The sequence below is a fragment of the Pistacia vera genome, unplaced genomic scaffold (genome assembly GCF_008641045.1).
Source record: "Pistacia vera cultivar Batoury unplaced genomic scaffold, PisVer_v2 Contig77, whole genome shotgun sequence".
NCBI lineage: Eukaryota > Viridiplantae > Streptophyta > Magnoliopsida > Sapindales > Anacardiaceae > Pistacia > Pistacia vera.
In genome coordinates, this window is record NW_022196634.1 from 581608 (window position 1) to 653696 (window position 72089).

Below are 72089 nucleotides of genomic sequence, written 5' to 3' on the forward strand. Positions count from 1 at the left end.
CAGATTTTATGTTCTATCTTTGATGCGTCACAACTTTCTCGTTTCAACTCCGATTCTTGTACCGTTTGTTCCTACGCACCATGAATTCCATCGACATCATTCTTTTCCCTTAAAACATCTATTTGAACCTGAAAATACTCAAAATACACCCGTGGTCCGGTAAAAGGTATTTATGAAAGAATTTATTCAAATACCACAATTTAAACACATTTTTCCACAAATAATCCAATTAAATCACTAACAAAATATCAACATTCAAGCTCTTATCACAACCCCCAACCAGCTTTTTGCTAGTCCCTAGCAAACTAAGCAATAAAATAAGTCTCTAATCTTGAAAATAAAACAACCAATGAAAACCTATATCTAAACTATCCTAAATCACTTTCGTAGATTAACACAATTGCATTTAGCGTATGCAACAAGCCTTTATATCCCTAGGCGGCCCTAGTTGGATGAGTTGTAGTCTCGTGAGGGTTTCCAGCGATGATACCCACAAACATCCACACTAAACTTATCCTAAACTCCAAAAGTAACGAAAAACATAAACATAAAAAGAACATACTAACAAAAATTCTTGGATCAATTCATAAAGGTGTCTCAAAAATTGCATATACACAAAACAAATAGAATAATTAAAAGTCTCTTAAAACTCACAGACAATGCAAACATCAATTTCATTTTCGTTATCGACCCTAGAACATCCATACAACCACAAACCATTAGTCTACAAACTCGGATGGTGTTATGCACAAGAATCATGAACAAAATTTTGCTCTTAGTATTCGGGTTATGACTTATATGTGAATCATGGAATCAAACTCCATAGGCTCACTTTTCAAATCACTCTCCACTAATATAGAATTTCACATTACCTTGGATCAATAGGTCTTTGTAAAGGTTGTAACGTTAGGCTAGGGTATGAGTTCATGAAGGAACGGAGAGGGAAATTAACAAAAAATAAAATTAAGAAACTTAATTTTTATTCAATCTTATTACTAACATACACAACACTTCGCTTTTTCACTCAGTAGTTTCCCAACCTCTATCGAGCTTTTCTTTTTGACAATAATATAACCCCATTCATAATTCCACTCTTCACAATGTTTTTCAATGCCTATTTTTCTTTTCTTTTTCTTTTTCTCTTTTTCTTTTTCTGAATTTTTTTTTTTTTTAACAAGAAGAACGTAGAATACACACATACAGCCCCACTGATCTTACAAGCTCTCCACAACCCCCAACCAATTTCTTCGCATAAACCTGGGTTGTGACAACACTACACTTCCTCACCATTACTGTTACTAAGCTTGAATAACAATTAAGTCTCTTAAAGATAACATGGGTAGGATTGTGTTTTAGGCTCATAATCAGGGTAGGGTAAAAAGTAAGTTCAAAGAAAGAAAAACAATGCTAAATTGTGTTTAAAAGGCTCAAAGGGTTAACTAGCGATGACAATAAAAAGGGTTGGCTTGAAAGGCTCAATCGATCCAAAAACAGCTTAAATCATTTCCTAAGTGATGTGAATTCTAGGATTTCGCCTTGAGTGATTATCAAATGAGTTTTAGAGTTTGTTGAGATCACAATAATGTTCATGGAAAATTCACACATAACACATCTCTAAGTAGGTAACTGAACCACTTTCAATCCACAGTTCACTAAGGTCTCAACTCAATGTCGTTAATATTCACACACACATCTGTAAGTAAAGGTAAAAATTAATGTCCTCCATTAGATCTATGTTATTGCAATCACATTTCTATCATAGACATATGACTTCATCCAAGAGACAAAAATAAAACTCACAACCTAAAATAAAAGAATAAATAAAACTGCTCTCTAAATCCAAAGAAAAAAATTCTGCTCAATTTAAGTTCCTTAAATTCCTACCCCCAACCATAAAGTCAACATTGTCCTCAATGTTAAGCGTAGGAATAAGAGAAAGAGAACGTTACCGCATTCCTCAACGTAAAAAGGCTGTCCATTCGTATACGCCATTCGTTCTAACAAAACGAAAAAAACACTAAACAGACCTTGTCGGCCATCATAGTTATGCAGAATACAAGAATGGATAAAAAGAGCATTAACAATTAAGATAGGCTAACAGTTCACAAAGACTCAATGAACACACAGTAACAAAATGCAAGTACATAAAAAAAAAAAAAAAAAAAACAACCAACCAAACTTCACTGACAACAGTAACTAAAACACAATTGAAATTTCAATCTACTCCTCCATACTCTCCTTAGAATCATCATCAGGAGCATCGCCTTGCTCCTCATTTGCTGGGTACACAAAATCAGTCCATTCACACCCTGGTGCTACTATCCCAGCATGAGCAAGTTGCAATCTTTGCATCTCATGTTGCACCCTCATTTACCCACTCATCTACGTCATCCAGGGTTCTTGACGATTCTGTTGCTTTTTCAACTTCTCGATGTCTTCATTCAACTTCGATAATTAATCTCTTTTGGGAAAGCTTCGTCGATGAAGAGGTTTAGGTCCTGGGTACCTCTACTCTGCCCCCATTGGTTGAATTTTGCAGAAATTGCACGGTAAGACACACTCCTTGCGGAATAAAAACTTCTTCAACATTCAACGGCACTTCAACTTGCTTATAGAATTCAGTAATCACGTGAGGGAAGTAAAAACCAGTCTTATTACGCTTTGCCAAATGGGTAATCTTGTGAAAAATTATCTCCCCACATTCATCCTCATCTTGTGCTGGATCACATAAATAAAAAATGCCCTATTTTTGCTAACAGTGCTTATGTGCTTTGAGGGCATCAATATAGAGCATACAAAATACAACCACATGCGCTAAGTTGAGTCCACAAACTTACTTTCAAAACAGATGTGTTCCCCAACCGCAATAAACCATGTAGCTTTCCCTTCTGTCAGAGAATTAATCACTGCGTCAAAATCCACTTCTTGCTTGTAGGCAGCATAGGTATCCTCATCCAGCTCAACTTGCGACAGCCCATAAAACTGATTAATAGCAGCAGCATTAAATACTACCTTTTTACCTCTTACCATTGTCCTTCCGTCAACGCTATCAGGAACGTTGGCATAGAACTCTTTTACCATAAAGGCAACAGCAGGCGCTGGGGGTTCTTTGCAAAATTTCTCCCAACCCAGAGCTTGAATCACATCAGTTATTCCTTCATAAACTTCTATAAACACCAGCCCTCTTTCTTCAATAAATCCACCCGGTTTCTTTGCAAAATTCTCATATCTTTCCTGGGCAGCCTGACTAACAAACCGGGTATCACTGGAGGCCTGCCCTTTTCCTTTGTCTCTCCTATCACTTCCTGGCTTCCTTTTGGGTGCCATTATCACTATTTTGCACTCAATCCAAACACTCAGTTAAACTACCCTCAATGCCTAACGAAAATCACCACACTCCCACAAACGACAACTTCCCTTCTTCAATCACGCAAAGATAACAACAGGCTTCCACGAAAATCAAATCAGTCACGCCCAATCTTCAACAACCAACAAAAATCATCTCACATTCCCACAAAATTCAAATCAATGGATTCTAACCTCCAATAATCAAAATTATAATGCAAAATGGTTGAGAAACACTTACTTGAGCCCAATGTGCTTTAATTGGTATGAAGTACCTCAATTTTCGAAAACCCCCAAATTCTCTTTTGGAACCCTAACTTTTATTTTTCGTGAAATTGCCTATTGCTTCCTTAATCTACGAAATGTGATGGGAAATTTAATGTGTTAGTGAGCAATGGGGGAGAAACAAAAAAAAAAAAAAAAAAAAATTTGAGAACTTGTGAAAGGGAGTGATGGTTAGCGTGTTGGCTGGAGAGGAATAGGAATAGACTGTGAGAGGAATAAACTGAAACGTGAGTGAAAATTTTTCTTTTAAACGCGATATCACATTGGCTGGTCCGATCACTGCGGTGATTGTATGTGTCGTCGCGGTGATCGCGCTTTTCATAACGACGTCGTGCTGGACTCACACTCGCTGTAGCGATGAAGTGCGTTGCTGCGACGAGCGTGATTAATCACAAATGGGTTCTGTCCTGCGCGTAATTCATGCTCGCTACAGCGATGAAGTGTACCACTGCGATGAGCGTGATGGCCCTTCTAATTGTTCCTTGAGTGCGTTTTGTCAATCACCTGAAAAACAATCTGAACATCTGAATTAACGAACTAAAAAAAACGCAAAAACATAACACATAAAAATTACTAACCAGAAACATTAATACACATAAAAATAAAAATAAATAAAAACCAAATGGAATCAAAATCTTGGGTTGCCTCCCAAAAAGTGATTGTTTAAAGTCTTAAGCTCGACTCCTTTCTATCAGATATTTGGATTTTGAAGAAGAATTGAAGCCTTCTCATCTTTATTCCCATTCTTAATATAAGGTTTCAATCGTTGGCCGTTGACTTTGAATGTTCCCTTCGTCGGGTGGTGAAGCTCTATCACCCCATGCGGAAACACTCGATGAATTATGAATGGGCCAGACCATCTTGAGCGCAATTTTCCCAGAAAAAGTCGTAGTCTTGAGTTGAACAACAACACTTTGTCACCCTCCTTGAATTCCTTGTTCACAATGTGTTTGTCATGCCACAACTTAGTCTTTTCTTTGTAGATTCGGGCATTCTCATATGCATTATTGCGAAACTCTTCCATCTCATTGAGTTGCAATACTCGTTTTGCTCCTGCGACTTGTAGATCAAAATTCAGAAACTTCACTGCCCAATATGATTTGTGCTCTAACTCTACTGGCAAGTGACAAGCTTTTCCGTAAACCATCCTATAGGGCGACATTCCTATTGGTGTTTTGAATGTCGTCCTATACACCCATAGTGCATCATCAAGCTTAGTTGCCCAATCCTTTCGAGAAGTGCTTATTGTCTTTTCCAAGATTTGTTTCAGCTCCCTATTGGATACTTCGTCTTGGCCACTGGTTTGTGGGTGATATGGGGTAGCAACTCGATCCTCATACTTGCTTAACAACGTTCCGAATTGGCGATTGCAAAAGTGAGAAACACCATCACTGATAATAGCTCTTGGCGTGCCAAACCTTGAAAAGATATTCTTCTTTATGAACTTGATAACTACGTGAGCATTGTTTGTTGGCAACGTAGCAGCTTCCACCCACTTTGAAACATAATCTACAACAACCAAAATAAAATGGTTAGAAAACGAAGAAGGAAAAGGTCCCATAAAATCTATCCCCCACACATCAAACAATTCTACTTCTAGGATATTATTTAAAGGCATGACATTTCTCCTAGATATGTTCCCAACCTGTTGGCACTCATCACAACTCATAACAAAATGAAAAACGTCTTTAAAAAGAGTTGGCCAGAAAAATCCTGATTGAAGAACTTTAGTGGCAGTCTTTGTTGAACCAAAATGACCACCAACTTCCCTTAAATGACAATGATGAAGAATATTCGTCATCTCTTCTTCTGGCACACATCTTCTAATCATTTGATTGGCACAATGCTTGTACAAAAATGGATCCTCCCAAAAGTGATACTTTAAATCTACAAAAATTTATTTCGTCTTTGGGAGTTCATTCCAGGAGGCAATACTTTCTACGCTAAATAGTTCGCAATATCGGCAAACCACGACACTTCTTGAATAGCAAACAATTGCTCATCTGGGAAGTATTCGTTGATTGACTTTTCTTCCTCTTGAACTTCTTCATTGGATTCCAATCGGGATAAATGGTCAGCCACTTGATTTTCCGTTCCTTTCTTGTCTTTAATCTCCAAGTTAAATTCCTGTAAAAGCAGTACCCATCGCAATAATCTTGGCTTGGAATCCCATTTTGCTAGGAGGTACTTCAACGCAGCATGGTCAGTGTACACAATAACCTTGGTACCTAGCAAATAAGAACGAAATTTGTCAATAGAGAATACTACTGCTAAAAATTCTTTTTTAGTAGTTGCATAATTTAACTGTGGTCTCGTTAAAGTCTTGTTGGCATAATAAATCACATGCAAAACCTTACCTTTTTGCTGTCCTAAAATGGCCCCTAAAGCATAGTCACTTGCATCACACATGAGTTCAAAGGGTAGTTCCCAATCGGGCACAACAATAATAGGAGCAGAAATTAATTTTGCTTTTAAACACTCTTGACTGAAATTAAAAGGAACATCCTTAGCTAATAAATCACAAAGAGGTTTAGAGATTTTAGAAAAATCCTGTATGAATCTCCTATAAAAGCCCGCATGCCGAAGGAAACTTCTAACAGCCTTCACTGAATTTGGAGGTGGTAGTTTCACAATGACTTCAATTTTCATGCGATCCACCTCAATTCCATTCGCGGATATTCGATGACCTAACACAATCCCATCATGTACCATGAAATGGCACTTTTCCCAATTTAGCACCAAGTTAGTGTCAACACATCTCCGCAAAACATTAGACAAGTTAATTAAACAAGCATCAAAAGAATCTCCAAAAATAGAAAAATCGTCCATGAAAACTTCAATGGACTTCTCAACCATATAAGAGAATATTGAAATCATGCAACGTTGAAAAGTTGCAGGAGCGTTGTACAAGCCAAAAGGCATTCTTCGATAGGCAAATGTTCCATATGGGCACGTGAAAGTCGTTTTCTCTTGATCTTCTGGCAGTATAGCAATTTGATTGTAGCCTGAATATCCATCCAGGAAACAATAGAACTCATGCCTAGCTAACCTCTCCAACATTTGATCGATGAATGGCAATGGAAAATGGTCCTTACGAGTCACAGAATTCAGTTTGCAATAGTCGGTACATACTCTTCATCCTGTGACTGTTCGTGTTAGTATCAGCTTGTTGTTATCATTACAGACCACTGTCATTCCTCCTTTCTTTGGCACTACTTGGACTGGACTCACCCAGGCATTATCCAAAATTGGATATATGATTCCTGCATCTAAAAGCTTTAACACCTCCTTCTTGACCACTTCTTGCATTGCTGGATTCAATCTTCTTCGTGGTTAGATAGTAGGCTTGTTACTTTCCTCCATTAAGATCTTGTGCGTGCAGATTGAAGGGCTGATACCTTTTATATCCCCAATTGTCCATCCAAGAGCCTTCTTGTACTTTCTCAATATGCGTAGCAGCTTGTCTTCCTCTACAACACTCAAAGAAGCATTAATAATGACTGGAAAAAATTTATCCTCTTCTAAAAATGCATACCTTAAATGAGATGGTAGTTGCTAGAGCTCAAGTCTAGGTGCCTTTGTGATTGGTAAAGTTGACTGAGACGCCACAACTCCAATTTCTCTGATCGAATTAGCTTCAGGACGAACCAAGGCTGGTAAAGCATTTAAGTATCTTAAACATTCTCTCATCTCTTCACTATCAACTTCATCCTCCCGATCTTTAGAATTCATCAAAAAAATTCTCTAAAGGTAAGATAAACACATTTTTCCACAAATAATCCAATTAAATCAATAACAAAATATATACTTTCAAGCTCTTATCAGATCACCACCTTCGGCTTTTTGCCCGAAGAGAGTCGTGATGCAAGATTGCTCATGTCAACCGCAAATTTGCGAAAGTATGGTTTCTTCAACTCTGAAGCGACCCTAGAGACCACATCGAGTAAGCTTCACAACCTTAGCTTATTTAGATTTTTCATGCAGCGAACTGTTTTGCTAACGATGCTCGCATGCAGCGACCATGCCTCCCAAGGTGTCCAGATCACCACGACCAAGGCAGTTCACCTTCCCCCGAGTAGGCACAACCGTACCGACAGGAGTAACTCCCAGCGGTCCCCCGTCGGAGGGGCAATAGTGGGTGCTCTGGTGTGACCTGTTGGGGTTCCTTAGCCTTCGACTGTTCGCCCAAAGCACAAGATCGTGGCCCAAAAGTCCAAGAAGCAAAAACAACTTCGGACTGAAGAGTCAGAGTCTGAACCGGAGGGCCTGGGCGTTCAGCCTGAGAGGTCGTAGCCTTACCAAGTGTTTCGCTCGGGAGGGCCTTCCAAGGGTGCTACTGACATCTCCATTACTGCGGGGGCACCGCGAACAAGGTAGAGGAAGGCCGCGGACCCTGGGAGGAGACCAGGCAAGGAATCGACCGGTGATACGACTCCTGCTGGAGGCGCAGGCATGAACACTCTTGTGCTGGACTCAATGGGACAACTTCTGGCCTTTAAGAAGTTCATGGCTTCCAATCCTATGGACTTGAGTCTACATCCATTCAGCAGTTGAGCAAGGTAGAACGAGCTATCCTCGGTGAGGATTTACATTTATTCTTTTCAGTAGCAAGGAAACTAACTTGTTACTCTTTTCGTTCACAGGCTCTGCTCTCCATACAATTGTCCCTACAAAAGGTCCACTAGGAGCTACTGAGGGGATGGTCGCGTTGAGAGAAGAGAGTATGCAACTCAAACGGGACTTAGAAGTCGCTAAAGCAGAGAAAGACTTATCCACTACTTCGGTGAACTAGTACCTGAATGAAAGGAATGCTGCTCTTCGCACGGTGGAATTTTAGAAGGCCGAGCTAGACAAGCACAAAGAGGAAAAAAGCTCTAGAGGAAAATGGCCAGACTCACTAGGGAGGCTGGCAAGAAAGACCAGGAGCTGAAAACGACCTCCTAGTGAGCGTTACAAGCAGAGTGGGAAAGGGGTGAACTATGGGAGGCCACCGAGAAGAAAATGTGGGCGCTTGAGGCTGAACTTCAAGCTAGTCGAGGAAGAGTCACTTCGCTGACTAGAGAGATGCAGCGACAAGAGTCAGAGATCGAGAAGAAGGCTACTGAATGGGCAATTCAGTCCATCTATGCCCTACGGCCGAAGAATCCTGAAATGGATCTATCCGATCTCCTAGAGGAATACCAGGACATCCTCAAATCAATGGCATGGCTTGACGATGAGGATGCAGCGGAGGCCACCCAAGGACCCGACCTGGAAGAGCATTCGAAGTATGTCCCAGAGGAGCCCGCGGTCGACCAGGTGATCGACGATCAGCCTAGGGACGATGAGGTCGTGCCTCCAGGAATTGGGGATGAAGGCCAATGATTGCTTTTACTTTTGGAGTCTTTTTCCTGCTCGCTTATGTACTTTCCCTTTTATCAATGAATAAATACATATCTTTCTTAATCTTTCATGAGTATTTACAATTTTCGTACCCCATATATGTTATACATGAGATCGCATTCTAACTGCTTACAATAACATTGGAACAAGTCTATGCAAACAAAATTATACACATGGAAAGATAATTGTAAAAGGACATCTTTTATTTACAAGGACTAAGAAAGGTAGTCTTTACAAGGAAAAATTGAGTTTGGAATTACTGATAATATGGTCGGAGATGTTCAGCATTCAAAGCTCGCAGTACATCAGAACCATTCAGCCTTTTGAGATGATAAGTCCCTGGTTTTATCACTTTGGCGATGCAGTATGGGCCCTCCCAGTTCGGTCCCAAAACTCTCGCACTTGGTTCTCTAGTACTGAGAAGGACTTTCTTTAAAATGAGGTCGCCGACTTAGAAATCTCTTCTTCTGACCTTAGAGTCGAAGAACCTTTTTGCGCGTTGCTGATAGGCTGCTATTCTTAGCTGAGCCATGTTGCAACGTTCTTCAACTAGATCCAGACTTGCACACATAAGTGTCTCATTGCCTGCCTCGTTGAACAGGTCCCTCTGAAGTGAATCGGTTCCTACCTCCACAGGGATCATTGCTTTACAGCCATATGCTAGCGAAAAAGGGGTTTCTGAGGTAGAGTTTCTTATAGTTGTCCTGTATGCCCACAGAACTCCAGGAAGGTCGTCGGCTCAATTTCCCTTGGCTGCACCAAGTTTGGCCTTCAGCATGTGCTTGATGGTTTTGTTGACAGCTTCAACTTGACCATTTGCTTACGGTCTTGCAACTGAGGCAAATTTCTTATGGATACCCAACTCATCGTAAAACTGCTTGAACTCCTTGTTATCGAACCGCTTCCCGTTATCAGAGATAAGGTTATAAGGAATCCCATAGCAGCACACAATATTTTTGAAGATGAAGTCCTTGAGCTTTTTGGTGGTGATCACGGCCAACGGCTCTACTTCGACTCACTTGGTGAAGTAGTGTACCGCGACCACTGCATATTTAACTCCCTTTTTACCAATTGGCATGGGTCCGATGAGATTGATTCCCCACATGAGGAATGGCTAGGGGTTGGACATGGTTACTAGCTGGTGGGAAGGAGCTTGTGGTACGTTTACAAACCGCTGACACTTATCATACGTTTTAACAAAGTTGTAGGTGTCTTCTTGAATCAGGGGCCAGTAATGCCCTTGACGAACAACCATGTTAGTGAGGGATCATGCGGCCATGTGATTACCACAGATCCCTTCATGTATCTTCCTCATGATATAATCTGCTTCTTCATCGGTTACATATCGGAGAAGAGGGGTGCTAAACCCTCACTTATACAACTGATCTCCTATGAGTGTGTAACGAGCAACTCTTGTTCGTAGGGTTCTTGCCTCGACCCTGTTGTTGCGAAAGATCTCATCTCGGAGATACTAAATGATGGGGGTCATCCAGGAGACTGATTCAGCTACATTCATGGCTTGCTCGGGCGAATTGACATTGGGGGCCTCTATGAATCAAATAGGAATGCTCTCTAGTGCGTCCAAGTCCAGCGATGAAGCTATCTTTGCCAAGGCATCTGCGACATAATTGTTGTTCCTAGGAGTCTACGTGATTATGAAGTGCTTAAACGGCTTGAGTGCGGCCTTAGCTTTCTTCAAAAAGCCGATCATGTTTTCTTCCTTGGCTTGATATTCCCCCAAAATCTGGTTTATAACCAGCATGGAGTCGTTGTGAATGCTGATCGTGGTTGACCCATTTCTCTTGCCAACTACAATCCAACAAGCAGAGCTTTATACTCGGCCTCATTATTGGTCGCTTTGAACCCAAAACGGAGAATGCCATGAATGCGAGTCCCTTCGAGACTTAGGAGGAGAAGACCTGCTCCGGCCCTTTTCCTATTTGATGATCCATCGACGTATAGGCTCCAAGTCGATAGGTTTTGAACAGTTTCCTAGGTGACTTCGCTGGCTTGTTGCTTGGATTTCTTTATCGGATGATATGAGAATTCTGAGATGAAATTGGCAACAGCCTGCCCTTTGATAGTTGCTTTCGGTTTGTATTGCAGATTGAAATGACTTAGTTCCATGGCCTACTTGAGCAATTTACCCAATGTCTTTGGTTTCTGGAGGACTTGCTTGAGCGGGTAACTGGTCATTACATGAATTGTGTGGGCGTGGAAGTAAGGTCACAACTTTTTGGAAGCGATCAGCAGGGCATAAGCCAACCGCGCTATTTTTGGATACCGCATCTCGACATCCAGCAAACGCTTGCTCGCGTAATAAATTGGCCATTGAATCTTGCTCTCTTCTTGAACTAAAGTTTCACTGACCGCGTACTGTGAGATGGACAAATATAGGAGCAGAATTTCCTGCGGAAGAGGTTTGGACAGAAGAGGTGGTTTTCCAAAGTGCTCTTTAATGCTCTAGAATGCCTGTTTACACTTGGGAGTCCACTCGAACTTCTTATTGACCCTAAAGATGTTAAAGAATGGCAAGCATCGATCTGTTGCCCTCGATATGAAGCGACTGAGTGTCGCTATTCGTCCATTGAGACTCTGAACCTGTTTTCCGTTGGTCGGGCTTTTCATGTCAAAGAGAGCTTGGGTTTTCTTGAGGTTGATCTCTATTCCCCTCTGGTTAACCATGTACCCCAGAAATTTTCCTAAGGATACTCTGAATGAGCATTTGAAAGGATTGAGCTTCATTCTATACTTTCAAAGGATGTCGAACATCTCAGCGACATGCGCTATGTGATTTGAAGCGACATGCGACTTGACTAGCATGTCATTAACATAGACTTCCATCGACTTCTCGATCTGCTCAAAAAATATTCGGTTAACCAGCTGCTGGTAAGTCGCTCCAGCGTTTTTCAGGCCAAAGGGCATAACTCTATAGCAATACAACCCCTGATCTGTAACAAAGGAGGTATGCTCTTCGTCCAGCGCATACATCAGAATTTGATTGTATCCTAAGTATGCGTCCATAAAACTTAGCAGCTCGTGCCATGAGGTGGCATCAACGAGCTAGTCGATCCTAGGTAGGGGAAAGCTATATTTTAGGTAGACTTTATTGAGGTCGGTGAAGTCAACACAGGTCTACCATTTTCCATTGGGATTCTTTACTAGAATCGGATTGGCAACCCAGCTCGGGTAGAGCACTTCTCGGATAGACCCGTTCTGAAGGAGATTATCTACCTTGATTTTCAAGGCAGCATATCGCTTTGGATCCATCGCTCTTCTTTTCTAACGGACTGACCTAGCTTCATTATCGATGTTCAAGACATGGCAAATGATGTCCAGGTTGATCCCAACCATATCGGCACGCATCCACGCAAACACATCAATATTTTCTTTGAGGAAGCTGGTCAGGTAATTAGCGAGCTGGGGGTTGAGATTGCTTCCAATCCTCAACACTCGGCTCGACTCATTTTGGTCGACTGACACTTCCGATAGATCCTTAACTGGCCCACTGGAAGGGCATTCTTGAATATGAGGGTCCATATTATCCTCAGCTGGGCCAGGCTGTGGTTCGATTCGACTAATCGCTATTGCCTGTTTGGGAATGCTGCGGGGGATGTCTTTCCCCTTTCACGCCATCTGCACTGCCCTTACATAACAGTTACGAGATGTGTCTTGAGATTCGCTTACTTCCCCTATCCCTGTCAGGGTGGGGAACTTCATCTTGAGATGGTAGATCGAAGTGACTACCTTGAAGCTCCTTAGTAGAGGTCACCCTAGGATGTCATTGAAAGTGGAGGGGCAGTCCACTACCAAGAATTCAGTGACCCTGGTCACCTTGTCAAAGTCACCCAGCGTGACTGGAAGCGAGATCGTTCCCTTGGGGATCAGATGATCCCTTGTAGAACCATATAGGGTGATAGAGGCGGGCTTCAAGTTGGCCTCATCCAATTTTATTCTTTCGAAAGCTCGCTGGAACAGGATGTTCATAGTGCTTTCGTTATCCACCAACATTCTGTGGACATCACAACGCCTGATTTGGGGCGTGATGATGAGAGCATTATCATGGGGATGATGCAATCAGACTGCATCATTTTTAGAGAAAGTGATTTCCTCCTCTCTGCAAACCTTTGATGGTCGCTGCGTCGTGTTCATCACACGGATAGGGTCGTGATGGGTTGTGCGAGTTTCCCCAGAGGTGTGGTCCCCTAAAGATTATCCTCACGCTACAGATACCCTTGCGATCACGATGCTTCTTACCCGGTTCCTCTCAATTTTTCTCCCTTACGGAAGAAGAGTCATCAACATACTCATTGAAATACCCCTGCTTTTGATAAGATCTTCGATCGCCTGCTTGAAAGCTCGACACTCATTGGTGTGATGCCCATTGTCCCAATGATAACGATAATATTTTTTACTGTTTCTAGCCGAGGGGGGATTTTTCATGGGCTCAGGTTCTCTGACCAGGCCGGCCTCTTCCGACTTGTCAAGAATGGCTGAGACAGATGCGTTCAAAGGGGTATATTGATTCTTGTCGCAATTGCGACGAGGAACTAGAGCATAAGACTTCTTGGGCTCAAACCGCTGTTTCTTTCCTTTTTGCTAATCATCGTTAGCCCATCGATGATTAGCCCTCCTATTTTTCCCTCGACTTGGCGTACTACCCAAAAGACCAGGGTCATGGTGGCTGAGCGCTGCCATGGAGTTCTCAATACGGAGGTATTTCTCTGTAAGGCTGTAGAAGCGGGTGAGAGAAACATCATCCTCTGATTGCAGAACTCCCACAATGATGAGAGTCCGAATGGACTCTTCGAGAGTGTGAGCTACTTTATGGAGCTCTCTGTGGAATCTGTCGATGTAAGATTGGAGGGATTCATCCCTCTCTTGCCTTATGTTATTGAGGTAGTGTAATGCCCACATCGTGGTACGTAGCTTTATGTATTCCCTAATACCCTTAGTTGAATTTTGTTAACGGTATCTTGAACAAGTGTGAACAAAATGCCTTAAAATTTCATTAGGGGTAAAATGGTCTTTTCACTCATAATTAGTTGAAAAAGTGGGGAGTGGAATAAGATAGAATTTCATGGAGAAGTTAATAAAAATGAGGGCATTATTGTAATTGACTAAGGGACATAGATGAAATTTCATAGAAAGTGCAGGGGTAAAATGGGAAAGTAGAAGTAATAAATGTGATATTTTGAGTTCATTCTTGAAAACTCTATCATTCTCTACTCCCTCACACGCCACTTTCATCTCCAAATTCTCTCATTTTCTTCATCAAAATTCCGAGGCAATTTAGAGGATTTTTGGTTGGATTTTGGTAGATATTCAATCCTAAGCATCCAAAGGTAAGAGTTCTTGCAATATGATGTGAGATTAATTTTTAAAGTGTTGAATTCTTATAGTAATATGCTTAGGGTTTAAGAAGAAGAGGAGATCTACCCAAAGAGAGAGTTTCTAGTGTGGAACTATCCAAGATTAAGGTAAGTAAATCCAACCCTAAGTTTGATTTGAGTAAGTTTGTAAAGATTTGTACATGTATGTATGTGCTTATGTTTTTGAGAAGTTTTGATGAGATTGATACTTGATGATAATTAAAATTCAGCCATGAGAATGTAGACTTTGCCTATATGATGATTGATGGAAGTTTGGTTGAATTTAGAAAGAGTTTGAGTAGACTTTATGGAGTGTAGTTTCCTGGCCAGGTTTAGTGTTGATTTAATGGAGTTTTGCTCCAAATATTGGTGGCTTGAGAAAGAAGTAGAAGTGTAGCCAAATAGAGTTTGAGTATGCATGCAATTTGTTTGATGAAAATCCTAAGAGAAAACATGTTACCATGGTTGCCCTGTCACAGCTGTGACCTTCTGAGTGATTTTTGGGCATCTTACCAATTGAACTGGTTGAGACCTAAACATAAAAGTTGTAGCCCTGTCTCTAAGCTTTAAAATGAGACCAAGATCGTAGAAATATAATGTGTATAACTCAAGATATGCCTTCTTGAATATGATCTGTGCAGAATGACTACCTCAAAATATTTTTTAGTCTAATAAGCTATGATTGATTTCAAGTATGGGAATGTTGTTGGTAGAAAATATTAGTTCTCTAATGATATTTTTATATGCCATAATGCATTCTCACATTTGTATTTAGAAAGAATAGCAAAGAATGAGCATAGTTCCATGCACATACACATGGATGAGAATAGTAAAGAATAAAGAAAAAGAAAGAAAAGAATTAATTGTAAAAAGATAAGAGAAGAGAAGGTTGTTGCAATGGGGAACCCGTGAGTGACAGAGAAGAATAGTCCCACATACATGCCGCCTTCAGTGAAGGGCCTCAGAGTCAGAAAGAAGTAACTGTACAGTTTGTTAGAAGTGTACCGATGAGGAGCAGATTGGGTTACAGTCTATCATGGTTTCTAGTTGGGCCAGTTACCAATAAGATATCTTGGGGTTCCTCTGATCTCTACCTGGCTTTGACATTTTGATTGTAGGCCTCTGTTAGAGCGAATTCTGTCTCAGATTAGGCTATAGACGTTGGCATCTTTGACCTATGCAGGCCGGCTACAGCTAATCAAGTCGGTGCTTTTCTCCATACATGTATATTGGTCATCCATGTTTCTTTTGCTGGCAGCTACAGTTAGACGGATTGAGAGTATTTTGGCATCGTTTCTTTGGAGGGGTACTTCTTTGTTCCCTTCTGGTACCAAGGTTGTATGGTCTTCTGTTTGCTATCCATTGAGAGAGGGTGGGCTGGAGATTAAGAGGATCCAAGATTGGAATAGAGCGGCTATTCTTAAACATGTATGGAGACTACTTAATGATAGGTCTTTTGTATGGTCCTCTTGGGCCCATTTGGTTCTCCTCTGTGGTCAATCATTTTGGCATATTCGAGTTAAGTTTGGGGCTTCATGGGCTTGGAGGAAGATCTTACTTAGCAGAGTTTGGTGCCGGGGTCTTATTGTGACTTGTATCAGTGATGGTAGGGACACCATGTTATGGCAAGATCACTGGCTGTCGTAGGGACCTTTGTGTGACTTGCTCCCTTTTAGAACTTTGACTTCCACTAGTTTGCCATGGGATGCTCGGGTTTCAAACATTATTCGAGATGGTTTATGGGATTTTCCTTTGGGCAATGTAGATCTTCAGCATATCTGGGACTTCATTATAGTGCAACCTTCAGCAAGTCTTCCTGACCATCTTGTGTGGAAGGGGCACCCGTCTGGACGTTTCTCTATTGATTCAACCTGGAATGTGTTGCGAGACAAACGGGATGTGAACTCGATTCATCATCTCTTGTGGTTTCCAGGGCATATTCCATGCCACTCTTTCATTCTCTGGCTCATTTCTCTTGGTCAGCTTCACACCATGGATCGGCTTAGCTCTCATGGTGTCATTATGTCTTCCCTGTGTGTTTTGTGCAGTTCAGCTACAGAGACCCATGACCATTTGTTTTTCAGCTGTGACTTCTCAAGTTATGTTTGGCGGGAGGTCACTACTAGGATGCTCACTATATGGCCTACTCTCTCTTGGCTCCCTTTGCTCTAGTGGGCTAGCTTGCATCTTAGACGCGAGGGTGACTTCAGACACCTTCTTTCCTGCTTGGTGCTCTTAGCCACTGTTTATTTCCTATGGTTTGAATGGAATAATCGAGTGTTTTGTCAACACTGTAGCTCTCGCAGAGATATTGTCTTAGCTATTTGTGATCTAGTCCGAGCCAAGATTTTGAGTTTAGCACCTAAGTACGAGATCTCGACCCAGCTCCGTGCGATATGGCATCTTTCTGTTTAGCTTTGCAAGGAGCTTGCGTGCTCTTTTATACTGGTTTCTGGCTTTGTGATTTATGGCATCTTCTTGTTTTGTTTTGTGGGGAGCCTGCGTGCTCTTTTCACGCCATTTATGGCTTTGTGGGTTTTCCCATGTGTATTTTTTACTGAGAATTATCAGTCATCCTCTTGGGGTATGCCCCTCGCTTTTGTACATTTTTTGTCTCTTTTATAAAATACTTACCTTTTCCAAAAAAAAAAAAATGAGAACTGTACCAATAGAATTTAGCTACATGCACGCCGCCTTTAGTGCACAGCCTTAGAATCAGAAAGAAGAGTTGTACAGTTCGATAGAAGTGCATGTAGATGAGGACTGTACGCACTCACATGGCCAGGGTTCCGAATCTATGCCTTAACCGAGTCCGATTGGCATAGAAGAAAGAAAAGAAAGAAAGAATAGAACATAGAAAGAAAGAACAGAATAGAAAGAAAGAAAGAATAGAACATAGAAAGAAAGAAAAAATAGAACACAAAAAGAAAGAACAAAATAGAAAGAAATAAGAGAAACAGAAAACAAAAAAGAAATTGCATTCTTTATGCATTTATGCACATGTATCATGGCATTCATATTATTCAAAATTAGTTTCTCCAATTGTGCTTACATGTTAGTAAGTAAGTGAGAAACAAGAATAGAGAAAGAACAGAAAAAAATAGAGAAAGAACAGAAAAAGAATAGAGAAAGAACAGAGAGAAAAAATAGAAAGGAACAGAGAAGAAGAGAGAAGTGTGATGTAAGGAAATAATTTAGAATATGAGCAACGGAGATAGAAGGGTAGCATAGCGGGTTTACTTACTGAGCAATTAGTGCTCGCCTCGTTGTTTTCAATGTTTTTGCAGGTAGTAGATGAGATACAATCGCTTGGAATGTCAAGATGCGGAAGGGTTGGGCAACACTGTCGAGCTTCTTGAGAAATTTATGTACACTATGTATAGTTTTGTATATATAAAGAAAAATTGGGCCCATTATTTCATACTCATCTACATGTATATTTTCATAATATATATATTTAGTGAGTTTTACTGTTTATTTTATGAGTATACTAGCTAGAGAGAGAGTCATTACAGGTAGCTTAAAGGCATTAAGAACTTCCTGTTCACTTGGAAGTGTCTTAGGAATGTCAAGCTCATCTAATTCCACAAGCTGATTGATCCTGCCTGGAGAGACCTGAACCATCGCTTGGCATGAGATGTAAGAGTCACTGCCAAGCATCAACATTTTGCCCAGTCAAAAACCTGGTGAAGTTCCATCAGGTCGTTGAATTCGTACAAATGATCCTGCGGATCAGAATTCCCATCGAATATCCGCATATCAGGCATTCTGAATCTAGATGGGAGAGGGGCTACTAACATAGCCAGAGAAAAGGGGGACTCCTTTGTGACCTGCCCTCACTCATTTTGCTGAGCCTTTAGCTGATCTAGAGCTCGCTATAGCTCTTCAATATGAGGCAGCAGAGCCATCTGGGGATTGCTTTCCCCCATGAGGGTTCGACCCTCGCAATTGCGATTGAGGAAAGTCCAAAGGTCGGATTCCTCCTTGCCTTGGCCGGCAGTTTTGGCCGCTCTTGACACACGCTGGCTAGAGTCGTGCGATGGCAATAAATGGTCTGGGGAACCTTCCTGACCTTCGCGATGGTGCGAACTGACGCACGGATGGTAGGAACTTCCTACGCGACGACGATTGGAGTCGTCATTTTGGCAATAGTAGGAATCTCCCCGCGTTGCACTTTTGTGGGAGTGTTCGTGTTCGTGTGATGTGGCACGGGATAGCTCGGGCCGTGACATGTCATCGAGTCATTGCGCCACGGGTTTTCTACCTGGGGTGCAGTCGGTGTTAGCTGGTCCCTCGAAGCCTCTAGGCTCACTGTTCGCCACCTGTTTTCCCTTTCTTTGATGCGTTGTGCGGTACGGGCTATCGCCCTTTTCCGTGCTTTCATGTGACTTGCAGGCCTTTTTGGCGGTGACATCGCCTTATTTGATTTGGGTGGCGCGACTCGATCTAAAAGGTCCAGCCTTTGGTTGACCATTTGGAGAGTATTGTTAAACCTCTCCAGGTAGCTCATGACGGCTGGATCAAGCCGTGAGCTCGAAGGGATATCCCCCACGAGATTTTACAGAACTGGAGGCACTTCAGAAGAAGTGTCCTCTTGTACTTGGGGGATCTCTTCTTCACCATGATTGGTTCGCTCAAGTTCGAATCGGCGAGCCATTTGCTGTTGTAGGATCAATTAGTCAGAGATTCTCCTGATGAAGGACGAATACTAAATCAGGCCCTCCTTCTAGTGCCAAACTTTTGATGCTAGATTTTGACACCAACTAAATGCACGTGGAAAATGCTGAGTTGACTCAGAAGACACACGTGTACGGGAGTATTGAACTTAATATAAAAAGAAGAACAATCTTTATAGTGGTTCGGATGCTTAAATAAGTGAATCCTACGTCCACTGGTATCATATTAAGATATGAGATCAGGTCGCGTTCAGCAAGTTGATTTACGAGAGAGAGAGAGAGAGAGAGAGAGAGAGAGAGAGAGAGAGAGAGAGAGAGAGAGAGAGAGTATATATATGCTATTCCAGAGAGAAATTAGCTAATCCCATAAACGGGAGAGGAACTCTCTATTTATAGTGGAATGAATTGGGGTAATGATTACTAAATCAGGGAGTGGGTGAAATTGCCGTGCAAATCCTTTCTTGCGTCCCGTTATTCACCTGCTCGAGTGATTTACTCGACTCTTGCAGGGATTGGACACGTGGATCGCCTCCAGCCTTTCACCAGCTTGGCGCACACCTACTACACTGGCAGGAGCATACCTCTTGCGTCAGCATGTGACATGGCTACGTCTGAATGGTACTGGGCTTACCTAAGCTTTGACCACTTACGCTGACAGGGCTCTACGTCAGCCCTACTTTTCCAGGCATAACATCTATAAACTAACATAAACATATAGTTTGATTTAGGTTTCGTAATATGATCAGTTTTCCATTTAAACAATATGGATGAAATTTTTTATGGATTATAATACGAATAACATGATTCAACATAAATACAGCAACATTAATTAATTACTAAACTCTAAACCACCATAAAAATAACTTAAATCAAGCTACCTTTAATAACATACTTGCATAGCTCTAATCAAAGCAATTTGAACACTTTTGATTAAGCTAAGAATATTTCTAGACTAAATTTTAATTAAACAGGTAATTTAGTGAGAGTTTTCTGTGCAACCCTCTAGAAATGTGAATGCATTCTACCCTTATAAAAATATTTATGACAAGCGTATAACATTGACAATTATAAGTAGGAGACAATAGTTGGCTTCATTCATTCTTCGTTAACATCCTTCCAAGCATTAGCCACGACTATTTTTTTATTCTTTAACTTTTCAATGGTTTCTTCTCTGGAGATGCCATATTGCTTCATGTATACATTTGTATTGCTAATTAATTAGACTTAAACGACATTCAAGAAATAGATACACAAAATATTTCTAAAAGAAATAATTATAAAGACTATATCTTAATATATACTTGGAGGCAAATAGAATATTATCTTGGTGATTAGAAGCTTAAAAAGCTTAGCATATGTGACTTTGAATATGAAGAGGTAAATGTATAAATAACGAATTGTAGTGTAATATATAACTGCACAAATAGTACAACATCTTTCAATATCCCAACAGAAAATTGGTTGATTAATTTTGTTGTAAAGAAATTAATTCAATTTGTACAGTACAAATAAAATAAAAACAATCGATGTTTGCTTTAAAATTTGTTTCTGACTATTGAGATAAAGAGACAAAGAACAGGGGTCATTTTTGTAAAAATTAAAATGACTAGGACTAGTTTGAAATTAGTAGATAACTAGCAGTCTTATACGCTGCGTTTTCAGTATTATATCAGCTATATAAAACGCTGCCTTTTGAGTATTGTAATATCAGTATAAAAGAGCTTCTTCTTTGTGAGAGCTTAAGTAATAAAATCAGAAGTTACCCACTTAAAACTCCAGCTCGTGTATTAGGCAAAAGAAATGTTAGGAAAAGCCAAGTATAGTAGTTTGGATTAAAGTGCAAAGAATGAAAGTAGGCAGGGGTTTATTGTAAGAACATCAATACGGTGTGTTTTTGTATTAGCTCAATACGGTGGCATTTTTATATCATCTTCCTGATATAAAAATGCAACCTTCTCTGTTTTGCAGTAAGTAAAAACTTCAGTATATTCATTTTAGTTTGTCTCAATAGTGTTTCATAAATTCTTTAATTTTTGTTAATTTTCTTTTCGAATCCGGTCAAGAATCTTCATGGTATCAGAGCTATAGACAGACGTCCATGGCTAATCTGAGTTATGGATCCTTGAATTCTAGCTCCAAGATAGAGAATGAGCTGCCTAACAGTGCAAATGCATTGAGTTCAGCTGCTTATTCCTCTCTTCCAACTCTATCAATCAAGCTAGGAGAAAGAAACTACAGTCACTGGAGATCTCAGGTACTACTTGCGTTAACCTCCTATGAACTTGATGGCTTCATCACAGGTGTGCATATATGTCCTTCCATGTTTTTAATTGAACAAATTCAAGATTCTGAACGAATAATCAAGAAACCTAACCCTAAGTACTTTGATTGGAAAAAGACGGACCAATTCCTAGTTAGCTGGTTAAATTCTTCCATTTCCGAGTCTATGTTTAGACATGTTGCTAAGTGCAGTAGTGCGTATGAAATTTGGAATACATTAGAGTTGCAATTTCAGTCTTTCTCAAAGGCGAGAACACTTCATTTGAGAAATCTATTGCAAAGCACTAAGAAGGAGTCTATGAGTGTTTTTGAAAATGAAAGAGTTAGGGGATGAACTAGTGGCCAGTGGAGTTCAAATTGGAGATGAGGAACTATTGCTATACATTCTGGATGGCTTAGGTTTAGAGTTTGATGCGATGGTAGCTAATTTGGTGGCTAACAGTAGTACTGCCGCTCTCCAAGAAGCACAGATACTACTTCATAAACATGAGATGAGAATTGAGAAGCAGAATAGTGTACTGTCAAATTTTCATGGAATGTCGTCTACACTACTAGCTACAAAACAAGCTTCAAGTGATGCTGCAGGTGTGTCACAGTTCCAAATCCCTATTGTACCACAATTCCAAAATACCAGGTCTGGAGGAATTGTAGCTCAAAATCTTGGTTCTCCCTCTGTTATTCAACCAACTACATGGCAAAACTCTAACCCTTCATCTATGTCTTCGCAAGGGATGTTTAATTATCAACATCATGGAATTTATTCTCAATAGCCCCCTAATGTAGCCATGTATTCTACCACCTTTTCGCACACTGTTCCTACTCAGTCTCCTACTCCTGGTACTGGTCAGTTTAGCAACAATGGGATGAGAGGCAGAGGTCGAGGCAGAAGGTACTTTAGGCCTCGTTTAATCTGTCAAGTATGTGGGAAGAATGGTCACTCAACCTTACAATGTTAACACCGCTTTGACTATGAGTATCAAGGGTTTATGAACATAAATCATAGTAACTATAGTCCTTTTTTAGCCCATATAACTGCTCTCCCACCTCCAATTAGTAATAATCAACCATATTCAAGAAGCTCACATGACCTTAATGCTCCAGCTCAAGCTTTCTTTGCAACAAATACTCTAACACCCAAGCCTTCTTCAAATTCTTATGAAGGTTTTCATGATCTTTCTGCTGCTGGAATGTCTAGAAGTCCTCAACCAAGTTACAACACTCCACAATTTCAACCATATCCACCTCAAAATTACTCACCAGGCCACAATGCAAACATCTCCTCAAATAATACTTCTTCTACACCTAGGTTTCCTAATGTCACTGCTCCAGCTACTGCTATTCCACAAACACTCACAGATCAGTCTTGGTACATGGACTCTGAAGCCTCAAATCATATGACTGCCGATGCAAATAACATGCTGATGAAGTCTAGCTACCAGGGAGGATCCCAAGCACAAGCTGGTAATGGTCAGTCCATTCCCATTACCCATACAGGTACATTACTATTACCCTCTGCTAATTCTAATAGAATTTTGCAACTCCATAACATCTTGTGTGTTCCAAGTATTGCTAAGAACCTACTGAGCATATCTCAAATCACTAACGATAATCATGTGATAGTTGAGTTTCATGTTGATCACTGTTTGATAAAGGATAAACAAAACAAGGCTATTCTTCTTCAAGGGACAGTAAATGATGGCCTCTATCAAGTTACCTTGCCCACCATTGCTGCTCTTTCTGCTGATTCTCAACTAAGGTCTGCACTCTATGATTCTAGCTCTGTTTCAGCCTCCAATACCCATGGAGTTAACTCATTCAAACCCAATAAAAAGTATCCTTCGGGTACTATTTTAGATTCTGCTCCTGCTTGTAATTCAGCTAATAAGATCTTACTTAATGAGCCATCTAGTAGTGTTTTACTGTGGCATGCTAGATTAGGTCATCCTATTAGTAAGATTCTAAATAATGTACTTAGAAAGTTGAATGTAAGAAAATCAAGTACTGAAAATAAAGACTCCTTTTGTGAGGCATGTTAGTTTGGAAAATTACAACAGTGCACATTTCCTAATTCTGCTTCCAGGGCTAAGAAACCTTTAGAGATAGTTTACTCTGACTTGTGCGGTCCTGCCCCTGTTCTGTCTACTGAAGGGTATAGATATTATGCTATATTTGTGGATGATTTTAGTAGATACACATAGATCTACCCGCTAAAACTAAAGTATGAAGTATTTAATGTGTTTACTCAGCTACATTGTTTTGTGGAGAAGCAATTAGAAGCAAAACTGAAATGCTTACAAATAGATTAGGGAGGGGAATTTCGACCCTTTACTAGTTATTTGGAGAAACATGGCATCCTGTTTAGGCAACCTTGTCCATATCTTCACCAGCAAAATGGTAGAGTAGAACGCAAACATAGGACTATTACTGAGTCTGGGCTGTCCCTTCTAGCTCATGCAATTATGCCTCTGAAATTCTAGTGGTCAGCCTTTAGTACAACAATGTATCTACTCAATAGACTTCCCTCAACAGCTATTGACTTTGTATCCCCTATTGAAACCTTATTCCAACAATTACCAGATTATACTGATCTGAAAGTGTTTGGTTGCTGCTGTTATCCATTTCTTAGACCTTATCAAAGGCACAAACTATCTTTTCACACCAAAAAATGTGTGTTCTTGGGTTATAGTCTTGTTCATAAAGGATATAGGTGCATGAGCTCAAATGGCAGATGTTATGTGGTTAAACAAGTTCGTTTTAATGAGACTGATTTTTCATTCAAGTATGGCTTTCAACCTGATCCGTCTTATCTTGTTTCACCTGAGTTTTGTGAAGTTACCAAGTCTTGGATCTTGCCATCACCTTCATCATCATCCAGACCTTCAAATTTGGCTTCTAAACCTGCTACTTCTATAGCCATTAGTCAAGAGAGTGCTTCTGAAGAATCCATTCAGAACTGCAGAATGTTTTCACCACAAGCTGATACCTCTAATACTACTTTGGGCAGTCCTAGTTTTCCCTTATCCTCTCTTGAAAATATGTCTACAGTGTCCACTTCAACACAAACCAATCCTGGAATTCAGCTTGAGGCTATTCTTTCCATCCTAGCTAATAGCAAAAATGCAAATGTTCATCCAATGGTTACTCGATCCAAGGGTTGTGTTTCAACTAATATACCTCAGGCTCTTCTATCTACACATACAATACTACCTGAACCATCCTCAGTTATTGAAGCTTTACAAACTCCAGAATGGAAAACAACCATGGAGGCTGAATATCAAGCTTTTGTTAGTGAACGACCCAGTTACGCAGCGGAAAACAAAAACATAAACTACATGGATCGTTCCTTAGAACCAAGATCCAGGTACAAAAATCACAGTTTATACATTATATATATATATATATTAAATCTGCAGAAAAATCTTTTCAAGGTTTAAGGAATCATATGCACGTTTGGAGGCTCCTCCAACTTTGTCTCTGAATGTATTTGCTATCGACCCAAGTGTAGGATTGAACCGATGTAGTCCACACGAAGACAATCGCAATGAACTAAAGAGGGATTTGCTAGATCCTCTTTAGCCTTAAGAACAAAGAAAAATGAGGAGTATTTGATTTTTCAATCAAAACTAAAAGTTGCGTGTGAGAGTCTTTGGAGCTGTGTGTTTTCTCCTTTTAATGAAAAATCAAATGAATGAATCTGTCATGTTTTACAACTAAAACTTTTCTTTTATAGTAATATTTTAATTGCCCTATTCCCATATGGAATAGGCTTGGGCTCCAACCCAAACACCCCATGTTTCCAAACACTCCCAATTAGATATTTATTCTAATTCATCATTATCTCAATTAAAATCAATTAATATATATTTAATATATATATTAACATTTAACAATAATGATAATTTATTTAAATATATGCTAACACATATTTAAATGTAATTTCACTTATTTAATTTTTCTAGCAAATTAAATAAAAGGCTATGACCTCAGCAAATTTAATTGTACTGTGAAATTACCAAAATACCCTTTCACCTAAAGAGATGAAAACGCCCTTCTTACTTCCTTAGTCTTAAATTATCTTTTATGTGTGTGGCCCATAGGCTCCTCATCATACCGGTAGTGTATAGTATCACAATTAACACCAATTAATCGTCTCACTAATACACAGACCAAGATTGGCTCCTAGCAAGGCATCATGGCCACCCGATAGATTCAGATTCAGCAAAGTAGCTACCTATCAACGATATGGTTATCGTACAATTCGATCCTTTCATCATACATTATCTCGACGAGACGAAGGCATAGAAATAGTGTCAACCTTCGGTTACTCTCGATATTATTTATTCAGTTTCTGGACCAATGACCCGTATTATAAACTGGATAGAGCAACAACTCAATCCCACTGTGGCCACAGTTTTAGTGTCATTGCCATATACTGAATTGCGCCGTGAGATAATTTCTCCCGTACCCGGGAGTGATGAATCCTCTGTCAATCCACCATAGTCTTGATACACTCCTTGATGCAGCCAATCACCACCGTATTGACAGCTCTGAAAAGAACTGCGTTAGGCTAGTGTCAAACTACACCAATCGGTGCACAAGGCGCTCCGGTGATCTCAAGTCTAAGGATCACATGCACCACCATTCGTTAGAGGATTTGTTCCATAGACACTGGGGTTACCATCCATATGGAATCCTCTGGTGGGTCAGTCCAGTGAACTTGCTGTGGTGTAACCGCCTACAACAAGCACCCATGTGTTGCACCAGGTTGTCACCAAACAACCTTGACAAGTGAGATCAGTCACTGCCTTTCGACAGGGTCGTTCAACACTATGATAGCCTTACCGCATTATCTGTGCCCTTACTTCAGAATAATACTGGGGCTACGGACGTTTCTAGAATGGCCACCATATGTGCTCATAGGGTTCTCACTATCAAGATTTGAAACACTTGATACCCTCGTCACGGTTCTACCATTCTAAGGACATATATCAATATATATTGCAATAATAATGATTTACGCGATATAGAATAAAATGCCTTTTATTGATTAATGAACATTATTACAAAGAGTCAATTCTACAATAATTGATTGGCTTTAGGGCGTCTACTCTAACAACTTTGTTTAACAATCAGACCTAGAAATTAGTTTCCTATGTAGATGGCATTAATATAGTAGGCTGCAAGTGGGTGTTTAAAACCAAATTAAATTCAGATGGCTTTCTTTTGAAGTATAAAGCTAGATTAGTAGCTAAGGGGTTTCAACAAACCCTTAGACTTGACTACTTTGAGACCTTTTCTCCAGTAGTTAAGGCAGCAACTATCAGAATTAGTTTGTCCTTAGCAGTGTATAATCAGTGGGAAGTGCAGCAACTAGATGTGAATAATGCATTTCTCAATAGAGAATTGACTGAATAGGTCTTTATGATGCAACCAGAAAGCTTCTCTGATTTTTCTCAAACAAGGCAGGTCTGTCAATTCTTGTGCGTTCCAATATTGCTAAGAACCTACTAAGCATATCTCAAATCACTAAAGATAATCATGTGATAGTTGAGTCTCATGCTGATCACTGTTTGGTAAAGGATAAACAAAACAAAGCTATTCTTTTTCAAGGGACAGTAAATGATGGCCACTATCAACTTAACTTGCCCACCATTGCTGCTCTTTCTGCTGATTCTCAACTAAGGTCTGAACTGTGTGATTTTAGCTCTGTTTCAGCCTCTAATACCCATGCAGTTAGCTCATTCAAACTCAATAAAGAGTATCCTTTGGGTACTGTTTTAGATTCTGCTTTTGCCTGTAATTCAGCTAATAAGATCTTACTTAATGAGCCATCTAGTAGTGTTTTACTATGGCATGCTAAATTAGGTCATCCTAGTAAGATTCTAAATAATGTACTTAGAAAGTTGAATGTAAGAAAATCAAGCACTTAAAATAAAGACTTCTTCTGTGAGGCATGTAAGTTTGGAAAATTACAACAGTGCACATTTCCTAATTCTGCTTCCAGGGCTAAGAAACCTTTACAGATAGTTTACTTTAACTTGTAGGGTCCTGCCCCTGTTCTGTCTACTGAAGGGTATAGATATTATGCTATATTTGTGGATGAATTTATTAGATACACATGGATCTACCCACTAAAACTAAAGTCTGAAGTATTTAATGTGTTTACTCAGTTCCATTGTTTTGTGGAGAAGCAATTAGATGCAAAACTGAAATGCTTACAAACAGATTGGGGAGGGGAATTTCGACCCTTTACTAGTTATTTGGAGAAACATGGCATCCTGTTTAGGCACCCTTGTCCATATCTTCACCAGCAAAATGGTAGAGTAGAGCGCAAACATAGGACTATTCTGAGTTTGGGCTATCCCTTCTAGCGCATGCAATTATGCCTTTGAAATTCTGGTGGTTACCCTTTAGTACAACAGTGTATCTACTCAATAGACTTCCCTCAATAGCTATTGACTTTGTATCCCCTGTTGAAACCTTTTCCCAACAAGTACCAGATTATACTGATCTGAAAGTGTTTGGTTGCTGCTGTTATCCATTTCTTAGACCTTATCAAAGGCACAAACTATCTTTTCACACCGAAAAATGTGTGTTCTTGGGTTATAGTCTTGTTCATAAAGGATATAGGTGCATGAACTCAAATGGAAGATGTTATGTGGTTAAACAAGTTCGTTTTAATGAGACTGATTTTCCATTCAAGTCAGGCTTTCAACCTGATCTGTCTTCTCTTGTTTCATCTGAGTTTTGTGAAGTTACCAAGTCTTGGATCTTGCCATCACCTTCATCATCATCCAAACCTTCAAATTTGGCTTCTAAACCTGCTACTTCTACAGCTATTAGTCAAGATAGTGCTTTTGAAGAATCCATTCAGAACTGTAGAATGTTTTCACCACAAGCTGATACCTCTAATACTACTTTGGGCAGTCCTAGTTTTCCCTTATCCGTTCCTGAAAATATGCCTATAGTGTCCACTTTAACACAAACCAATCTTGGAATTCAGCTTGAGGCTATTCTTCCCATCCTAGCTAATAGCAAAAATGCAAATGTTCATCCAATGGTTACTCGATCCAAGGGTTGTGTTTCAACTAATATACCTCAAGCTCTTTTATCTTCACATACAATACTACCTGAACCATCCTCAGTTACTCAAGCTTTACAAACTCCAGAATGAAAAACAACCATGGAGGCTGAATATCAAGCTTTGTTGAACAATCAAACTTGGAAATTAGTTCCCTATGTAGATTGCATGAATATAGTAGGCTGCAAGTGGGTGTTTAAAACCAAGTTAAATTCAGATGGCTCTCTTTCTAAGTATAAAGCTAGATTAGTAGCCAAGGGGTTTCAACAAATCCCCGGACTTGACTACTTTGAGACATTTTCTCTAGTAGTTAAGGGATCAATTATCAGAATTATTTTGTCCTTAGCAGTGTATAATCAGTGGGAAGTGTAGCAACTAGATGTGAATAATGCATTTCTCAATAGAGAATTGACAAAACAAGATTTTATGATGCAACCAGAAAGCTTCTCTGATTTTTCTCAAACAAGGCAGGTCTGTTAGTTGGACAAAGCACTATATGGGCTCAAACAAGCTCCAAGAGCTTCGTTTGAAAAGCTGAAATAGGCTCTATTAAGTTAGGGATTCCAAAATTCAATATCTGATGTTTGTCTGTTTTTATATAAAAAGGAATCTGCTGTAGCCTATCTACTGGTGTATGTAGATGACATTTTGGTTACAGGAAACAACTCTCAATTGGTTGATCAGATAGTGGCAGATTTGAATACCAATTTTGCTTTAAAAATCCTAGGTCCTGTAAGTTACTTTCTTGGATTTGAAGTTAAGAGAAATGTCAAAGAGTTATTACTCACACAAAGTAAGTATGCTTAAGATTTGCTGTTAGGGGCTGGTATAAATTAATCTAAACCTTGTATTACCCTTATGGCTATTGGCACTAGGCTAGGGAAAGAAGACAATGATCAGTTTGATCAACCTTCACTGTATAGAAGCATTGTTGGAGGGCTGCAGTACCTGACATTGTCCAAACCTGATCTTGCGTCTGTTGTGAACAAGTTAAGTCAATTTCTGCTGCAGCCCACTATCAATAATTGGACAGCATGTAAAAGGGTTCTTAGATATGTGAAGGGAACATTGAATCATGGGCTATTATTTACTAAAAATGAGCATTTTCTGCTAGAAGCAGATGCGGATGTAGATTGGGCTATTGATGTTAATGATAGGAGATCTACAAGTGGGTATGCTATGTTTATTGGAGGAAATTTAGTTCAATGGAATTCGAAGAAACAAAAAGTAGTTTCTCTATCATCTACTGAGGCAGAATACAGATCTTTAAGCCAAGCTTCTACAGAACTTGTATGGATCAAGAACTTATTTGGAGAAATTGGTCTTAGTTTGAACAACTGCCCTGTGCTATGGTATGACAACATGAGTGCTGGAGCACTATCTTCAAACCCTGTGTTTCTTGCTCGAACAAAGCACATTGAAATTGATGTGCATTATTGGCGTGCTGTCGTAGGCACCCAGAATTAAAACCTTTCGAACCTAACTACTGAACTGTAAATAGGGTAAGCAAGGGTCGATCCCACGAAGAGTGTCTAGCCGAATTTTCTTGGATGTGAAAAATGCTGGGGGGTTTGGGTAAAAACAGAAAATAATCTCAGCAAAAACAAAAACAATTTAATTCGAATTCAATCAAAATGACGAACTTGGTCTCTGTCAACATCCACCATTGGAATCTTACAACTGATCATTGATGCAAAGATAATCAATTCACACATTGAATATTCACCGTTGGAACTAATTTCCTATCTCTCCTTAATTGTANACTAAACATTAAGGGGGTTAAATATGACATTTTGCATTCCCATCAATTATGTGAGAGACTTAGTTACAAATAAAAGCTTAAGTGTGCAACATGTAGCTTCTGAGTACCAAGTGGCAAATATTTTAACCAAAGCCTTACCTGGAAATTAGTTTAATTACTTGAAGGAGAAACTCACTGTTACAGATTCTTTATCTGATTAGACTATTGTTCTTTTTGTTCTCTTAAAATAGTTAATTGAGAATGCAGGTGTTGTGTTAATGCTTGAAGTCATGAGGATGAGTTGATGGATTATTTATTACTGATGTCTGTAAAATGAAGCTGTTGGGGAATGTTATGATATGTTTCTCGGAAATTGTTTAATTGAGAATACAGGTGCTATGTTAATGCTTGAAGTCATGAGGCTTATGTTTCTCTAAAATTGTGTAAGTTTGAGCTGTTGAAAATATGTGTACTAATGTCTACAGTTGTGTGAGTTTGAACTGCTGAAAGTATATGTGTTACTAATGCCTGAAGTTACGTGAGCTTGAACTATGTATTGATTTCTCTGCTCTTGTGAGAGTGTGATCTGCTGAAGCTGTTATGGAATGGTATGTCTGTTGTTGAAAGTAGGTGTTGCTGATGCTTGAAGTTGTGTGAGCTTGAACTGCTGAAAAGTATGTGTTGATTTCTTTGTTACTATGAAAGTGTGATCTGTTGAAGCTGTTATGGAATGGTATGTCTACTCTTGAAAGTAGGTGTTGCTGATGCCTGAAGTTGTGTGAGCTTGAACTGCTAAAAGTATGCGTTGATTGATACCTGTAAGAATGAAGATGTGTGAGCTTGAACTGCTGAAAGTATGTGTTGATTGATACATGTAAGATTGAAGTTGTTGTGAAGATAATATGGTTTGTTTCTCTGTGGCTGTGAGTATGATCTGTTGAGAATGCTATAGGATGTTATGTCTCCAGCAAAATGCAGTACTGTGTGTTACTATGGAAAGGATTACAATGGTGCTTACTTTTTTTTTCTAGTGAAAGCCTACAAGAATGACATTCTTATGTTTAAGGAGTGTAGTGTAGGGGTGTTCAAAAAAATGCAAAAACGAACAAACTGAAAAACCGGTTAACCAAAAAGCGGTTCGGTTACGTTCGAAAAATTAAAAAACCGAATTTTCGGTCGGTTACCGGTTCGGGAAAAACTAAAAAGGGTTAACGGTTTATGAACGGTTTTCAAATTTTATAATATATAATTATATTATATTATATTTAAATAAATAAATAAAATCTATCCCTAATTCACATTCACTTTCACCAAACTCTAACCCACCAATTTTTTTTTCGCAGCTCTCTGCCTCTCCCTTCTCAGTTCACAAATTACCGATTATCTTATTTTTTCTTCCAGATCCAGCAAACTTGCGGTGTCGTTCTCCGTCTTCCAGCTCAGCAAGCACCCGAGGCCCTTCTCAGTCCACAAATACCAGATTCTTCATTTTCTTCCAGATCCACAAAGCTGTGTATCCTTCTCCTTCTTCCAGCTCCAGCAAAGCTGCATCACTTCTCCTTCCTCCAGCAACAGCAAGACACACGTACTTCACAGTTATTAAAAAAACTTTTCTACTCATCCATTTCAAGAACAAAGGTGCAGCAACAATTTCAAGGTAACAACTTTCCTTTTATCATTTATTAAATAATATTTGCACCTTATCTTAAAGAGAAAAGAGTGAGAGATAATCATATCATTATGAAATTTTGTTTATGTCTGCCACCCGAACCGCATTATTTGAACAGTAATATATGAGTATGTTTATTGCAGCATCTTCAATTACTGCTGTAGTTGCTGCTAATCTTTAGAGCTAAACTGTCTTGCAAAATGGATTATGCTAACTTATTTGATTTTGCCTTTTTCAAAACATTAATCAGAGACAATTAAATTTTAATCTGAACCTGTTCGATTCATTCAAGCCTTTGTTGTCCATGCGTGACAGCTCTTTGAGAAGTGGTGCCCATGAAAACTGCATTAATTAATCTTTAGTTGTAAGCAATTTTAATATGAAATCAAGTCATTTTTAGATGGAGAAAATTTGGCACACAGAAATTTTCAATCGTGGAACCACATCACAAAAATCTTCAGGAGAAATCTAGCTATCACCCAAAGCAACTCCTGCATTATTTGAACACAAATGTAATTAAATAATGTTGTTGTGTGTTAAATAAAAGAAATATGTCCAAGTTTGATAAAATGGGTAAGGTATATATACCTGGGAAGATCGAAAAATCAAAAGAAAAAAAAGCAAATAGATTGTTATAGTCTTGGTTGAGAGTCAAGTATGTAACCATTCAATGAAATTCTTCTTTAGGCAAATGGCATCTTAATGTTGTTTATGAAATTGGTTCTTTTTTTTTTAGTTGTATGGACTACTAGGAAGGTCCTTTTACTACATTAAGATCTTCGTGTTGAGTTGCAGATGTCCAAATTAACCCCATGGCGTGGACCATTCTAATACTGATGAGAGTCCGGAGACACCAAACTAGTAGGAATCCAACTCCAAACTCATGGTAGCCTACATCCTTCTACGGATCCTGATCCACGACCACGACCACCACGAGTCCCCAAATGTGTAAGTTCTAATACCGAAAAAAACTATTCTGACATGTGGGATCATTTTACTGTAAATCCTGTGAGATATGGATGATAGGAGGCAACATGTGATTATTGTGGGATGTGCTTGCATGTCCAAGTAAAAGTGGTACTAGTTGTCTAGGAATCACTTAAGTCGATGTAAAAAGTACCATTTGAATGTGATAGATAAGAAACAAAAGATCTTAGTTTACATACACAATCAAGTGACCAATCAAGTGGTACTGCTGCCACCTCCACACATCTTCACTTACGACTTGGAAATTCAATCCAGATAGGCTTAGACGGTCTCTAGCTAGAACGATAATGTTGATGAGTTGCCCTTTAGGCATGTAGAACGTGAGAGGTTCCGCGATAGATGAAGGATGCACAACCTTTATTTCAAGTTCCCTCTTGTATTACTGTGGCTAGAGATTGTTTTAATATTTATGTTGAGGAGAGAAATAAGCTGAAGGCCTTTTTAGTAAGTTAGTAAGAGAGTAAGTGTTACCACGGATACATGGAATCTTGCCAAAACCTTAACTATATGTGTTTGACGGCTCACTTCATTGATGATGATTGGAAATTACACAAAAGACTTAAATTTTGTCCAATTGCTAGGCACAAGGTTTATTGATTGGTAAGGCAATTGAGAGGTTATTGCTGTTTGGGGTATTTCTAAGGTTTTCACCATTACCGTTGACAATGCAAGTTCTAATGAGTTGGAATAAAATATCTCCAGAACGGTTAGAAAGTTGGAAGGGTAGTGTTTTTGAGTGGTGATTTTCTGCACATGAGGTGTTGTGCAATATATTGAGTCTCACTGTAAAAGAGGGGTTAAAAGACATGGAGGACTCCATTTTTAGAATCGCTCTCAGTGAGATATGTGAGTTCTTCTCCGGCGAGGAACAAAGGTTTAAGGAGTGGTGTAGAGCAAGAAAGATTGAACAAAAAAATCTTTTGGCTCTTGATGTAAGAACAAGTTGGAACTCTACGTACTTAATGTTGGATGTGGCTTTAAAATTTCAGAAAGCATTGAGTTGTTGGCAATCCAAGACGTTAAGTATATAAGATAACTTACTAGAGGGGAAAAGTCAAGGGGTTTGCCTATGCCTAGTGATTGGGGTATGCCGTTACTTGTTACCTTTTTTGAAAGTTTTTATGATGCTACTCTACGCGTGTCAGGCTCACTTTGTTACCGGTAATGCATACATGCGCGAGATCTTTGCCATGGGATGCAGATTTCAACATGGTCTGAGAAGTAGATGTTGGCTTAAGTACTATGGCTAGGAGAATGAAGGGAAACATGATAAATATTGGTCAAATATTGATAATATCAACTTAATGTTATTCATTGCAGTGGTGTTGGATCCTAGATTCAAGTTAGGATATGTGAATTGGGTTATTAGGAAATCCTATGATGATGCTAATGCTGAACTTTGAAGATAAAAGTGCATAACATTTGTATTCTTTATTTGACCAATACAAGCTCATTTATAGTTCTCCAAGTGGGTAATCTAGTCAACAGTCTCAACAAGCAAGTCAAGTTAATGTGGAGATGTAAATTTGATCCCAAAGAATTGATGTATTGTATGTACGATGAGGCAATGGCTGGACAGGAGGTTACAGTAACCAAATCTGAGATGGATAAATATTTAGAGGATGAATGTGAGCAGCGTCAAAGGACTACATGTTTGATATCTTGAGTTGGTGGAAAGTCAATTCAAATAGATATCCAGTTTCTCTTCGATAGCACGAGAGGTGTTAGCTATCGGTTTCTACTGTTGCATCTGAGTCAGCATTTAGCACTGGGGGTCATGTATAGATCCATTTCGTAGCTCCCTCACTCCTAAGCGGTGGAGGTCTTATTTGCCACAAGATTGGATTCGGGCTACACGTGAACCATTCATGATTGGAGAGCTTGGAAGAGATAGCAGAGCTTGAGTCAGGTAAAGTTTTTGCTTTAGTTTCAATATTAGTTATTATGTTGTCTTTATTGGATTTATTGACTGAATTTTAAATTTAACCATTATTATATGACCTATTTTTTATAGAATTTGTGTCTTCGGCAATGGGAAATACTACTGTATTCATCTTGATGATTGAAGTTTTGCAGCATTTATTGAGGTTTTGATTCTTAATAGTTTTATCGTAGGCAATGAAAAAAAATATGATTTAATTTTATAAAACTTCTAACATTTAATTTTTATTTGGGCAGAATTAGGAGATCTACTGATTGAACTAGATGTGGTTTCGCTTTCTACTTGTGGAGTTGTATTTGCCCAATTTCTTTTGTTGTTTTCTACTGGGACTTATTTATTTATTTTGTTGTTTTATTATGGACTTTTATTTTTATTTCATTTCGGACTTTTATTTATATAAATTTTTAATTTATTGTTAGTAGTGGTCAATGGATGTGTATAAATGTTTAATTTTTATTTGGATATGTATTTTTCTATATTTAGTTATTTACAATTTAATTTAGGATAAAATTAAAAAAAAAAACTTTTATAAAAAAATGGAAAACTGGTTCACAAACGGTTAACCGGTTTTTCAGTTAACCAAAAAACTGGTTTTCTTTAAAACCTGTTCGGTTTCGGTTCGGAAATTTCTCCGAACCGAAAATTCAGTTTGGTTCAGCAAAGCGGTTAACCGGTTCGGTTAACCGCTTTTGAACACCCCTAAGTGTATGTGATGAGAATGCAAAATGTCATATTTACCCCCCTTAATGTCTAGTCTTTTATACTTATTTTTTGCCTAAATTTACTCATTATTATTCTATTTTGATTTAGGAGGCAAATGGAGGCGTTAAATGTAAAACGGAACTAATTAGGTGAATTCGGATAGTTTCGACATTGCTTCGTAATCTGGGCATAACTCTCTCATCCAAGCTCCGATTGAGATGATTCAAAATTCTGTGGAATCCTAAGAAAGAGATCTACAACTTTCATGTTTTGAGTTTGGAGAGATACTACCTTTATCAAGGTTTTAATCAGGCTTCAAGTTGACATACCTGCACTGCTGACGTTCTGGAACATTCCGCCTTGTCATGCAATTCAAATAGGCAGTTTATTATTGGAAGATTTGAAGACCTGTTGCACGCAAGTTACAGCTGGACACACCACTTTCATATTTTATTTTAGGACTTTATTTTATTTTCAATTAATCAGAATCAGATTAGCATAAATATTATTTTAGGATATTATAATATTTTTAGGAGATTGAGTAGAATTCAAAGACTTGAATTGGATATTCTTAAAAGGAGGAGAGAGATCAAATTAGAGAGAACACACACGCCTCTCCTTCTTCTCTTCTGCAATTTCTCTTTTGAGTTTTGATGATGGCCATGAGCGGCTAAAACTTTCATAACTTGGTCGAAGGAAAAGGAGACCTCGGAATCAATAAAACTGTGAGATCTATCTGTTTTTAGTGTTCAATTTATGCTTTGAGAATTGGATGTTCTTCTATGCATATATTCATGAATGTTACATTTAATTACTAGGAGGCCTACTAGTTTATTATTTGTTGCAATCTACTGCTAAGTTAGATATCAAATCAGTAATTGTTTGATCCCTTTAACTTGTGAAGTAATTAAGGTTTAAGAGTTTGCTAAGTCAAGAATTATTAAATCTTAAGAAGGACATTCAACTAAATTAAATACAACCGCTTGTGTTTGTGTTGTTAAGCTTCACAGATCTCTCTAGTTCTTAAGGTTGCCACTAGATTAAATCTTTAGCGCTTGTCTAGGGCTGTGCAGTTGTAAGATTAATTGGATCGCTTGTTTCTTAATTAACTACAATAAAGGAGAGATAGGAAAATAGTTCCAACGGTGAATACTCAAAATATGAATTGATATATACTTGCGTCGATGATCAGTTGTAAAATTCTGATGGTGGATGTTGACTTAGACCAAGGTTTGTTTTGATTGATAATTAACTTGGAATTGTCTCTTAGTTGTTTTTCCTGAAATTGTTTCTGTTTTACTCAAATCCCCCCCATCCTCCCCCCCTAGCCAGCCTTGTTTACGTAACATTAAACTCGGCTAGACACTCTCCGTGGGAACGATCCTTACTCACACTACTACATGTGTTTTTAGGTTTTAATCTTGGTTGCCTACGACAGCACACCAGTATGTGAAGAAATTGTAGAGATGTTTTGTTTAAGGGGAAATATTAGGCAAAAGAAATGTTAAGATCAAGACCAAGAGATGTTTTGTTTAAAGGGAAATATTAGGCAAAAGAAATGTTAGGAAAAGCTAAGTATAGTAGCTTGGGTTAAAGTGTAAAGAATGAAAGTAGGTTGGGGTTTATTGTAAGAACATCAATACGGTGTATTTTTGTATTAGCTCAATACGGTGGCATTTTTATATCATCTTCCTGATATAAATACGCAACCTTTTTTGTTTTGTAGTAAGTAAAAACTTCAATATATTCATTTTAGTTTGTCTCAACTGTGTTTCACAAATTCTTTAATTTTTGTTAATTTTTTTTTTGAATCCGGTTAAGAATCTTCAACTAACTTTTTCCCTCTTTTGCATGTATCATTTTTCTTCTTGATTCTAGTAGAATCTCTTCATGGTATCAGAGCCCTAGACCAACGTCGAAGGCAAATCTTGAAATCAATTTCTCTTTTTCGAACAAAACTCTACAATGGATGTTGAACAATCAATTAGTGCAAATGCTCAAATTTCTACAACTCACTTGAATCTTCTGAATTTGACAGTGTAATTGGTTGAAAGAAATGCATTGGTCTCTCACGAATTGGATGGATATATCACAAGTACGAACTCTTGTCCTCCTATGTTTGTAATGGAGAAAGTAGATGAGAGTGAAAAGTTGATAAAATGTCCAAACCCTAAGTATCTAAACTGGAAGAAGACAGACCAATTTCTAGTCAGTTGGTTGTTTTCGTCAATCTCAGAGTCGATGTTCAGGCAGGTGTCTAAATGTAGTAGTGCCTATGAGATATGGAGCACACTGGAAGTACATTTTCAGTCTTTTTCTAAAGCAAGAACTCTGTACCTATGAAATATGTTGAATACAACTAAAAAGGAGTCTCAAAGTATGAATGATTATGTGTTACGTATGAAAGAATTTGCAGATAAACTTAATGCTAGTGGTGTACACATAGAAGATGAAGAATTGTTAATGTACATTCTAGATGGATTGGGATCTGAATACGATGTTGTAATAGCAAACCTTACTTCAACTGTGAGTCAAATTACCTTTCAGGAAGCTCCATTCCTGTTACATAAACATGAATTGAGGTTAGAAAGACAAAACAGTGCATTATTAACTTTTCATGAGCAAATGTCGTCTGCATTAATGGTAGCTAAGACAAACACTTCTGAAGGAACTGCATCTTTGTCACGTGTGTCATCTGGAATACCATCACAGCAAGGTCCACCACTAGCGCATTTTCAAGGATCTAGTAGTATGTTTTAGCCAGCAACCTCAGCAAACTTAGAACATGACTTTGGGAAACTCAAGCAGTTCTCATTATGGGGAAACTCCTATGTTTATAGGACAATCTGGAAACATGCGAAATAACTCATATCCTGTGCATTCACAAATATTTGCTGGTGGTTTTTCTCATTTTTAACAAAGGAAGAGGCTACTCTAAGACACGGTTGATGTGCCAAGTTTGCGGAAAGCCAGATCATTCAGCTCTTCATTGTTATCATAGATTCGATCAAGACTATCAAGGTTTTCCAAATGCAAGTTATGGAAATCCAGGGCACCAATCCTATGTCAATTATACTGGAGCAAATCAACAAGTTTTGCCCATTATTCAACATACTTATTCAACCTCTGCAAATGAAACTCCTCAAGCCATGTATGCTGGAACTATTATACCAGTTCAGTACTACAATAATCATGTTGGACAGTTTCATGATTACTCAGCTATTGGAGCTCCAGCAATGCATCAACTTGATCCTAGTCCAGCCTTTACCATGCAAGCTTCCCATCAATTTTCACAAAGCCCTTCTGGTTCTTCCACCAAACCAGATACTATCTTGCCCACAGGACATGCTGATCACACACTTGCTACACCACAAATAGTGAAGGATCATTCTTGGTACATGGACTCAGGAGCTTCCAACCATATGACTGCAGACACAAATACAATGCTGATGACATTAGGATACTCAAGGGGTTCTAAGGTGCAAGTTGGGAATGGTAAGTCCTTGCCAATAACTCACACAAGTATGGTAATGCTGCCTTCCTCTGATTGTCATAAGATTTTACATCTCAAGAATATTCTTTGTGCGCCTAAGATTGCAAAAAAATTGTTAAGCATTTCTCAAATCACAAAAGATAATAATGTGAGTGTTGAATTCTATTATGACCATTGTTTGGTAAAGGATAGAGGCAGCAAAGCTATACTACTGCAAGGGACTGTCAAGCATGGTCTTTATCAGCTGGATATTCCATTCACTGCTGCTTCTTCTGTAGTTGCTTCTGTTAATTCTACTACTGCTTCAAATAAGTCTGCATCACTTCATTCACCACCAGTGATCTCTTCAAGTTCATATAGAATGTCTAATAAGTTGTTAGCTGATTCACAATGCTTGAACAGTATTGTTGACAATAGTCTTTCTGTTTGTAAAACAACATCTACACTGTCAAGTACATTCTCTCTTTGGCATGCTAGATTAGGACACCTTAGTACCAAAGCACTTCATTATGTACTAACTAAGCTGAATGTGAAATTTGTTGCTGATGTTAATAAAAATACTATATGTGAAGCTTGTGCCTATGGAAAATTGTCGCAATGTAGTTTTCCCTCTTCTAATTCAAGAGCACATGCCCCTTTAGACTTGGTGTACTCTGATTTGTAGGGTCTTGCCCCTGTATTGTCCACTGAAGGGTTCAGATACTACATTATTTTTGTTGATGATTATAGCCAATACACATGGATATACCCTCTGAAATTGAAATCTGAAGCATATGGAGTGTTTGTCCAATTTCATAAGTTTGTAGAAAATAAATTGAGTACTCATCTTACGTGTTTGCAAACTGATTGGGGAGGAGAGTTTAGAGTTTTCTCCAAGTACCTACAAGAGCACGGAATCATGTTTAGGCATCATTGCCCTTACCTGCATCAACAAAATGGTAGAGTGGAGAGGAGGCATAGGTCCATTACTGAATTTGGTCTCTCTCTACTGGCTCATGCTTCTATGCCTTTGAAGTTTTGGTGGTCAGCCTTCATGACAGGAACCTATTTATTAAACAAACTATCTTCTTCTGTCCTAGAAAATTCCTCTATTTTCAGTTGCTGTTTGATCAATGAGTTAAGGGTATTTGGGTGTAATTGTTTTCCTTATCTCGGACCCTATCACAAGCACAAGCTCTATTTCCACACTAAAAAATGTATTTTCCTTGGCTATAGCTAAACTCACAAAGGGTATAAGTGCATGTATCCGATAGAATTTATATAGTCAAACAAGTTAGATTTTGTGAAGATGAGTTCCCTTTCAAACATGGTTTTCAATAACAGCCTAACTGCTCTATGTCAGAAGTTTATCCGTCACAGACTCAAGAAACTTGTTCCTAGTTTCTGCCTTCTTCATTTGTATCTCCTGTTCTCACTTCCCAAAGTGGCAGCTCTAATTTACAAAGCACTATTTTCTCACAGTCTCACTCTATCCCAGATATGGTTCAACCTAAGGATAACACTGAGTCTTTAGAAACTCACTCTGACATTGCTGATTCTTCAACTCAGCTTCACCAACACACTCAATCTGAAGTTAACCTATCTTCTACAGCACCTAATGTTGATTGTTTAACTCAGCCTAACTAGCATCCTCCACTCATGATTGATCAATTGCCAATAGTACATCCTGAGTCGACTAAACCGAACAAAAACTCTAAATCAGTCTCCACTTCACACCTGTCTTCTTCTCTTAGTATTCAACTAGAAGTGGTCTTGCTGTTAGCTCCTAGTATTCCACTTGGTTATAGTTCCAACTCAACTCATAATGCTCACCCCATGCTTACACGATCAAAAACAGGTTGCTCTAAGGTCAATCATAGATTTTTTCCTCCAACTCAAGCCTTACTCTCCACTCATGTGATTCTTCAAGAGCCAAAATCTGTCAAGGAAGCTTTGACTACTCACGAATGGAAAAATGCTATGGAAGCAAAGTATCAAGCTTTGCCAAATAATAAAACTTGGGAGATGGTACCTTATGAACATGGTATGCATGTGGTTGGTTGTAAATGGGTATTCAAAACCAAGCTCAATTCTGATGGAACTCTTCAAAAATACAAAGCTAGGTTAGTTGCCAAGGGTTTTCAACAAACCTCTGGCTTGGATTATTTTGATACCTTCTCTCCGGTTGTTAAAGTAGCTACAATGCGCATAATTTTGTCATTGGCTGTTCATAGAAATTGGCAAGTTCAACAACTTGATGTTAACAACGCTTTCTTAAATGGAAAGCTTACGGAGAAGGTTTACATGATGCCACCTAATGGTTTTTCAGATTATGCTGGTCCACAATAGGTTTGCAAGTTGAATAAGGCCTTGTATGGTCTTAAGCAGGCCCTGCGGGCCTGGTTTGATAAGCTGGAAGGGGCACTTTTGGCTTGGGGTTTCCTGAATTCCAATTCTGATATCATTCTCTTTTACTACAAAAAAGGTGAGGATGTGATCTATCTCTCAGTTTATGTAGATGATATTTCGGTGACCGGTAATAATTCTCAACTTATTGCTCAAGTGGTTAGAGATCTCAATGATCAATTTGCTCTCAAAATTATGGGAGAAGTGAGCTATTTTTTGGGGTTTGAAGTTTGTAGGAATAATGTTGGTCTGTTACTTACACAAACAAAGTATGCTCAAGAGCTTTTAGATAAATCTAATATGGGAGATTGTAAACTGTGTCTCACCCTTATGACCATTGGGACAATATTGGTGAAAGAAGATGAAAATTTATTTGAACATCCAACACTCTATCGTAGTATCATTGGCTGATTACAGTACCTTATATTGTCCAGGCCCAATATTGCATTTACAGTCGACAAACTCAACCAATTCCTTCAGAGTCCCTCGATTGTACATTAGATAGATTGTAAAAAAGTGTTACGATATATTAAGGGCACTTTCCAGTATGGCCTTCTGTTTAAGAAACATAATCACTTTAATCTTGAAGCCTATGTTGATGCTAATTGGGCTAGCGATGCTAATGATCGTCGATCAACTAGTGGTTATGTAGTATTCCTTGGAGACAACCTGGTTCAATGGAGCTCAAAGAAGCAAAAGGAGACTTCTCTATCGTCTATGGAAGTTGAGTATAGAGCCTTAAGTCAGGCTGCAATAGAAGTGATTTGGGTTCAACATCTTTTTAAGGAACTAGGGATTGAAGTTAAAAAGACTCTCATCATTTGGTGTGATAACATGAGTGCTAGAGCCTTATTCTCCAATCCTGTATTTCATGCTCGAACAAAGCATATAGAGATAGATGTACATTACGTTAGAGAGCTAGTTGCAGAGAAAAACTTGGCTGTTTAATATGTCTCCACCGAATTTCAGAAAGCTGATATCCTGACCAAAGCTTTGTTAAGCAGCAAATTCAATACATTGTGGGAGAAATTGAATGTGTTTTCTGTCTTACCTAGTTAAAATTGTTGTGTTGAATTATTGAAAAACAGTTTAGTATAATTGACAGCTCATGTTTTTTTATCAGATCAGGGAGTAAGAGAATAGAAATTAGCTTTGTTAAGTAATGAAAATACAGGTTCCAGATTTGAAGCTTGTCTTTACAGGAGAATGTTGTTGAGTAGACTTGCAAGTTACTGTAGAATAGAGTTGAAGTTTCTTTATTATAGGAGGATGTTGCTAAGCAAAGTTGAAGTTAGTTTATAGAAAGAGCATGTTGCTAAGCAAAATTGAAGGTTACTGCAGAATATAATTGAAGTGTAGAATTGAAGTTTTGTCTTTATGGAAGAATGTTGCTGAGAAAACTTGAAGGTTACTGCAGAACAGAACTTTTATAGTAGAATGTTGTTGAGCAGAATTGAAGTTTGCACAATCACAGAGTTTATAGAAAGAATCACAGAGTTTATAGAAAGTGAGAGAGTCCAATTTATGGGGTAATATTGAAGAAATGGATTGTAGAGCAGAATAAAAGCAACAGCTGTTTTCCTAGTCAAAAGAGTTTGGTTTAAGGGAGAATATTGAGATAAAGAGACAAAGAACAGGGGTCATTTTTGTAACAATTCAAATAACTAGGATTGTTTTAAAATTAGTAGATAACTAGCAGTCTTATACACTGCATTTTCAGTATTATATCAGCTGCATGAAACGTTGCGTTTTGGGTATTGTAATATCAGTATAAAAGAGCTTATTCTTTGTGAGAGCTAAAGTAATGAAATCAGAAGCTACCCACTTAAAACTCTAGCTCGTGTAACTAACTTTTTCCCTCTTTTGGGTGTATCATTTTTCTTCTTGATTCTAGTAGAATCTCTTCACTGACCAACTCAGCATATAGATGACCAAAAGCATACTAAAACACCTGCAAAATTTGTCAACGTCTGCACATATTTTGCATTTGTGACTGGAAATCTTTGTTGATCATTGTAATTGGGCTGTATACTTCCAGAACCTGTTGCTTTAAAAGAAGCTCCATTTTTAAAGACATCTTTGACTGAATAAATTTTAGATAAGCTTCCCAATTTCCATATTACCTAATTAAATTAAACATCAATAGATATAACTATTATGTCAAAACCAACATGTAACATTCTAGTATTACTATCAAATTAGAGTCTTGAAACATAAACTGTAACTGAACATCTTGATAGTAACATATAGTTATACGAATTATATATCGAAGTTACCTCTTTCTTCCCTGATTTTTGCGTGATAAACAAGTTGGCTTCACTCATGATTTGAGGGTTCATGCTTCCTCCAATAGCATAGCTTGTCCATTCTTCGTACAAGTTATTTGCTACATGAGCAAATCCATAGCGAACTCTGCATTATTTTTCATGTCAAAGTTCTATCTCAGGCTAAAAATTAGAAAAAAAATCATATTCTAAATGTTGTAGCCCGAGTCTAATTTTACCAATCCAAGAATCAATTCAACACAAAACAAGAATCAACAATCACACACAAGAGATAATCTTTTACCATGGTTCACCTATCCAATGTTGGATAGATTACATCCACGTTGAGCTCCGAAATAAGGAGACTCACTGCACTAGGATTATTCAATAGTTTACACAAAGATTACAAGATTGATCTACTGAATCTGACAAATACAACCACCCAGACTTAATCACTCTAATCCCGTACCTGTAGCTCACAAGATTTTAGAGCACTACTTTAGCCCTTGAAGGAAACGCAGTCTTCAATCTAATCCTGCCCAGAATTACAATGAAATCACTACAACAACTAAGCCCTAATCAGTTTCTCAATCACTTGAATGAACCCTAACAGAGAAGACTAACCCGATTGCAATTATCACTGTTTTGCCCCTTTTTATATCGTTGACTGTCAACAAATGTGAGCCACACGATCTGTCTTAAATCAACGTCCATGATTCACTTCTCCAACTAAACTAAAATGACACCGTAGGCTTCATAATACTTTCAGTCTCCACCTTGAAGCCAACATTCTGCCTTTCTCTTTTTTTTTTTTTTTTTGTTGAACCTCCTTTAGTGCAGTAAGTTTCTCACATATTTCTTTTAGCTCCAAGAATTGACTAACTGATGTGTAGTAAGTTCAAGCATTGCTTGAACTTTGCTGTTGTTACCACTTTGGTTCCCATGTCGGTTGGGTTTTCTTTAGTTTGTACCTTCAGGAGATTTAGTTTTCCTTTTGAAATTAGGTCTCTAACAAAATGATGTTTGACATCCACGTGTTTTGTTCTTTCATGATATATCAGGTTTTTGCTTAGGTGAATGGCACTTTGACTACCCGAATAGACAGTTGTAGTGCCACTCAACAAGTTTGCTTCTTTTAGGATCCCCTATAACCATGTTGCTTCTTTGAAAGCATCTGAGACTGCTACATACTCAGCTTTCGTGGTTGATAATGCAACCAGTGGCTGCAATTGTGATTTCCAGCTAACACAATTGCCCCCCCAATGTGAAGTAGTATGTTGTAGTGGACTTTCAAGAATCTCGATCACTTGCAAAATCAGCATCTACATACCTAACCAGATCAAGTGATGCATTCCTTTTACAAAAAAACCAAGCCAATCTGAACAGTATAGTTTATATATCTAAGCAACCACTTTAGGGCATTCCAATGTTCATATCTAGGATTTGACATAAATCTACTCAATAGTGATATTGCATAAGCCAAATCAAGTCTGGTGTTTATCATGGCATACATCACAGAACCTATGGCATTCGAATAAGGGATATTTTCCATTTTTAACATTTCAGATTCTGTTTTAGGGCATTGTGACTTACTGAGGATGAAGTGGTTTGCAAGGGGCATTGTGACAACTTTGGAGTTAGCCATGCCAAACTTAGAGGCCAGTTTCTGTAGGCATGGAAATTGATGAAGTTTTAGGCTGTTTGAACTTCTATCTCTATCAATCATCATTCCTAGGATTTTCTTTGCTCTACCTAAGTCCTTCATGTCAAATTCAGCATTTAATTTGGCTTTTAATTCATTAATATAAGACATGGACTTACTAATCAACAGCATGTCATCTACATATAACAATAGGTATATTGGCATGTTATTGGTGTAAGCAAAATAGGAACAGTTATCATACATACTTCTAGTGAATCCACTTCCTACTATGAATGCATCAAAGCTCTTATACCACTGCTTAGGGGACTGTTTTAGTCCATGCAATGATTTGTTCAATAAGCATACATACTTAGGCAACTTTTTATTCTTAAACCCTGTGGGTTGGCTCATGAATATCCTTTCATCTAACTCTCCATGCAAAAAAGCAGTTTTAACATCCAATTATTCTATCTCTAAATCATATTGTGCAACAATTGATATCATGAGTCTAATTGTTTTAAATTTAACTACCGGTAAGAAGATTTCAGTAAAATTAATACCTATCCTCTGTGTGTAGCCCTTGGCCACTAACCTGGCTTTGAATCTTAGTGGATCAGATTGGTTTATCCCCTCTTTCAATTTGTAGAGCCACCTGCATTCCACCAACTTTTGATCTTTGGGCTTTGGAACAAGTGTCTAAGTGTTGTTCAGGTGTAGTGACTCCATTTCCTCCTTCATTACAGCAACCCACTCTTTCTTGTCCTTTGATCCAATTGCCTTAGCATATGTATCAGGTTCAGTTTTGTGTATATTGGCACCAGCCAACAATGCTGTGTAGATCAAGTCAGCATAGCTGAACCTTGTGAGAGGTCTGATTTCCCTCCTGACTCTGTCTCTGGCTAATTGGTATTAGGCCAGGTCACCATGTTGGTCCCCTTTAGTGTATACTGTTGGATCTTCTTTATCCTCTTGATCTTGGTTTGGTTATAGCTGATCCTTTGTTATATCAGCCTCATCAGTTTGGTTATATTGATCAAAATGAGTTGCAAGCTCTACCTCAAACTAAGTTATCACAGTTTGGCTAGAATTTTTAGGATCTCCTTGTGAGCTACCTGCATTGTTAGTACTAGATTTACAAGGAAAAACAGTTTCATTGAAAATCACATCTTGACTGACGATTACTTTGACCCTTGGGGCTGCCTTTCCTAAAGCCTATAGCCTTTGGTTCCTTCTTGGTACCTTAGAAAAACACACTTAAGGGATCTAGGCTCTAGCCTCCCATCTCGGGTGTGTGCATAAGCAGCACACCTAAACACTCTCTGGTGATCAAGAGATGGTCTTCTCCCAGATCACCTCTCTTCAGGTCAGTTAAAGTCTATAGGGCTTGAGGGACTTCTATTAATAAGGTAGGCTGTAGTAACTAATGCTTCCCCCAAAAAAGTTTTTGATAGACTAGCAGTGAAGAGGAGACATCTAACCCTTTCTAGTAGAGTTCTATTCATTCTTTCAGCAACCCCATTTTGCTGAGGGGTTCCCCTAACAGTCCTATGTCTTAAAATGCCCTCACCTACATAATAAGAGTGAAATTCAAAGTTGCAGAATTCTAATCCGTTATCAATCCTAAGGGCTTTTACCTTTCTGTTTACATGGTTTTCAACCAGGTTTTTCTAGCCTTTAAACTTGGTTAAGGCTTTATCCTTAGACTTGAGAAGGTACACCCATACCTTTCTACTATAGTCATCCACAATGGAGAGGAAATAGCTATTCCCTCCATGTGTCCTAACCCTTTCAAGACCCCAGAAATCTGCATGCAAATAATCCAGACAATTTTCAGCTAGATGAGTTCCCTTTTGGAAACTCATTCTATGTTGTTTACCCAACACACATGTTTCATAGAAGCTCAAATCAGATATGGATTCCTTACCAAGTAGCCTTGCTGGCTTAAGACAATCATACCTTTCCGGCCTATATGGCAAGTCTCAAGTGCCATTTCTCTGCAATAGAAGGGTTAGTAGATAACAAAGCAGAATTAACAGCAGGTGCATAGGATTGGCCACACAGAATGTACAAACCATTTTGTTTGACTTTTTCAAGCATTATATCATCATTTTTATAAACCACTATAGACCCATTTTGTGCCTTATAACTACATCTAGCTTCATCCAGTGTTCCTAATGAGATCAGGTTTCGTTTGAATTCAGGTATGTACCTCACTCTGGTTAGCATTATGATCTTACCATTATTCAACCTAATGGTTATGTTTCCTACGCCTTGAACCTTACAAGAGTGGTTGTTTCCCATGAATACAATTTCATATTCTCCTTTCCTAAGGTTTTGGAACCATTGTATGTTTGGGCTCATATGGAAAATGCATCCTGAATCTAAAACCCAATCCTTACTGCTAGCTAAATTTGAGACTATGAGAGCTTTTGAGATCTTAATATTACTGCTGGTACTGGCTAAATTACTGTCTGTGTTGTGTTGTTTCTATTTCTCTATCCAGTCATAATAGTTCTTTTTAAGGTGGCCAGTCTTATTACAGTGAAAACACTTTTTGGTTTCTCCCTTAGTCTTGTTATTATTCTTCACCTTCTTCTTAGTTCTAAACTCATGTTTTGTTGGAAGCTCTTACCAGTATCTTTTCCTAATTGTGCTGAATCAGTTTTACCTTTGACAAACAAATTATTGCCATTTCTTTTCTGAATTCTTAACTCTAGTTCCTTGGACTTCAGGCCAGCTATTATCAGGTCAACACTGGGAACTGTCCCAGTGTATTGTAAGGCGTTCTTCACCACTAAATACTCATCAGGCAGAGAATTTAACAATATCATTGCTAGACTAGAGTCTTCTAACTCTTGATTAGTACCTTTCAGTAATAAAGTCATTTTTAGAAATTCATCAAGATTCTCTTCTAAAGACCTAGACATATCCATCTTGTAAGAAAACAAGGCACCTTTAAGAAAAGCTAAATTCGGTGCAGACTGTAAAGAGTATAAAGATTTGAGTTTACCCCAAAGTGTGATTGATATTTCCATGCCATCTACCTTTTGCAGAACAACGTCGGACAGGTTCATTATAATCAGGTTATAGGCCTCCTCGTCAATTTCAGACTTCCTTTTCAGTTTCTCCTCAGGCCACTTGGTGGTGTCCTTCTCCAGAGCAATCCCTACCTTGTTGTGGGAAAGGAAGGCCTTCATCTTCTTCTTCCATCTGTTGAAATCGATCTTCCCATCATATTGGGAGATCTCCAATACGCATCGTACTCATGGCTCTGTAACTTACAGTGAACCCTAGAAAATTTCAAGATTTACTTTCTGACTTGTTTTTTTGACCCAAACTCAAGAATTAACCCAAGACTCAATAAGATTCGAAGCCCTAATGATCTAGAATCCTTTAAATCGAAAAACCCCCAAATTCTGACAAACCCTAGAATTTCAAATTCGTCATGAATTGAATCGATCTTAAAACTAGATGAACCCTAGCTAGGACCTAGGCTCTGATACCATTGTTGTAACCTGAGTCTAATTTTACCAATCCAAGAATCAATTCAACATAAAACAAGAATCAACAATAACACACAAGAGACAATCTTTTACCATGGTTCACCTATCCAATGTTGGATAGATTACATCCATGTTGAGCTCCGAAATAAGGAGACTTACTACACTAGGATTATAAAACAGTTTACACAAGGATTACAAGATTGATCTACTGAATCTGACAAATACAACCACCCAGACTTAATCACTCTAATCCCATACCTGTAACTCACAAGATTTTAGAGCACTACTCTAGCCCTTGAAGAAAATGCAGCCTTCAATCTAATCCTGCACAGAATTACAACGAAATAACCACAGCAACTAAGCCATAATCAGTTTCTCAATCACTCAAATGAACCCTAACAGAGAAGACTAACCCAACTGCAATTATCACTATTTTGCCCTTTTTTATATCGTTAACTGTCGACAAATATGAGCCACACGATCTGTCTTGAATCAATGTCCAGGATTCACTTCTCCAACTAAACTGAAACGACACCTTAGGCTTCATAATACTTTCACTAAAATTTAATAAGCATTCACCTTGGCATTCGTTGCTTACAATTAGGTCCAAAATGATTGAATGCAACACAAACCTTCATGTTTATGTCACCCGAATACTCGTCAGTGTGCCCAAGAAGCATCACTTTGTCTTGGTTTTTGAACCAATTGTTGGAGATTGTAACATCAGTGGACCCTCGAGTGACATCAATTAGACCATCTTGACATTCATATAATGTATTGTGATCGATCCAAACTTTTGAAGCTCTAACCACGCTAATTTCGTCGCCATCTATTCCTCCAAAGTTCATTATCTCTGAGTCTGGACCCATCACTGAGTTTGACTCTCCAGATATGGTGGATATACAACCTATGAATGATGACATTTCTCACCTGGTAAAAATAAATTAATAGTAAAGTCCTTTTATGATTGTATATTCACTTGAATACTAATTATTAGTTTATCGAGTTAAATATGTTTTTGCAAGAGACACATTGAAAGAGAAGAAAAGTATTATTAATTACCTTATTGATCAAGAGACACCCAATGCCTGATATGCGAATGTGTGAACCACGTGCATCAATGGTAGTAAAACTACTTATGACAAGTGGTTTTTTAAGTTGGATATTCATGTGCCTTTGAAAAGTGACCCACACTTTTTCAGAGATTACAGTGGCCCTATATCTCAAGGTTCCAGGTTTAGAGTTTAATGGGTCGTCACTAGAATTTGTAACTGTGTAATACATTGTATCTTTACCAATGTTGTCAGTCATCTTTTCGGCAAAACCTACAGAACAAGTGGCAAGTTGTTGCCGATTGTTTCTCCACTCAGGGTTCCACCTCAAGCATTTATCAATTACATTCAATTCTAAGGCTAGACTAGCGGAAGGAAAGAGGACAAAGGCAATGGAAAATGCAATAGCAAAGTGGTTCAGTACTTGTGCAACCATAATGTCTGTCATTAGATGAAGAGAAGGAGCAAAAGAGTTTGTTGTGAGTAGAAAGTGAAGAGGGATCAAAGATTAAATACAACTGAGCAGAAAACATAAATAGAAAAAATGTAGGTAGTTTGGTTTGGTTTGATATGTGGCTACAAATAGAAACAAAGTTACAAAATAGTGAGAATTTTTATAATGAGTGAAGCTACAAAGAGAAACAAGTGATAGTAGTTAAGGAAGTTAGCTTTATTTGGAGATTGAAACAATTAGCAAATTAATATGGGCTATCAGCCTATTATATTAGTGAAATAGTTGCAGTTTCGTATATCAGTAGTAATTTGTCTCAAGTATAAAAATGGTTTTTTCTTCTCCGATTGGCTATATCTTAGGTCCAAATAGGAAAATCTTTAACTACAAAAAAATTTAAACATATAATTATTTTTTAGTTAGAACATAAATCTTTATTTTTAACCTTTTTCAACTAAATAAAAATTGCATTGAGAAAAAATATTAAACAACTTCAATTAGAACATTTCTATACTCTAAATTACAACAATTCGAATAAGTAAAAGCTAATTTTCATGTATCATTAACACAATAAATATGTGCAACCTCTTGGCTGAATGACAAATCGATAGTTATATTAGCTTAAATCAAACCACCTTGAATATAATATGTGTAAAGCTCTATTCAAAGCAATTCGAACACTTGAGCTAAGACATTATTGTGAACATAACTTTAATTAAACAGGTATTGGATTAATGTCGGACCGGTCATCAGAATCACAAAATTAAACCTAAATACCGTAGTTAGCGGTAAGCAAGGTCGAATCCACAAGGAGCAAGACTAACAACCTAATGTATTTTAAGTAGCGGAAATGAAATTGGCAATTTGATTAATGAAACTAAACAAGCTAAATGCAAATAATAAAAGCATGAAATTAAAACTAATAAAGACTTTATAATAAAAACGTTGTCATTACGGTTTTGGTTCGACACGAGACAAATGCACACAATTCTCCTCCACCCTCTACGATCCCTTAAACCTACAAGGCAAGATAAATCAACAAAATGGCTTTCCGACACTCTAGGTATAATCTATCATGTCTCACCCGATCACTCATGTTCGATTGGTTAAAGATTATCATTGAATGCCGATAAACGCTACAAGGCAATACCGCTAGTTGGTACGCGATTAACAAATACAATTTGTCAACATGTATCTTCCAATCAACCCACTTCACAATAAACACAACAATAGTAGAAATGAAATTAAATCTGAACACAACTCAATTACAATCGATGCGAAGTAATGAAAAGCAATATTCATCATTCAAATATTTCAAACCAACGTTTATCATTCAGCAAGTTCTATGAAAACATTAAATCACAATGGACAACAATATTTATCGCAAATTATGCTCAAATCATATTAAAATATCGAAATCAAGCATGAAAAGAACAGAAATATAATTCGAAACACAATACTACCAAATTTCCTACAATCGGGCTCATCCAACTAGTCGAGAGCTGATGAGCAGAGCCGTGGAGTCAATCTCGATCTCGCCTAAGCTGTAACAGACAACCGGGAACTTAGCCGCTCATGGTGGTGATGACGGAGGCTGAAACGGAGCTGATCATGGCGGAGAGGAGGTAACTGACAGTGATATGATGCAAAGAAGGGGCGAAAATAACCAACGGACAGCTCGGAATACGAACAGTCACACTCGCTGAAAAATGTTAATTTTTCGGCGAGTCTTCTAGAAAATGGTGGTGGAAATGGGATCCGAAGGTACCCATGAAAAGCTCTGATGATGTGGAGCTTAGATCAGGTCCTGTGGAGGTGAAAGGTCACCGGAAATGAGCAAGATCTCAGCTGGAAAAGGAAGAGGTACAATGGCGATTTGGCGGATTTCGGCGTTTTTTGTGGTGACTGAAGCTTAGAATGGGTAGATCCGACCGTGGGGAAGGAAGATCAACCTCTAGGGAGCCCAGCTATCACCGAAAAATGGTGAAATCTCGGTTGGAATGCGAAATGTCGTGGCAGTGGAATGTGAAGCTGATAAGCATATTTTACACTATGATTTTGCATTGAATTTTGATAGGATTTAGGATACTTTTTATACAATTTGGGCCATAATTGCTACCTAATTCTATTAATTTGTCTTTGTAGGCCTAAACGATGATTTTTAGCATAAATGACAGTTTTGAGCGTAAATTGTGTAACTTGAGCTTGAAAACTCGGAATAACCTGAATTTAGAAGCTTTGGAAAGCTAAGAAGAAGAGCTACAACGTTCATGTTTTGGGTTTTTCCTAATTCTGACTGGACAAAGGTGAAAACTTGGCTTGAAGTCGTGAAAAGTACGCTGGAAACTGAAGAAAAACGTCTTTGGACGTGCTTCCGTATTTCTGACATAACTTGAGGTGTAGACCTCTTATTGTGCTGATTCTTGAACTACCAGAAAGATAATTTAAAGGGCTACAATTCATATGTTTAACACGTTTCCAGATTCGAACTCTATCATGCTCAAATTGAGCCTGGAATTATTCACCGCGGCGAGGAAAAAGCTTCGCCGCAGCGAAACCTGCATCAAATGTAAAAATAAACGACGCGTTTTGGCTTGCTAGGGCTTCGTCCTTAAGTGAGAGAGGTATAATTAGAGCGAAAAGGAAGTGAAAATGGGCTTGGTTCGTGATTTGGGAGGCAGCTCATGGAAGGAGAAGATTATTGAAGATTTGGGCTTCAAATTAGAGAAGATTTCTCCATCTTTTGCTTGCTTCATGAAGAATCTTGATTCAGTTTGTTTTTGTGTTTTATTTCGTTTTTGAGTATGAACTGAGTTGTTTAGCTGGGTTTGATGTAATCTTGATACAATGATTCAAATTTATTGGATTGAATTACTTTGAGTTTTAATTTCATGATTGAGTGTTTATCTCTTTGCTAATGTCTTTTGGATGCTTGATCACCATTCAAATGTGTGTGTTTACAATGAGACTGAGAAGTGATTTGTGATTGTGCCTCTTGGGATAAATACCATAGATTAGCAACGCTAGAGACAGTTTAGCGATCTAGAAATCTAGATAGAATTCCACAAAGCTTAAAATCCTTTGAACTATTAATCTTCATTTTGTTGGTGGCGGAAGCATAATAGGGATAAGTAGGAAATGTAGCATGAGAATGTATGTTTTCAACTTAGGGAATTCGTTTTCAATCAAGGAATTAGAATTTGGGTAATAGATTCTATGATTTGGGTTAGCCTATTTAGGTGAATTCAACACCCTAGCATTTGTTTTAGAATTGTTTAATTAGTTAAGTTGTTGGGTTTTGCATTTGTATTTAGTTTGTTAATCTTCCATCCAATCCATTTATTGTGCTTCAATTAGGACTTAAACTAAAAAATCGGTAATTAGTATCCTCGTGGGAACGATACTCACTCATCACTTTATTACTTTTTGCGACTAGTATACTTGCTATTTTTGCATGTTGTAGTAAACACGCAACAGAAGCGTCGCGGCAGCAAATCGTGTCGCACGGTGGCGTTGAAGCTGATGAAGATGATCGATGGATTGGGAGATGAATCGTCACCGGAGGCCGCGGAAAGGAGAGTCACTGAAAAATGGAATGAACAACGCCTGGCCTGAACGCGACCTTTCTTCTTTTTATAGATAAATTGTAAAATATCACTTTGGTCCCTGTATGATTGAAAAGTGATAAAATCAACCCTTATAAATATGACAGTTTACCCCCTAAATAGCATAAACGAGACAAAATACCCCTAATCCATAAACCACAACCTAATATCAACCATATCTTTTCCAAAATCATTCCAAACACATTAAATTCATAAGAAATATATTAGGAAGCGGTTTTTGTGAATAAATTATATAATCTTTAATTGTCTCAATATACTTCAATTAATCACACGTGGGGTATTTTAACCAAAATAGTCACTTTCATGACTCTAACACACTCCCCAACCTACTTTGCTTGTCCCTGAGTAAAGTTAAAAGAAATTTTCAACATTCTCACAAAGCCATAAACCACATTAATCAACAACCAAAATTCATCAAAGGTAAAAGTGAAGAATTTGAACTAACATGCAAACAACACAATCCTAAATAAAGAACTAAAGTTTCTGTCAAGATTTGCCTATCTCCATTCAAGCTTCTCAAACACCCATTTCATATTCATATCACAATGTTAAAATGTCCATGCAAAAATCCCCAACTTATATACATGCAACATAAGCTCATTTTCCACACAAGATTTTGACATATTATTTTTTCATTCATCACTTTTTTTTTTTTTGTTTTTTTTTTGTCTTAATCTTAAGCTTTCTAGAAGGTCCGTGTAATGGGCTTTAGGTCAATGACTCCCAAACCAGATGGCTATAGGGCACTAAGTGTAGAACAGTCCTCGAACTTACTCACCTGAACCAACTAGGCTACAAGTCAAGACTTTATTTCTTTTTTATAAGATTATGATATGTAATGACTTCTAAGCTTTCTAGAGGACCCATGTAACAAGATTTAGGCCAACCGCTCCCAAGCTAGATAGCTTTAGGGGATTAGGTGTAGAACACCCCTCGGGCGTACTCACTGAGTCAACTACGCTACAAATCAAAACACACATCAAGCAACATTAAGCACTTCAACACACACTAGATAATAAATGAATCTTTGCTCCATGGCATGTAAAGTATGTGGGAGACTTGCAAAACACTAAAACACATGACATTTACACAAAACAGTGTCTAACCATAATATGGAAAAACCTAGCATAAAACAAGAAAATAGCAATGTTTAAAACCATGTTGCAACAACAATTTTCAAAAACCTCACAAACCTTTAACTAGCATCTTAATGCTTCTAAAATGGTGATTAAGCATGAATTCATGAAAAATTTTAAAAAATAACTCACTTAGTTCACTTTAACCACTTTTGGACTTACAAGAGGAAGATTCAACATATTTCCAACAAAAAACAACATCATCATGCCACAAAAATTTTAGCACAATCCATTCAAACAAAATCTCACAAAAGCATCATCACCACTTTACAAAAAATCACAATCCTCCACAAAAGCATCATCAACAACACTTCACACAAAATAGAAATCAATCAACACTCCCAACTTAAAATGTCACTGTCCTCAATGACCCACAACTACAAACATCTCCCCAACTTAACGTCAAATGATCTCAAATAGCAATATGATCAATAACATGAAAATGTCACACATATTTGAGAAACAAGAAATCTAACAATAAGAGCATATAAGGTGGAGAGTACAACCCGAGGAACAATGTTGGGGCTGTCATCAACAGAGTTTGTGGAGCATGCATAAGCATAGCTTGGACTAGTTAATGAGTTTCCAAACATGACAATCTCGTGTGAGACAAAAACAACAAAAACATAAAAGCAGTAAAAACATATTTACAAAGGTGGGTTGCCTCCCACAAGAGCTAAGTTTAAAGTCTTCAGCCAGACTTAGTGCACTAACATGGCTAATGTGGTTCTAATAAAGAATACTCCTCAATCACCTCTCCATCATTAATGCCACGACATAAGGTTTAAGTTTTGCCCATTCACCTTAAAAACTTGTCCTGTTTTCGGGTTTCGGATTTCAACAGCTCTGTGAGGGAAATATTAAGAACAATAAAAGGGCCATCCCATCGTGACCGAAGCTTCCCTAGAAAGAGGCGAAGCTTAGAGTTAAAGAGCCACACTTTTTATTAGGAGAGAATGACTTCCTAACAATGTGTTTCGTGAAAAGCTTAGTCTTCTTCTTTAGAGATGCGAGAGTTCTCATAAGCTTCGTGTCTTAGCTTATCTAACTTTGAAAGTTGAAGTTCTATGGGCACCGGCCGTGGTCATATCAAAATTGATTTCCTTGTGGCCCATATGCTCCATCTTCAGTTCTACAGGTAAATGACATGCTTTCCCAAAAACTAACCGATAAGGGGACATGCCAATAGGGTGCGGTATTCGGTTCATAGGCCCAGAGTGCATTATTCAGACGCACTAACCAATCCTTACGATCGGACCGTACCATTCTCTAAGATAGTCTTATTCCCTATTAGCACGTTCCACTTGTCAACTAGTTTGAGGGTGATAAGTGTGGCAACTCGATGGATGATTGAGAACATTTTCAATAGTGAGCCAAGTGCTATTGGTGAAATGTGAGCCACCATCATTGATGATGGTGCGCAGATGGCCGAAAGGCTAAAGATGTGCGTTAAACAAAGTTGACGACCACCCTATGATCATTGGTCCTAGTGGCAATGGCTTCTCATTTAGACACATAATCTACTGCAAGCAAGATATATTCAAAGCCAAAAGTGAGGGAAATGGACCTATGAAATCAATACCCAACCCATCAAACACTTCCACAATCAATAGGATTCAGGGGCATCTATTGTCTACCAATATTCCCTAATTTTTGAAGGAAGTACAAGCACGACAATAAAGAATGCATCATGAAAAAGAGTGGGCTAATAAAAACCACATTGGAGGACCTCTAAAGCGGTCCTCTCGCCACTATAATGATCCACCAAGTATAGAATGACAAAATGTAAGTATACTACTAAACGTGGTCGGGAACAAATCTCCTAACTATCTGGTCTGCACACACCCTGAAAAGGTCTGGGTCTTCCCAAAAATAATGCTTGATGGTTGCAAGAGAATGATCTTTTGAGTTTGGTCCACCCTAATGGTAATGTCCTACAGCCAAGTAATGACTATAGGGCATACCAAAGTGCCTTGGATTGGGATATTACAAACAGTTGCTCATCCGGGAAAGATTATTCAAACATTGACCAGCGACATACTCTGTAAAGAGTCTAGACAAGTGGTCGGCAAAACATTATCACTAACCTTTTATCTTTGATTTCTAGATCAAACTTTTGCAACAACAAAATCCATAAATTAGTCTAGGTTAGTGTCTTTTTGGCTAAAACAAAATACCTAACTGCAACGTGGTCTGTAAAGACAACTATCCTAGACCCAAGAAGATAAGACCGGAACTTATCAAGGGAAAACACTACTGTAAGCAACTCTTTCTCCGTAGTGGTGTAATTACATTGAGCATCGGAGAGGGTCTTGCTTGCATAGTAGATTACAACGAGCTTTTTATTCCCCCATTGGCCAAGGACTGCACCAATGGCATAGTCCGACGTGTCACACATCACTTCAAAAGGTAGGTTCCAATCAGGAGGTTGCATGATGGGTGCTGTGGTCAATGCTTCCTTCAAAATGGTAAAGGCAATCATACAAGAGTCATTGAAAACAAACGGCATATCTTTAACAAGCAAATCACACAAAGACTTAGAGATCTTGCTAAAATTCTAGATGAAACGCCTATAAAATCCTGCATGGCCTAGGAAAGATCTAATTTGTTTGACCGACGAAGGAGGTGGTAGTTGAGAAACCAACTCTACCTTTGTCTTATCCACTGCTATCCCCTCCTTGGAAACTACATGACCTAAGACAATTCCCTCTTGAACCATGAAATGGCTCTTTTCCTAACTAAGAGCAAGATTTGTCTCTTTACAATGTTTCAACACCAACTCAAGTTTTTCGAGACAATCATCGAAAGATGCACCAAACACAGAAAAATCATCCATGAAGACTTCAAGGAATTGACCCACCATGTCAGAAAATATCGATAACATACACATTTGAAACGTTGCTGGTGCATTGCATAACCCGAAGGGCATGCGACCAAAGGCAAACGTGCCAAAAGGACATGTGAACGTGGTCTTTTCTTGGTCTTCAAGGGCAACTGGTACTTGGTTATATCTGGAATAGCCATCCAGAAAACAATAGAAAGCTTGCCCAGTAAGTTTTTCTAGGATTTGGTCAATAAATAGGAGCGGGAAATGATCTTTCCTAGTGGCTAGGTTGAGCTTCCTATAGTCAAGGTTGAGCTTCCTATAGTCAATGCAAACTCTCCATCCTATGGGAGTACAGGTAGGAATTCGCTCACCTTTTTCATTTTCAACAATGGTGAGGCCACTCTTCTTAGGTGCAACATGGGTCGGACTCACCCATTGGCTATCGGATATAGGGTAGATGATACCCGCATCAAGCCATTTGATCACCTCTTTCTTCACCACCTCCTTGATGTTCGGGTTTAACCTTTTTTGAGCTTCATGCACTGGTTTAGCATTCTCCTCACAAAATATGCGATGCATGCACAAAGAAGTGCTAATCCCTCTCAAATCGGCTACCGACCAACCGATTGCTTCCTTATATACTGTCAAGACCGCCACTAATCTCTCCTCTTGCTCACTATCTAAGTTGGAGGCTCTTGCTCACTATCTAAGTTGGAGGCAATGATCACAGGTAAGGTCTTATTGGGTCCTAGGAAAACATACTTTAGAGTATTAGGCAAGGCCTTCAACTCTAAGATTGGTGGAGACTCAATTGACCTCTATTGTGTCGTCTTAGACAAAGGTGGTAAGGGTTCATACTTGATGTTCCAAGGTCGACGCTCTAGAGTAGGCGACCTAGCTATATAAGCACTAACCTCTTGAATCTCAGACACGACACTCAAGCTATATATCTCCTCAACAAACGGATTCATAAGAGTGTAAATTGCATCATCACATAACATCTGTGGGGTGTGAGCCTCCACTAGACTGTCAATAGCATCAACCACGAAACACTCGTTATCGTCCTCACGTATTGGTCCTAAACTAGCATTAAACACATTAAGTCTTAGTTTCCTATTCCCAAAAGATAGTTTCATCTCTCTTGATCTACAGTTAATGCGCGCATTTTCCGTTGCTAGAAAAGGTCTCCCTAAAATAATCGGTGGCATACTTCCACTGCTCATATACTCCATGTCTAAGACAAGAAAATCCACCGGAAAATATAGTTCCTCAACCTTAACTAACATGTCCTTAATTAGGCCCCTAGGCATTTTGACCGATCAGTCAGCTAACTGTAGGATGACTTCAGTACACTTGAGCTCACCTAAGTTAAACTGTTCATACATGGAAGTGGGTAATAAGTTCACGCTCACCCCTAAGTCTAAGAGTGCTCTATCAATCGTGACATTACCTATCACACAAGAAATAATAGGAGCTCCAGGATCCTTTAACTTTGAGGGAATGCGGTTTGAGACAACCGCACTTACATTTTCTGGTAAATGTACAGTCTTAGGTGTGTGAGATTTCATTCGCCTCTTTTGGGTGCACAAGTCTTTGAGGAATTTGCCATAAGCGGGTACTTGCCTAATGGCATCTGGGAGTGGAATGTTAATCTGTACCTGCTTAAACAACTCAATCATTTCCTCCATCCTAGCACTTTTCCTAGTAGTAGGAACATTTGGGGGCTCTAAGCACTGAGGAAAGGGTGTTGTCGGTATGTACGATGCAGGGGATGGTTCATTCTCCCTAACTTTTTCCTTACCCGATCTCTGAATACTTGACTCTACAAGTGGCTCACTCTCACTCTCTTTGGCTTGGTCCCTAACTAGACTTTCCTCTTCTCTACCCTGGACTTTTACTTCCCTCTCAGGCCTAATTAGCTCTCCGACTACTCCGAAGAGTCATCACAGCCTTAGCTTGTTCGGAAAACCCTCACTGCTTAAAAGAACCACTAGGGTTACCTATGACTGGACTAGGCAATTGGCCTTGTTCTCTCCTATTGACTGCTTCAGCTAGTTGACCAATCTGGGTCTCTAGCTTACTAATGGATTGGGAATGAGAATGTAGAAGTTAGGTATTCTGCTCTAAATCTTGGAACCTAGCATTCATGTTAGCTTTTTGTTCCTGCATGGTTTGGAGCATTTGAACCATCATTGATTCTAGTGAACTAGGCACTGGAGTGGGCTGCTGAATGGGAGGTAGGATCCTAGGTTGGATTGAAGGTTGCTCCCTATAATTGCCTTGCTGATTGGAAGGATTGTTCCTATATGGCATATTATTAGGGACATTCTAAGGTGGTATGGCTTCCATGAAAAATTAGGGTGATTACGCCACCCAGGATTATATGTGTTCGAGTACGGATTGTTCCGTCTCTAGAAGCCTTGTGCAACTTGCACTTGCTCCTCAAAAGAGTCAGGGGTAGGTTCCTCAACTGGATGGTCAAGAGTGAAGTGCACGGCAAAAACATCCTGGTTCGCCTTCTAAGATGATTGTGTAGAGGGTTGCCCTTGTATAGATACAAACTGGTCAAATCGGTAGGCCAACACCTCTAACTTGGAACTAATGTCATCTAACTGTGACACCTCATACACGCCACCCTTCTTGGATGGCTACCCTGAGATAGGCATTCTAGACGTAGAAATGTAGTGCATTGAATTTTCACTTAAAGTCTCGAAGAGTTGCCATAACTCATTCTCGTCCTTGTGCATAAATGTTCCTCCATAAGAGGCGTCTACCATATTCATATGCCTCTCGGTCAGTCCGTTATAAAAACTATGAACTAATTGCCACTTAGGGACTGCGTGATAGGGACACTTCCTAAGCATTTCCTTCAAACGTTCCCAACTCTCATAAAATTCCTCGCCATCAAGTTGAGCGAAACTAGTAATGGCTCATCTTATGCTATTGGTTTTATCAATGGGATAATACTTTTTTAGGAATCCTTGTTGCATTTGGGTCCAAGAGATAATGGACCCTGCTGCCAAAGAATTGAGCCACTATTTGGCTCAATCCTTAAGTGAAAATGGGAATAAAATTAAGCGCACGACATCTTCATTCACATGTTGAAGTCTAACTGTGCAGCAAACCTCTAAAAATTCATCTAAGTGTTTGTATGGCTCATTTAAATTCCCATAATAAATTGGCAGCAATTGGATGACACTAGTTTTGATCTCATAGTGTTGTGTCTGGACTTTGGGGATATGGATACATGAGGCTGAAGTGTAGGTGGCGGGTGCGAAATGTTGGCTAAGGGGCGCATGTGCGGGTTCATCCTAGTCAGCCATCCTACATGCTTGTTTTTTATTCCTCTTATAAGTGCGTTCAATTTCAAGATTCAAAGGTAATAACTCTTCATTACAAGACCTTCTAGTTTGCATTCCTCAATCAAACACACAAAAGGCTCAACAAGCAACGTAACAACAATATCAAAGAAAATTAGCTAAATACAAATCCTAAGAAACAAATTTTAATAAGCACACGAAACAAAACTAAAACAAATCTAAAATCTAACAAAACTATACCCGACAAAATTTCACACAACAAATATGCTTAATCAAAACTAAAGTTATCAATGCAACCTAAAAGAATTTAATACTAAGAACAAAAATTAAATCCTAGGAATAAAATATCAAAGGTTAAGAGAATTTCACAATCGGGTCGTGCAGGATCTTTAATGCTTACGATACGCTGAAGCGTTTTCCCAATTGCAATTTTCCTGCAAAACAAAAACAAACACAAATGAAACTATTCCAATGAAAATAAAATAAAACGAAGTAAAAATGAATTATGCAAACAACCTAAAAAGAAAATAATTAACCAACAATGCAAAGAGACAAACTAAACAGAACACAAAAATTAAACAATTCACCCAAACAAAGTAATCACTACAAAGAAAATAACACAAACAAAAACAAAGACGAAAATAAACCTAGAATAAAAACTAACGACTACCCAAACACAAAAAGTCAAAAGCACGTTGCTCCCTAGCAACGACGCCAAAATTTTTTCAGACTGGTCGTCACAGTCACAAAATTAAACCTAAATACTGTAGTTAGCGGTAAGCAGGGTTGAATCCACAGGGAGCAAGATTAACAACCTAATGTATTTTAAGTAGCTGAAATGAAATTGGCAATTTGATTAATGAAACTAAACAAGCTGAATGCAAATAATAAAAGCGTGACATTAAAACTAATAAAGACTTTATAATAAAAACGTTGCCATTACGGTTTTGGTTCGACACGAGACCAACTCACACAATTCTCCTCCACCCTCTACAATTCCCTAAACCTACAAGGCAAGGTAAATCAATGAAATGGCTTTCTGGCACTCTAGGTATAATCTATCTTGTCTCGCCCGATCACTCAGGTTCGATTGTTTAAAGACTATCATTGAACGCCGATAAACGCTACAAGGCAATACAACTAGTTGGTACGCGATTAACAAATACAATCTGTCAACACGTATCTTCCAATCAACCCACTTCACAATAAACGCAACAATAGTAGAAATGAAATTAAATCCGAACACAACTCAATTACAATCAATGCGAAGTAATGAAAAGCAATATTCATCATTCAATTATTTCAAACCAACGTTTATCATTTAGCAAGTTCTATGAAAACATTAAATCACAATGGACAATAATATTGATCACAAATTATGCTCAAATCATATTAAAGTATCGAAATCAAACATGAAACGAAAAGAAATATAATTCGAAACACAATACTACCAAATGCCCTACAATCGGGCTCATCTAACTAGTCGAGAGCTGATGAGCAGAGCCGTGGAGTCAATCTCGATCTCGCCTACGCCGTAACAGACAATCGGGAACTTAGCCGCTCATGGAGATGATGACGGAGACTGAAACGGTGGAAACAAAGCTGATCATGGCAGAAAGGAGGTAACCGACAGTGATATGATGCGAAGAAGGGGCGAAAACGACTAATGGATAGCTCGGAATAAGAATAATCGCACTTGCCAAAAAATATTAATTTTCTGGTAGGTCTTCTGGAAAATGGTGGAGGAAATGGGATCCGAACATACCGATGGAAAGCTCTGATAATGGGGAGGTGAAAGTTCGTCAGAAATGAGCAAGATCTCGGCTGGAAGATGAAGAGGCGCGGTGGCGATTTGACGGATTCTGACAGTTTTTACGGCAACTGAAGCTTGGAATGGTTAGATCCGGTCGTGGGGAAGGAAGATCAACCTCCAGGGAGCCCAACCGTCGTCGAAAAATGGAAAAATCTTAGCTAGAATGCGAAACGTCGAGACGGAGGAGTGTAAAGCTTCGTGGCAGCAAATCGCATCGCACGGTGGCATTGATGGTTGATTAAGATGATCGATGGACTGGGAAGATGAATCGTCATCGGAGGCCGCCAGAAAGGAAGACGAAGAGTCGCTGGAAAATGGATGAACAACGCCTGGCCTAAACGCGACCTTTCGTTTTCTTTTTATAGATAAATTGCAAAATATCACTTTGGTGCCTACATGATTGAAAAGTGACAAAATCAACCCTTATAAATATGATAGTTTACCCCCTAAATAGCATAAACGAGACAAAATCACCCATAATCCATAAACCACAACCTAATATCAACTCATATCCTTTCCAATGTCATTCCAAACACGTTAAATTCATAAGAAAAATATTATGAAGCGATTTTCATGAATAAATTCATAAATTCTTTAATTGTCTCAATATACTTCAATTTAATCACACATGGGGTATTTTTATCACCAAAATAGAGTCACTTTCATGACTCTAACAATTAATCCTCTGGAAAAGTGAATGCATCTCTCTTCTTGTACAATACTCATGATATGCATATAAACATTGACAATTCTAACAGTTTCTTCCCTGGAGATGCCTTATTGCTTCATGTAGCGATCCACTATGGAGGCAACATGCCCTCTTTCTTGCTCAAACTTCAAATACATTTTTATTGCTAATCAATTAGATGGCATTCATAAAAAATATATAGAAAATATATCCAAAAGAAATAATTGAAGCCTATATCTTTATATTTATTATACATATCAGGCCAGAAGTAATGTTGTCCAATGGAGAAGCAATTATATAAGTAGCTGTAATGATTTTAGGTCCATTTTGTAGCCACTCAAATGCATCAGTCCATGCTATTTTTCCCATTCCAACAAATGATGCTAATAAGGAGTAGCTGTAATTAGTGCAGTGCTAAGTGTTCGTTGAATGACGGGATAACACCTTCACGGAACCACTTGGCCTCTTGTAGATAGGCTTTCACAACCTCTTTCGGTTAAGAAATATAGGGTTATTTTGTTTTATTGTTTATTAAAGGTAGAATAGTCTTTTCATTATTTCTCTATCTTTTCAGTTTCCTTTGTTTAGCTTATATATAGTCTCTTTGTATTTAGGTTAAATCATTCTTTTGTATTCGATTGCATTGTGCATTATCAATGAAACCCTAGCCTCCTCTTTTTCTTATTTCTTTGGATTGTTTAACACTTTTAATTCTGTTGACAGTCCGTTAAAATCAAATATTTTTATTATGAACACGAAAATGCCCTTGATTGTTTGACTGAATATTTTTTCCTAGCCAATCGCTGGTCGCCGCTAGATTTGTGTTCGCGTGACTGGTTGGGACAAATAGTCCAACAGTTGGTGGGCATTGTGCAGGGAGCAGTTGAGGTGATGTCCAGCGATCGGGAAAATGGCTGGGGGGTTTGTACGATCAATCCATACCTCAAAAAAACAATCCACAACACAAACAAGCTCCAAATCGAACCAAAATCCATTCAAATCGAAGCCAAAACAACTAAGAAAAACAACCCAAACGTGGCGGCAGGTGGTGCTATCATGGACGCCGATTGATGAGTTGCCAGAAGGTGGGGTTATGGGGGTTTTGAAGAGGAGGCACCGGTGATGTCAGGAGTTGTGGCGGCGGTAGTTTTGGCTATCGGAGATGGCTTCATTTACTGAACTAGGTTTTGCATTTTCTCCTTTTTTGATTCATCGGTATAAAGTTCTTGCTCCTCACGTTCATCTTAGTTTTTCAATAAAGCCCTCTTCAAGAATTTCTACAAGAATCAACAACCACCATAATCCTTGTTTTATAGTCACTAAGCTGAGTAAACTTCGAGAATTAAGGTTGCTTAAATAAGTTGAATTGGACCAATTTGTAACAAGTGATGATGAAGAAGAAATGAGTGAAGAGTTTTTTGTTGCAATTGAAGAGCTAGAAAGAATTACAATGGATCCCTCTGATATATTAGAGGAAATGAATGATTGTTTATTAGCTAGAGAATTGCAGTTAGTGATATAGGTGGAGGGATATTGATATAGGTTGTATCTCCGCGAACAAGAGAAGAGGTGGAGGGATTCGCGTGATATCACCAGGGAAGTCAGCAGACTTTGTGAGGATTGAAGCAAAAGTTTTCTTTTTTGGTGTAGAATGGAAGAAATTTTTTGAAAAGATTTAGAGACTGCCGCTACTTCATCTAAGAAGACAACCGCCATTGATTCAAGGAGAAGAAGAAAACAGGAAAAGGAGGAACTAGTGAGCACACACCTCACGTCCGCACCTGACCATTTCCTTCATCGCCCCAGCCCCCATTTGAAATTTTGATTTCCTGTGCAAAATGTTAACTTACCATTTTACCCTTACTTACAAATGGCTTATGACCATACTACCGTTTATCACAGTGAAAACTTTTAGCTAATTTCTGCTCTGGGTAGTAAAAAGGTATTTAGTAAAAAGGCATTTAAAAGATGGGCGGGTATGAATTTGTCAATGGCCACTTTTTTGGGTGTGAACAATCGATAACTCTATATTATATTGATATGTTTTGTTAAGTGGAATAAATTGATGGGTATGTTATACAACTTACTGAATTACCCTTTTTTTAATATTATTATTATCATTATTTGAATTGTTTATTTTAACCCCTTACATTTGAGATTTTACTAAAACACCCGAGTCACAATAAAAGTTTAAAAATTAGCCAAAACACCCCCACCCACCCAAGAGGACTGTCGGCCACCATCGATCGCTAGCCACCACCAGCAGTCACTAGAGCGACACACACAAGTTGGATCTGGCTGATCGTGCATCAATTTGATAGTTTCCAACCAAATCGATGGTCATGTTTTCAGCTAAATCCACAGCCATTTGGCTATTTTTAGCCATTGATCTGGCCAGAAACAGTCAAGTCGATGCACTACCAGCTAGATCTAACCAATCATGTGCCGTTTCTGTGATTACCAGCGGCCGACAGTCATCTTGGATGGTTGGGATGTTATGGCAAGGTTCATGTAAATTGTTTTCAAAACAAGAGCATTATTGTCAAAAAAATTTATTAACTATGGGTAAAATTGTAAGAAAATTAAGATTACCAAGTAATCTTAGAATACCTAAGAAAATGGTGGTATTCAGATTACTACTTATATAACCAATGGTGATTATTATTGGTATCGGAGGATTACCAAAATCTTTTATTACTTCACAACCAAGCATGGTAATATTAGTAATATAAGATGACATTACTGGAGTAATGGAGGATAACCTCCAACCAAATGCACCCTAACAATAAACTAACAGCAAACTAACAAATCCTTCATAAGCTTAACCAGTTTAGCTTATAGACTAACATTACCTCTGAAGCTAAATTTTCGAAAATCTCAACATTCTTCATTAATGCACCAGCTTCAAAGCCACCAACAACTAAGCAGCAGAGTAACTAAACTATGTTTGATTTACTTCAACTTCTGTTTTCCAAAAATTAAGCAAGAAGTAACTTAATAGTTGCTAACATCAGCTGTAACTTGCATCATTCTAAGCAAAATTGAACTTTACTTCACCAAGAAACTAAGTAATTCAACATTGGCTAATCAGCAGATTTAAACTTTATTCACTTAGGTTGCTGTTGTGAGTGAATGCTGAAACGACGTTGTACTGAGCATTAATGAAACGGTGTCATTTTGAGACAGCTCTAAGATGATCCTGATCGCCGATTCAAAGAAGATCTAACGGATGAAATCAAGTCTCCAGTCAACACTATAAAAGGATTAAGTCTTCACACAAACATTAGATCAAACAAAACGAGAGAGAGCCGTTTTTTCATATTCTTTGTTGTTGTTAGGGTTCTTAATTTTCTGGGTCCGATTTCAATTGTAATCTATGGGTATCTTGAGTGGTTTGGGTTAATCAATCAAGGGAAAAACAACTGTGTTCTTGTTATAGGAATTTCCAGGTTAGAGTATTCTTAGGGCAGATTACGGGTTTGAATCAGAGTTGTTTGATCTAGGGTTTTGGGTGTATTCTTGTAATCGTGACTGTAAGGGATTGTTCTATAATCATAGTGCAGCAAACTCCCCTTTCCAGAGTTCAACGTGGATGTAGCTTGCTCAAATAGGGCAAGTGAACCACGGTAAAAATCCGGTGTTGACTGTTTGTGTGTTTTCTTGTTTCTTAATTGTTTGTGATTGTTTCTTGGTTGATTGCATAACAGTGGTATCAGAGCTAACGTCCTAAGGTGTATCTAGGCTTTAGAAATTGATTAATTTTTTGACGAATTCAAAAATTGGGGTTTGTTTGAAAAATTAGGGTTTGTCAGATTTTAGGGGTTTCTCAATCCAAAGGTTCCTAGAGCTTTAGGACTTCGAATCTTGCTGAGTCTTGGGGTTAATTCATGAGATTAGATCACAAACATGAGTCAGGGAGAGAAATCTTGGTTATTGCCTAGGGGGCTGTAATAGTACTATTCATCTCCATTTTACTGGTCAAGTTTAAGAGCATATCGGCTGGAAACCAGTAACAGCCTTAAAAACTGCCTGGCAGTACTTGGCAACATCTTGTCTAACAATGCCACTTACACCCTAGACTGTCCTACCCTGTCTTTACCATACAATGAGCACTACCCGTATAGAGATGTCCCAATACGATGGGAAGATTGATTTCGGGAGTTGGAAGAAGAAAATGAAAGCTCTGCTTGCACACAATAAAGTCGGTCTTGTACTGGAGAAGGATCAAAAGAAATGGCCCGAGGAGAAATTGAAGGAGAAGGAGGAGATTGACAAAGCAGCCTACAATCTGATCGTGATGAACCTCTCAGACAGCGTACTGAGGAAGGTTGATGGAATCGAAACTCCTCTGGGGTTATAGGGTAAACTCGAAAATTTGTATGCTCTGCAATCTGCACCAAACTTAGCTTTTCTCAAGGGTGCTCTGTTTTCATATAAAATGGATAGTAACAAGACAATAGAGGAGAACCTAAATGAAATCCTAAAAATGACCTTAATTTTAAAGGGCACAAATTAGGAATTAGGAGAAACTAGTCTAGCCATGATACTGCTAAACTCCATTACCGAGGATTATCTTATACTTAAGAATGCGCTTCAATATTCCGGTACTGTCGCTAGTGTTGACTTGATTGTGGCTGGTCTTAAGGCTAGAGAACTTGAGTTAAAGGTCCAAAAACAAAATGTGAGTAACCTGTTTGTTAGGGGAAAACCAGAAACTTTTCAATCTGGTAAAGGAAGTCAACCTAGCTAGGGGTCCAAAAATAAGAAACAGGATAAATGGAACAATAAGCATAAGGCAGAGTCTAGAAAATGCTTATTCTGTAATAAAACTGGTCATCTGAAAAAGAATTGCTTTGAATGGCTTAAGAAACAAAAGTAGGGAAACACAGAGAGTAACCTAGCCTCATCAAAACACTTAGTTGAAGACACAGAGGTACTTACTCTCTCTGTTTCTGACAATACAAAAGAGTGGGTGTTAGATTCTGGGTGCTCATTCCACATGAGCCCCAATAGGGACTGGTTTCAAGACTTTGAGGAATATGATAGGGAAACTGTTCTCATGGGGAATAACAATGCCTGTAGGGTTAAAGATAAAGGTAGCATAACCCTTAGACTCTGTAGTGGGAAACTTATAAAACTTACCCATGTTAGGTACATTCCAGAACTCAAAAGGAACCTCATATCCTTAGGAACTCTAGATGAGGAAGGGTGCTGTTACAGAGCCGCAAATGGGTGGCTAAATGTGTATAGAAACCAGAATCTTATCCTGAAAGGAGAAAAAAGGAATGGGTTATACATCCTATGCGGAGAATACTATTCTGATTGTCTAAGTTCAGTCCTAGTCACCTCAAATATGTCAGTAACTGAAAGATGGCACCTTAGGATGGGACATATGAGCCAGAGGGATTAGATATCCTAAGTAACCAAGGCATGTTAGGAAAGGATAATGTATCAACCCTAGAGTTTTGTGAGAACTGCATTTTAGGAAAATAGCACAAAGTCAGTTTCCCAAAGGGCATACACCTGGCCAAATGATGCTTAGACTACATACATTCAGACTTATGGGGGCATGAAAGAGTGAGGTCTCATGGGGGCAGTAGTTACTTTATGTCCATTGTAGATTATTTTAACAGGAAAGTGTGGATATACACCCTTAGAACTAAGGACCAGGCACTGTCTATATTCCAAGAGTGGAAAGCCCTAGTGGAGGACCAACTAGACAGAAAGGTAAAAACTCTAAGGACTGACAATGGATTAAAGTATTGTAACACTGAATTTGATAAGTTTTGTAGTAAGCAAGGAATCCTAAGACATAGAACAGTGAGAAGAACCCCTTAGCAGAATGGAGTAGCTGAGAGGATGAATAGGACCCTCCTGGAAAAAGTTAGATGCTTGTTGTTCACTTCAGGTTTACCTAATACCTTCTTGGGAGAGGTCTTGTCCACTGTAGCCTATCTGATAAATAGGAGCCCCTCTACTGCCATAAACTTTAAATGTCCTGAAGAAGTGTGGTCTGGGAGAAAGCCTAGTTTAACTCATTTGAGAATTTTTGGGTGTGCTGCCTAGGCACATACTGTGGGGGGAAAGTTAGAGCCTAGGTTCACTAAGTGTGTCTTTCTGGGATATCAAGATGGTACAAAGGGGTACATACTCTAGGACAGAGATTCACCAGGGGTAAAAATCATCATTTCCAGAGATGTAGTCTTTAATGAAGGGGTGTTCCCTTGTAATACCACTGGACAGAACACTGTTAACCATACCCCATCTAAACTTACGAAGGATCCATCTGAGATTACAATTGTTGAGGTGGACCTTGTGGGTCAACAGGCTAAACCACCCCAACCTGATGAGGAACAAGCACCAAAAAACCAACTAGGACTAGAGGATCCTAGATCTGATAGTGAAGAAACTGGAGCAGATGCCCCAGAGCCTCAACATGCCCAACTAGAACACTATCAACTTGCCAGAGATAGAATAAGAAGGGAGGTAAGACCCCCTGCCAGGTTTTCTTATGCTGAACTGATATATACTGCTTTCCTTGCAGGAACAGGGATTCAAAGAATAGAACCATATTCATATGAAGAAGCAATGAACTCCAAGGAAAGGGAAAAATGGAGGCAAGCAATGGAAGAGGAAATGAGGTCTGTTGAGGTAAATAGAACCTGGTCCTTGGTTCCCAAACCCAAGGACCAGACACTAATAAAATGTAGATGGTTGTATAAGATTAAAGAGGGAGTTTTAGCTACTGATCCTCCTAGATACAAGGCTAGGCTAGTAGCTAAGGTTTACACCCAACGGGAGGGAATAGACTTCAACGAAGTATTTGCCTCTGTAATCAAGTATAAAACCATCAGGCTAATGCTCTCCATTGTTGCCCATTATAACCTAAAGCTAGAACAGATGGATGTTACCACTGCCTTCCTACATGGTAACTTAGAAGAGGAGATTTACATGAGCCAACCTCTAGGTTTTATTGACCCTAAGAAACCTGACCATGTATGCCTCCTGCACAAATCACTGTATGGACTGAAACAGTCCCCAAGACTGTGGTATAAGAGGTTTGACAACTTCATTGTTAGCATAGGGTATACTAGGAGTAGATATGATAGCTGTTTCTATTTTAATTTGAATCATAATCCGCCTGTGTATCTCTTATTACATGTGGATGATATGTTGCCGGTGAGTGAGTCTAATGCTAAAATTCATGAGTTAAAGGGATAGCTTAGGTTAGAATTTGACATGAAGGATCTAGGAAATGCAAAAAGAATCCTAGGAATGGACATTACTAGGAACAGGAGTAAACATGAACTAATCATTAGGCAGAAACCATACTTAGAAAAATTAGTGTCTAAGTTTGGGATGGTTGATTCAAAACCAGTGTCAATGCCTCTTGCAAACCATGTTGTGTTAAACAAGAGCCAATGCCCTAAGACTGAATCTGATTTAATCAAGATGGAATCTGTTCCCTATGCAAATGTTGTTGGATCCGTAATGTATGGGATGATCAGTACCAGACCAGACCTATCCTATTCCATTTCCTTAATGAGCAGATTTATGCCAAATCCAGGCAGTGAGCACTGGACTGCCTTAAAGGGAGTGTTAAGGTATATTAATGGTACCCTGAATGTTGGTTTAAATTTTTGTAAAAGGCATAATACACTTGACTTGGTGGGTTTTGTAGACTCTGACTTTGCAGGTGACAAAGACACAAGGAAATCCACCACTTCATATTACTTTACCCTTGGAGGAAATTGCATTAGCTGGAAGTCACAGCTTTAGCCTATTGTTGCTCTCTTAACAACTGAAGCAGAATACATTGCTATTGCTAATGTGTTTAAGGAAGCTGTGTGGCTGCAAGGTTTGTTAGTCAAAGCAATGCTGACTGATGGCAAGGTTACTGTATTCTCATATAGTCAGAGTGCAATTCATCTTAGCAAGAATCCAGTATACCATGAGCGGACCAAGCATGTGGATGTTCGCTTCCACTTCGTCAAGGACTTACTAACACAAGGGATAATTGATCTCAGAAAGGTATCCACTGAGGATAATCTAGCTGACACGGGAACCAAGGTTGTTTCACTTGCAAAGTTCAAGCATTGCTTGAAACTGCTGCATGTGAGATAACCAGTAAAGATCAGAATGATGAAGGAACTAGTTGGGTTTGCTGCACTGTGAATTCTCAGCATTCAAGGTGGAGATTGTTGTGAGTGAATGCTGAAACGGCGTTGTACTGAGTATTAATGAAACGGTGTCATTTTGAGACAACTCCAAGATGATCCTGACCGTTGATTCACAGAAGATCTAACGGCTGAAATCAAGTCTCCAGTCAACACTATAAAAGGATTAAGTCTTCACACAAACAGTAGATCAAACGAAACGAGAGAGAGCCATTTTTTCATATTCTTCGTTCTTGTTAGGGTTCTTAAT

The 72089-nt window shown here is 38.6% G+C and overlaps 1 protein-coding gene and 1 pseudogene across 1 annotated transcript; one reads left to right on the forward strand and one right to left on the reverse strand.

The window, feature by feature from the left end:
* Positions 1-37808: 37808 nt before the first annotated feature.
* On the forward strand, positions 37809-39619 carry LOC116116323. Its single transcript, XM_031402417.1, has 2 exons — positions 37809-38211; positions 38385-39619. The coding sequence occupies exons 1-2, from the start codon at positions 37809-37811 to the stop codon at positions 39617-39619; spliced, it is 1638 nt and encodes a 545-aa protein (XP_031258277.1).
* A 3637-nt stretch (positions 39620-43256) lies between these two features.
* On the reverse strand, positions 43257-50174 carry LOC116116281 (annotated as a pseudogene).
* Positions 50175-72089: the final 21915 nt, after the last annotated feature.

Coding starts and splice junctions, on each gene's coding strand:
- LOC116116323 (XM_031402417.1), top strand. CDS start 37,809: ATGTTGAATACAACTAAAAAGGAGTCTCAAAGTATGAATGATTATGTG. Junction 38,212..38,384: donor GCATTTTCAAGGATCTAGTA/GTATGTTTTAGC, acceptor TTTTTAACAAAG/GAAGAGGCTACTCTAAGACA.